Consider the following 72,089-nt stretch of genomic DNA (forward strand, 5'->3'; position numbering starts at 1 on the left):
TATTTATTTAAAGTCCAATTCTTTAAAAATCTCAATTTTTCCAAACTTAATTTTTAAATCTCACAAATCTCACTATTTACTTTCATCCATCCAAATATCGTTTTTGATTAATTAGTAACATTATTCTATATTTACCTATTTGTTTCTTCTTTAAAAATCTCAATTTTTCAAAACTTAATTTTTAATCTCACAAATCTCACTATTTACTTTCATCCATCCAAATATCGTTTTTGATTAATTAGTAATGTTATTTTGTATTTATTCTATATTTCTTTTTTAAAAAAAAAATCTCAATCTTTCAAAACTTAATTTTTAAATCTCATAAATCTCATTATTCATTTTCATCCGTTCCAATATTGTTTTGATCAATTAGTAGCATTATTCCATGCTTACCCATTTATTTCTCTTAAAAATCTCAATCATTCAAGTCTAATTCTTCAAAATTCCGATTTCTAAATTTAGCTATCTGAAATTCCAACTATCCTATCTCCGAACTTAATTTTCAGCTTCCCATACTCCAATACCCGTATCTATCCCACTACTTATCATTATCATTATCACCATCATTTTATTCATTGTTTCTATAAATCCTGCCTTCGAATGACTTCTAAGATTTCCAATTCTTTATAGATCAACTTTCATAATTTCTACTTCTTAAATAACTCACAATTCTGATCCCTTTCAAAATTTAATTCCCATAATCCCAATTTTCGTAACTTAATTTTTTTTTTTTTTTATCCCGAACCCTCAAATCATTTTCAAAATTCCAACCTCTTTCAAATTCAATTTCTAAAATTCACATTCTCACATTCAACCCCTAAGAGTCTGATCTTCAAATAAACTCTAAAATTCCATTTTCCCAGTGATCTTCGAGATTCCAATTTTTCAATTAAATTTCAAAAGTCTAATTTCCTCTCAAATAGTTTTAATTCCGCTCTGGTTTTCAAGCGATCTTCCGCTCTTGATTTTAATAAGCGTGAACGAATTTTTCATAATTCCAAAAAAATGGAATCTGTGACATTAAGTCATGCTAAATAAACGGGCTTTGGTGGGGGCCCAACATGGGTGACTTTATGATTGATTGATTGATCGTTTGCTTTGATTATCATACGTGATTGATTTACTCTACTCTCTGACATACATGCGATTATTCCTAAATTGTGCACTAACCCTCTCTATTGATAGCGCATGGCGGCCCGTTGCCCAGGTATGTACCCATTTTCCCTCTAATCGTTGTCTATGCATGTCTCGACTGTTATGTGTGCATGATCATTCAGGATATTCATTGATTTACTCGTAAATTACCACGTCAGCTTCATTTTATTAATAGAGACCTGACTTTAGGGACTTAGAGGGGTGCTATGGTCTTTTACCGTACCTTCCCGATAAGTAATCTGACCCCCGAGCCTGATCCGATTTTTCGTAGATCACCTTTTCCAAAATAAGGAGTCGCACTTAGGGTTTTCTTTCTTATTTTGTTTACCCTTTTAAAAATAAAACAAAAATAAGTGGCGACTCCAAGTCATTTTCTTAATCAATAAAAATCATTTTTCAAATTAAAATCGAGCTCGCCATCGAGGGGGAAACGCATGAGCCGAAATACGGGGTCCACACTTACGTTCTTAATAAATTGATACATACTTTCTATTTCAAATGGTGTTGATAACAATACTATAAACAACTTCAATTTTTGAATGAGATGTTAATTTCATGATAAGATATGAGATATCCATATTTCATATATCATAAATTTATTTTTTATTTTTTTATATACTCATTTTTTAAATAGTTTTTTTATTATAAATTAAATTTATGGTTAAAAAAGAAATGCCAAACAAATATTTATAAAATAATATTAATATATGCTATTTATATATTAAATAACATAAATTAAAATTTTTTTATTTATAAAGTTTAAATATTTTAATCATGAATATTATTAAATATAAGAGAAATTTCATTTTTTTTTAAATAGAAAATATTGGAATGTGATATAATTTTTATTTTAAACATTAAAAATAATATATATTTCATATTATTTCTTATTCATTTCACAAATTATATTTTAACATAATATAATATAACATATTGCATTTGATATGTTATCTTAAAATATTATATTCATTGGATATGTATATTCAAATATATCATATTTCATTTGAAATCATATTTTAAGATATGTATTTATTAACCAATAGGATATAATATCCTATCATATCCCACTAATCAAATATAGTCTTAGGTCATGTTCGATTGGTTGGACATCGTATGAGATAGGATATAATATTATCTTATCATATGGTTAGTAATGAAATAGTATAATATATTTAATTATTTATCCTATCTTCAACTAAACATAAAATAGGACAAGTGGTTTAATATATTATCCATTCTCCTTTTTATAATATATATATATATATTATAGAAAAAAAAAATTTGCGGATTCATTCATGTGGTATTGCGATATTTATTTTACTATTTTTAAAAGAAAAATAAATTATTTTTAAATTATATTTTAAATTCTTATAAATATTAACCATGTTTGATATAATTAATGCTAATAATAAAATCATATTTAATAATTATTTAAAAGAAAAAGAAAAAGAGATAGATGTAGGAAGAGATGATGGGTATGTGTTTAAGAATGCTCTTTATTCTTAATTTTTATCATCAAAATGTTCATAAAAGTTAAATAACAAATCATGAGAACATGAGACATTAAATAATTTTGAATTTTGCAAATGTTAAAACGTATTTGGGGGCTTTTCTTATATTTCTTAATTTTTAAAAACAAAAAATAAAAGCATACTAAGGTGCTATACTCTACACGTTATCCATCCATCACCCATTTATAAAATCAAAATCTATTCAAATCTTTATAAAAGTATATTATATAATGTATAAGTGAATAATAAAAATTAAAACTACAAATTACAAAGTAACGCAATAAAATCAAATTAAATTCCAAAAGACACCTACATATTATAATATTAAAAAATATTCTAATTTAACACACCTATATACGACAAAATCACATAACCTAACCATAAACTATTATTTTTCTGTTGGACTTCACTCAAAGGGCCAACATCCACACTTAATTCTTCAACGATCTTCCCTTCTTTATTAAGTCTTACCGGTCTAACTTTTACTTCTGGTCTTCCACAATTATTTTGTGCAACCCAAAATTCCCCGTTAATGTTTCTTTGAATATTATCCGGACACCCAACAAGTTGTGTAAAAGTCCAATATCTTGTGACTTTGGCGGCAGTCGTTTCAGTAACTAAAACAAAATCTTTGTCTTCGCTTAATGCAACCCCATTTGAAAAGGATAAGCCTCTTAGCAACACTGTCACTTCTTTGGTCCTCGGATCGTATTTTAGTAACCTTCCGGTCTTATCCCCAATTTGCATTGCTATTGCATAAGCCCTAAAAAATTCAATTTTTAATCAATGGGAATGAGAATCATAACTACATGGACAAACTTAAAAAAAAATTAAAAAAAAAATCTATACGATAAGAAGTAAATTGATGATACATACCATCTTTGGAATATGGTGCTAGTATCGGTAAAATAGACAACTCCAGTGTTTTGATCAATGTCCAAAGCATTAGTGAATCGAAATGGGACTCCTTCTGCACTAATGGCTACTTGTTTGGCAACTCCACCATTTTGCCCAACCACCAATAGCCCAAAATAGGCATCTGCAATGTAAAGATCACATGTTGCTTCATTGAATTTAAGACCCAATGGTCTTCCACATACTTGTTCTATTGCAAGGTTGAGTGATCCATCACAAAAATTAGGAATCCTAATCAAGCACAAAAAACAAATACTTCAATTATTTCAAATACTTTCATACATTTTTATCCAACATAAAACGTACACTTACAATCATAAAGAAGGTTGAATTGGACACTAAAAGAATACTTTATGGCATGCAATTAATATGAATATACAACATAATTAAAGAGTTAATTATATATTATTATATTTTTAAATCTTTTTAAGAAATATATGTAATTATAAGTGAATATATACTAAACATAATGAATAAAAAATTTACAAGTAGTTTTTACCTGAATGGGGAAGTGATTGCAAACTCCTTCCATCCATGTTTCGAACCTTGCCATTTTAAAATTCTACCATCTGAGATGCCAGTATAAGGACCATCTCCATTACAATCAAAGGCAATGCTTTCAGGGCCAAATACCCCTGAAGGAAGTTCAAGTGTGTTGTATTTTAGAGCTTGATGTGAATTAACACATCCAAAAAGAGAAATCGAAATAAAAGAGAAGATAAAGAATTGTGAGAGCTTCATGGTGTTGAAGAAGACGATGGACAATTTTTTCTTTGGTACTATAAGTAAAGGTTATGCTACCCATAATTCTATATATAAGAAGAGAATCATAGGTTGTCCTAATTAAAATCAAAATATAATTGTTATAACATAAGAATTAGGACTCTAATTAATATTTAATTTTTAATATTTCAAAAAAATTGTTTTGGTTTAATATTAATTATAATCAAATAATGATAGTATTTAATTTGAGGGTGTATGGTAAAATATGAAAATAATAATAATTAAAATTCATTTTATTTCAAAATTATTTAATCTTTATATAAAAAAATTAAAATAAATGAAATTATTTTGAAATATTATATAAAAATAATGTAATAATTTTATTTTTTATTTTTATTTTCTTTCACTTTTTTCTCTCTCTTTATATTCTCTCACAACCAAATATAGCTTTAAGGTTTTAAATCTCTTTTTGATAGGATTGCAAAGGTATATTTGCAATATATATAAAAAGAAATGCTTTTATGAGATATAAGCATCCCAATTTGCTAATTCAACTTAAGATTTGCCACGAGGATGCAAATGCAAGGATGTAAATGAGGCATAATTGGAGAGAGCTCCCCTCTTCCCATAACATTAAGAGACAAATTCCTATTTTTTATTTATAAAATATAAATATTGATTTTTTAAATTAATATAGATTTTTTATTTTAAAAATATTGATTTATAGACTTCTCATAACAATTAGATAAGTTATCTTTTCGGTTATATTAAAATATGATATTATCCGTTAAAAATATTCTAATGATAATTAGAAAAATTAATATCTGGTTAGATACATTTTCTGATTTTTATTTTCAAAAACAAAATATAATATTAATATCTATATAAAATACAAGAATTTTTAAAAGATTACATACAAAATTTAATATTGTTTTCAAGTTAATTAAAAATTTTGAGGAATTAAAAATATTTTTTTTATATAAAATTTCAAAAATTTTAAAAGTAATTCTTAAGACATCACATAACTTTACACTAGAGTTTTTATTTTTAAATATTTTTTTATGAAAAATCTTAATTTTAAAAATAAAAAACAAGAAATATATCTAAACAAAAACAAAGTTTAACAAAATCATTAATGTTTGAGTTTTAACAAGGATTTCATTCTAAAAGTTTCAGTGTGAAAAAGTTAGAATTGACATTTAGTTTTTAAATATATATATATAAGTTTTTAAATATAAAATTATATAGGATATACAATATAATATCCTATATAATTTGGGATTTTTGACCTTAAAGCCAATATCTTGAGACTTTTGTCTGTGGTTATTTGAGTGATTAAAAGAAAACTATTACATTTGTTTAATATGGTCCCATTTGAAAATGATAATTCTCTTAGCACCACAAGCGCTTTGGATCTTATTTTCGTAGCCTTCTAGTTGGTCATTATTTTGCATTAAATTCATTATTAATAAGTGGAATCACAACTATACAAACTTATGTTCTTAATAAATTGATACATACTTTCTTTTCCAAATGGTGTTGATAACAATATTATAGACAACTTCAATTTTTGAATGAAATGTTAATTTCATGATAAGATATGAGATATCCATATTTCATATATCATAAATTTATTTTTTTATTTTTTTATATACTCATTTTTTAAATAGTTTTTTTTATTATAAATTAAATTTATGGTTAAAAAAGAAAAGCTAAACAAATATATATAAAATAATATTAATATATGCTATTTATATATTAAATAACATAAATTATTTTATTTATTTATAAAGTTTAAATATTTTAATCATGAATATTGTTAAAAATAAGAGAAATTTCATTTTTTTTTAAATAGAAAATATTGGAATGTGATATAATTTTTATTTTAAACATTGAAAATAATATATATTTCTTATTCATTTCACAAATTATATATAAACATAATATAATATAACATATCGCATTTGATATGTTATCTTAAAATATTATGTTCATTGGATATGTATATTCAAAGATATCATATTTAATTTGAAATCATATTTTAAGATATGTATTTATTAACCAATTTGATATAATATCATAATATATATATATATCTTCTATCATATCCTATCATATCCTACTAATCAAATATAGTCTTAGGTCATGTTCGATTGGTTGGACATCGTATGAGATAAGATATAATATTATCTTATTATATGATTAGTAATGAAATAGTAGAATGTATTTCATTATTTATCCTATCCTATTTTCAACTAAATATAAAATAGGATAAGTGATTTAATATATTATCCATTCTCTTTTTTATATTCCTTCTACATGTAACATCTTAATCATATGATATGAGATATACATATCCCATGTATTATAAAAAAATTTTTAAATCAATTTTTTTTATATACTTATTTTTACAAAATAATTTTTTATTATAAATTAAATTATGTTTAAAAAAGAAACACTAAAAATAATATTTATAAAATATATTATAAAATATTATTAATATATGATATATAAATTATTTTTATATATCTCTTTCTCTCTCTTTAGGGATTTCATGTTACCTCTCTCATTCTCTTTCCAGGTTGTTTCATATTGTCTTCTCTATGTTTTCTTTTTTCTCTCTCTAGGGGGGTTTCTTGATGCCTTCTCTTTGTTTCTTATCTCTTTAGGGGATTTTGTGTTTCCATCACTGTCAAGGGAATTTCATTCTGCCATTGTATCACTCTCCCCCTCCCTCTCTCTTTAGGGGATTTCTTGCTATCCTCTCTCTCTTTCTCTATATGGGTTTAGAGTTGATTAATTGTGGGCCATGGTTTCTTTAATTGTTTTTTTGTGGATTTTTTTCCTTTTGCCTTTTGGCATTCTGTTTTTTCATGTTAATAATTTTTTGTTTCTCATAGAAGGAAAATGTGTTTTCCATAATCAAACATTTCATGACCCTCATCAAATTCAGCAGTTAATCCCTTATGAACTAATGCATGTAAACAAATAGCATATCATTCCCACTAAAATGGAATGTCTGAAGAAACCATCACATATCTTGATTCCTTTCTACTAAGAATCTAGTCTATTGTTTCCCTCTATTCTAATGGTGGTAAAGGAGGTAGAGAATGATGCAAAAAAAAATTCATAATGCAATTCTCTAAAAACAACTTTTTTCTAGATTCCATGGCCTATAGCCTTTTTGATAGCCCTCAGCTCTTTTTTATTTGTTTCTCATGATAGAATAAATGTGGACCGACAATATATTAAACATTGTCCAGGATTAAGCTATCTTTTAACATGCAATTTTTGATTTAATCTTGAGTATGGACCACCTAATGTGTAGAGCCCAATGCCATCACAGGCTTTAGATGATGGGCCTAAGGCCCATGAGGCCCAATAACCAATGGGTATGGTCCCTAAGGCAGGAGGGTATAAAAGGCTTAGGCTTGTGTCTTTTGGATCTATCACATCCTTTTGAAAGAACAGAACTACTCTCTCTCCTGCTCCCATTGCCTGAGAGAATACAATGAAAGAGGTGGTGCCCTCCGTTGCTCTTAGAAGATCCATACCGTCTTCATCAAACACACAAATGGAATCAGATAGGTACCATTTGCCTTAGAGATTTATGGTATAATATTCATGTGATTCAACATATGATCTTGTATGATCATTGTTCAGAATATGGAATCTTACATCTCATTGAATCCTAGATGGTAGTTTTCCCCAAGTAGTTGGGGTACAAAGTTCTATTCTTGTTTTTGTTCTAGTCAAAAAGTAACATTCCCATTGTTTTATCATATAATTTACCTGGGTTGATTTTTTAGACAGTTTTGTCTATTGTTGATTTTTCTTAGTGTCAAAATGATTCAACCATATGAGAAGTGATTGTGGCTTATGTTAGAGAAATTGAATGATAATGAAAAAGGTAATATAACTATTAGTTATCTAAAGGGGTAATTATGTTTTGGACACAACTGGGTCCAAAAATTAAGTTTTGGTTCATATAAGTTGCATAATTGATGTGGAGAATATAAAATATGAAAAGATCAATATACCCTTCAAAACTATTTTCTACCTATTATTATTAGGATTCGACAGGTCTATATGTTCTTTTTGGAACACGTGACATTTATTGATAGTTACAAGTGTGAAGTTGAAAAAGACTTCTTGGCATTATACCTGAAGAAAAATATGATTTGGATGAAATATTAGAACTTATTATTTTAAGTATTAAGATTGTTTAATAAAATTGACTTAAAATTTATTTTAAATTATCAATTAATATATTTGTCCTCGTATATTATAATTGGGGCAAAGGAAGTCAAGTATCAATGAAGGTCAAAAGTGATTATAAAAATAATTAAAACGAATGAAAATAAAAAGGTAAATAAAATATGGATTTAACATGTCTTTATTTTCTAAGTAATTTAATATATATATATATTTAAAATCTTAATATTACAAATGAGGATAAAAAGGTAAATAAAAATATGGATTTAAGAATAAATTAATTATTTTTAATTATTATTTAAAAGTTATTTTCGATTTTAAATCATATCATTAAGTTATTTTATCAAATATATCTAATTTATTTAACGACTTAAATTAAATTATTAAGTCATTTTAAGTTATTAAGTTGGTTTATCAAATACTCACATAATCTAGATTTCTTTTTTTGGAATATTAATAAAAGATTTATTGTGTTTAAATTTATTTTGTTATTTTTCTTCATTTTTTTCTTTTTGTTTATTATTCCTTTTTATTTTGTTTCTCTTCTATTTTCTTTCAATTTTTTCAAAATCAAACATAATCTAGATGTTTTTTAGTATATTATGTAAATTACGAAGAATTTCACTAATTTGGGATTTTTGACCTTAAAGCCAATATCTTGAGACTTTTGTCCGTGGTTATTTGAGTAATTAAAAGAAAACTATTACATTTGTTTAATATGATCCCATTTGAAAATGATAATTCTCTTAGCACCACAATCGCTTCTTTGATCCTTGGATCTTATTTTCGTAGCCTTCTAGTTGGTCATCATTTTGCATTAAATTCATTGTTAATAAGTGGAATCACAACTATACAAACTTACGTTCTTAATAAATTGATACATAATTGCTTTTTCAAATGGTGTTGATAACAGTATTATAGACAACTTCAATTTTTGAATGAGATGTTAATTTCATGATAAAATATGAGATATTCATATTTTATATATCATAAATTTATTTTTTATTTTTTTATATACTCATTTTTTAAATAATTTTTTATTATAAATTAAATTTATAGTTAAAAAAGAAAAGCTAAACAAATATTTATAAAATAATATTAATGTATGCTATTTATATATTAAATAACATAAATTAAATTTTTTTATTTATAAAGTTTAAGTATTTTAATCATCAATATTGTTAAATATAAGAGAAATTTCATTTTTTTTTTAAATAAAAATATTGGAATGTAATATAATTTTTATTTTAAACATTGAAAATAATATATATTTCATATTATTTCTTATTCATTTGACTAATTATATATAAACATAATATAATATAACATATCGCATTTAATATACTACCTTAAAATATTATGTTAATTGGATATGTATATTCAAAGATATCATATTTCATTTGAAATCATATTTTAAGATATGTATTTATTAACCAATAGGATATAATATCCTATCATATCCCACTAATCAAATATAGTCTTAGGTCATGTTCGATTGGTTGGACATCGTATGAGATAGGATATAATATTATGTTATCATATGGTTAGTAATGAAATAGTATAATGTATTTCATTATTTATCCTATCTTCAACTAAACATAAAATAGGATAAGTGGTTTAATATATTATTCATTCTTTTTTTTTATATTCCTTCTACATGTTACATTTTAGTGAGATATACATATCCCATGTATTATAAATTTATTTTTTTAATCATTTTTTTATATACTTATTTTTACAAAATAATTTTTTATTATAAATTAAATTATGTTTAAAAAAGAAACACTAAAAATAATATTTATTAAATATATTATAAAATAATATTAATATATGATATATAAATTATTTTTATATATTGAATAACATAATATAAAAAAATTTTATTTATAAAATTTAAATATTTTAATTATAAATGTTGTTACATATTAGAGAAATTTCATTTTTTGAATAAAAAATATTGGAATGTAATATAATTTTTATTTTAAATATTGAGAAATAATATATATTTTATATTATTCTTTTATTCATTTCACAAATTGAATATAAACATAATATAACATAATAACATATGAATATATTATGTTGGGCTATGATGTCCATTATATATAATATACAAAGATATCATATCCAATTGGATAATGTTAAGATATGTATTTCCTATTTAATCATATATAATATATTAAGATATACATATTCCATTATATTTTATCCTGCCAACTAAACGTAGTCTTATATATTTAATTATCACTCACAACTGAGACAAAAAAAACTCAAGGTCATCATCAAAATCAAAATGTAATTATAATAGCACCTTGTTTCAATATACATATATTTTTTAAATATACGAATTATCATTCTAATTTATTTTCAAAGGAATTATATTTATAGCATGATTTGGTTGTAAGTTTATTAATTAATAAAGAATTTAAAAATCTCATAGTGAATTAAAATAAATTATTTTTTTTAATAACCATTTATAAATATTGTTTGTTTTTAGCATAATTCCAAAAGAAAGAGTCTTACTTGTAATAAGTTTTATTTTAATATGTATCTAGAAATTATAGTAGATGTTTGATAAAACTTAATACTTATTATTTAATGATTTAAGTTGATTTTAAGTAAAATTATACTTAAATTATAGATTTAAAACTTATTATTTAATTGTTACTTAAAGTATTAAAGTCTTTGGATAAAATTAACTTAAAATTTCTTCAAATTCATCAAATTGATGTATTTATCCTTATAAATTATAATTAGGGCAAAGGGAGTCAAGTAATAACGGAGATTGTAGAGTAGTAAAAGAGATTACTGAAATAATTAGGGCAAATAAGGGTGAAAAGATAAAATGAAAACGTGAATTTAAGAATAAATTTATTGTTTTTATTTATTACTTAAAGTTGTGTTTAACTTTAAATCACATTATTAAATTATTTACCAAAAATACTCAATTTACATAAGGACTTAAATTAAGTTATTAATTTATTTGCACATAAAGTTTAGAAAATTAAGAATAATATATCATTCTAGAAGGTATTTTGTTTTATTTTCTATGTAAGAAATTAATTTTTAAATATTAACTAGAGAAGCAACAATCTTATTTGTTTGATGGAAAATACTGAGATTGACATGAATAGTTGATTTTATTTTTTGATTTTAAAAATGCGAGAACATTTTTTTAACGTAATTTTAAATTTTTACCTTAATACTTTTTTTTCCTTAAACTTAATCATTTAGAAGAATATGTGTTTTCTTTTGCCTTTTTCTTTTCCTTATATATATATATATATATATATATTTTGCCTAATGAGAAAAGATGTCCAAATAAAGTGACATTATCTAAACACATTTTCATTGATGCACTAAATACAAAAAGAAAATTTAAAGAAAGTTAGGACTAACCAAATAAAAAAAATTATATATATATATATATAGAAATTTAAAATATATATATATATATATATATATATATATTTAGGGATTCATTCATGTGGTATTGCAATATTTATTTTACTATTTTTAAAAGAAAAATAAATTATATTTTAAATTCTTATAAATATTAACCATGTTTGGTATAATTAATGCTAATAATAAAATCATATTTAATAATATTTTTAAAAGAAAAAGAAAAAGAGATAGATGTAGGAAGAGATGATGGGTATGTATTTATGAATGCTCTTTATTTTTAATTTTTATTATCAAAATGTTCATAAAAGTTTAAAAACAAATCACGAGAACATGATACATTAAATACTTTTGAATTTTGTAAATGTTGTTTTGTATTTGGGAGCTTTTATTATATTTATTATTTTTAAAATAAAATAAAATAAAAGCATATTCAATATTATATTAAAACAAAAAGTGTTATACTCTACACGTTAATCACTTAATCCAATCCATCCATCACCGATTTATAAAATGAAAATCTATTCAAATTTTTATAAAAGTATATTATATAATGTATAAGTGAATAATAAAAATTAAAACTACGAATTACAAAGTAATAAAATCAAATTAAATTCCAAAAGACACCTACATATTATAATATTAAAAAATATTCTAATTTAACAAACCTATATATGGCAAAATCACATAACCTAACCATAAATCATTATCTTTCTCTTGGACTTCACTCAAAGGGCCAAAATCCTCACTTAATTCTTCCATGATCCTCCCTTCTCTGTTAAGTTTTACCGATCTAACTTTTAGTTCCGGTCTTCCACAATTATTTTGTGCAACCCAAAATTCTCCATGAATGTTTCTTTGAATATTATCCGGACATCCAACAAGTCGTGTAAAAGTGTCACTCAATTGAGATTTTTGACCTTGGAGCCAATATCTTGTGACTTTGGCGGCAGTCGTTTCAGTAACTAAAACAAAATCTTTATCTTTGCTTAATGCGACCCCATTTGAAAAGGATAAGCCTCTTAGCAACACTGTCACTTCTTTGGTCCTTGGATCATATTTTAGTAACCTTCCGGTCTTATCCCCAGTTTGCATTGCTATTGCATAAGCCCTAAAAAATTCAATTGTTAATAAATGGGAATGAGAATCATAACTATATGGACAAACTTAAAAAAAAAAAAAAAGAAATCTATATAATGAGTAAATTGATGATACATACCATCTTTGGAATATGGTGCTAGTATCGGTAAAATAGACAACTCCAGTGTTTTGATCAATGTCCAAAGCATTAGTGAATCGAAATGGGACTCCTTCTACACTAATGGCTACTTGTTTGGCAACTCCACCATTGCGCCCAACCACCAATAGCCCAAAATAAGCATCTGCAATGTAAAGATCACATGTCGCTTCATTGAATTTAAGACCCAATGGTCTTCCACATACTTGTTCCATTGCAGGGTTGGCTGATCCATCACAAAATTCAGGAATCCTGATCAAGCACAAAGAACAAATACTTCAATTATTTCAAATACTTTCATACATTTTTATCCAACATAAAACGTACACTTACAATCACAAAGAAGGTTGAATTGGACACCAAAAGAATACTTTATGGCATGCAATTAATATGAATATACAAAATAATTAAAAATTTAATTATATATTATTATATTTTAAAATCTATTTAAGAAATATATGTAATTATAAGTGAATATATACTAAACATAATGAATAAAAAATTTACAAGTAGTCTTTACCTGAATGGGGAAGTGATTGCAAACTCCTTCCATCCATGTTTCGAACCTTGCCATTTTAAAATTCTACCATCCGAGATGCCAGTATAAGGACCATCTCTATTACAATCAAAGGCAATGCTTTCAGGGCCAGATACCCCTGAAGGAAGTTCAAGTGTATTGTATTTTAGAACTTGATGTGAATTAACACATCCAAAAAGAGAAATCGAAATAAAAGAGAAGATAAAGAATTGTAAGAGCTTCATGGTGTTGAAGAAGACGATGGACAATTTTTTCTTTGGTACTATAAGTAAAGGTTATGCTACCCATAATTCTATATATAAGAAGAGAATCATAGGTTGTCCTAATTAAAATCAAAATATAGTTGTTATAACATAAGAATTAGGACTCTAATTAGAATTAGGACTCTAATTAATATTTAATTTTTAATATTTCAAAAAAAATGTTTTGGTTTAATATTAATTATAATCAAATAATGATAGTATTTAATTTGAGGTTATACGGTAAAATATGAAAATAATAATAATTAAAATTCATTTTATTTTAAAATTATTTCATCTTTATAAAAAAAAGTTAAAATAAATGAAATTATTTTGAAATATTATATAAAAATAATGTAATAATTTTAATTTTTTTTAAATTTTCATTCACTCTTTTTTTTCTCTTTATATTCTCTCACAACCAAATATAGCTTTAAGGTTTTAAATCTCTTCTTGATAGGATTGCAAAGGTATATTTGCAATATATATAAAAAGAAATGCTTTTATGAGATATAAGCATCCCAATTTGCAAATTCAAACGTAAGATTTGTCACGAGTATGCAAATGCAAGGATGTAAATGAGGCATAATTGGAGAGAGCTCCCCTATTCCCATAACATTAAGAGACAAATTCCCATTTTTTATTTATAAAATATAAATATTGATTTTTAAAATTAATATAGATTTTTTATTTTAAAAATATTGATTTATAGACTTCTCATAATAGTTAGATAAATTATCTTTTCGGTTATTTAAAATGTCATTATCCGTTAAAAATATTCTAATGATAATTAGAAAAATTAATGTCTAGTTAGATACATTTTTTTTTTTTTTTCAAAAAAAAAAAATAATACTAATATCTATATAAAATACAAGAATTTTTAAAAGATTACATACAAAATTTAATATTGTTTTCAAGTTAATTAAAAAAATTGAGGAATTAAAAACATTTTTTTATATAAAATTTCAAAAATTTTAAAAGTAATTCTTAAGACATCACATAACTTTACACTAGAGTTTTTATTTTTAAATATATTTTTATGAAAAATCTTAATTTTAAAAATAAAAAACAAGAAATGTATCTAAGCAAAAACGAAGTCTAACAAAATCATTAATGTTTGAGTTTTAACAAGGATTAAATTTTAAAAAGTTTCAATGTGAAAAGTTAGAATTGACATTTAGTTTTTAAATATATATAATTTTTTAATTATAAAATTATATAGGATATATAATATAATATAATTGGTGCGACAACGAGGACGGGTTTAAGCAGGAAAAAGGGTCCCTGGTTCTGAATTCATTCCTGATTTAGGAGAATTTCACCATTCTTATCCAATTAGAGGTGGTGATGGGCATTGATGAAAATATCGATTTACGGATATATAAGATATATCGAAGAAATATTGACGAATATTTTGGAAAAAAAAAATTGGTAGACAAAAAATTAATCAAAACTCATGAAATGTAATAAAAACCTCGTAATAATGTAATTAGAAATATAATAGACAATTTAAATTTGTTTTGTTGAAGAATTTGATATGTATATTATATGATTTGTGATATTAGATGTAATTATATTATGTGGGTCGATAAGAAATGTAAATTTTATAATTGTACACTCATTATCAAGCTTCATGAATACTTCACTTAATTTCCTCTGCAGTATTAGGATTTGGCGGTATTTATCATGCACTTCTTGGACTTGAGACTCTTGAAGAATCTTTTCCATTTTTCGGTTATGTATAGAAAGATAGAAATAAAATAACCACAATTTTGGGTATTCACTTAATCTTGTTATGTATAGGTGTTTTTCTTCTAGTATTCAAGGCTCTTTATTTTGGCCGCGTATATAATACTTAGGCTTCCGGAGATTTCATTAAATATCAATAATTTGTACATATTATCACCTAGCCGTTGGATTCAATTTTGACCGTTGGATCAGCTTTGATTTGGACCATCAAATGCATAGGAGTCATGATTTGTTTCCATTTTTTTTTTATCTCTACTAAATCTAAAAAATCAAAAGGGCCACCCACTTCTCTCACTCGGGCATCAAAAAGCCCTTTGCTGAAGCTGCCCTCCGGACGAGAGAATCCTAAAAAGGCCCTACTTTCCTCTTCCACTCTCAATCCTCGCAGGTTCTACTCTCAATCCTCGCAGGTTCTAATCTAATCATTTTTTTTTTTTTTTGCAACCCCCGTTTGATTCCCAAGAAAATCCATCCCCATTCGATTTCCGGGAAAATTCATCCTTGTTTGATTTCCGAGAAAATCCATGCAAAACCCCTAAGGAAAACCAAAAAAATTGCTTTTTTTTTTTTGCTCCCTGTGTTTTCTGGATCTGTTCCGGGGTCGCTTTGCTTTTGTGCCATTGGATTTAAATTTCACGAACCCTAAATCCACAATGTTTGAGCCAAGCTGAAAAACACAACCTTTGCCTGCAAATCATGATCAGATTACCAAATAACATCTTTATGTTTTTTTTAAAAAAATAAAATAAAATTGGATAGATTTTGTATCCTGTGCGCGGGCTGGACTGGTAGGAAATATCGGGAAATTTCCCGACGATACAAACCGAAATTTCGCCGATAAAATTGCAGCGGTCGGCATTTTTTTTTTTGAAGATTTCGCCGATTTTTCTCTTCAGCCATTTTTTCGCCGATTTTAACCGAAATTTGGCGAAATTTCTTTCGTTGACATTTCGCCCCCTCTTTCGTATCGCCGGCCACCGAAACCCGAAATTTCGGCGAAAAAATGGAAACTTTCATCCATGGTGATGGGATACCAATAAATTTTCACCATCTTGAGAGGAGATTAGCGGTATGCATCAAAATTCAAGGAATTTGAAAATAAAGGGAAAAATGGTGTTTTAGTTATAAAAAAAAAAAAAAAAAAAAAAAAAAAAAAAAAAAAAAAGGGAAGAGGAAGGCAATCTTACTTATTAAAAAATTAAATTCTCTTTATTCATCTCAAAATAATTTGAATTTTATGCGATGTGACATCAACTATATAATTAGTCAAAATTTTAAAAATATTTTACAAATTATTTAGTATTTATTTAGATACATCTCTTATCTTTTATTTTAAAATTTTAAAATAGCAATATTTTTATATATAGAATTCTAAAAAGCTTACATTGAAAAAAATAATGGTTTGAAAGCTCTTTAAAAAAATTGATGTCTAAATTTTTTTTTGGATAAAATAATAATTCTTTTTAAAATCCTTAAGGTGTTAAGAAAATATACATTAATAAACAATGAAATCCATACAAAAAATATAAATAAATAACAAATAAAAATTCAAAATACAATATTGAGCAAGTTTTTACAATTCCTATTTTTTTCAATTCAACTATTTATTTAGATAGCATACTTCAAACCTTTTTATCTTTTAAGACATTAGGTTTTGACACCACATCTCTTCATGGTGGGAGTCCTTTTATCTTCTTCAATTAATAATTATCTCTTGTTTTAGAGAGTCTTAGGCTTCTATCTATTTACTTTTGACCATATTTATTGTTTTTGGATTTTAAGTCATTTATATATATATATTATAAACATGATGTTCTCCAAATGAATAAATATTCATAATGAATAAATTAATAAATTATGAATTTGTTGATAAATTAATAATGAATTCATTTATCCATAAATCAATAATCCCACTAAGATAATAATTTCTCACAATTTCAAGAGTATTATTTTATAGGGATTTTACTATGGTTTTAAATTATTCTTTAATATCTAATTAAATTATAATTTCATATCCTTATAAAACTAGGATAATAAAAGTATTTCATAATTTAATCAATCACCTAATAGAGTAAAAATAATAAAATAAGCCCACTTAATTAAGAAAATATGGTCCTAATTTAATTAAGACTAACATTATCTATAAAACTAGTGACAAGACCTAAATATTAATGGAGTATGATCCTTAGATATTACTATATTACTCTAAGAAAATTATCATTTGCTTAAGTAGCAGACTAGTTAAATTTGATTTTAAAAAAAATGAGTTTTGTATAGGAAACACAACTAAAGATATTTTCTTAATATTTGAGGTTATGTTTGGTTAGTAAGATACAGTATGATACATGATAAAAGAGGGGATATTATATTCTATCACATGTTTGGTTGGTGATAGGTTGAGATAAGTTATTTCATCATTTATCTTATTCTATGTTTAACCAAACATGAGATATGATACATGGTGAGATATATTGTCCACCTTTTTTTTAATCCCTTTTACATGGGATATGTTAATCCCATGACAAGATATTTTCTTAATCTCTTATACTATGTTTGGTTGATAGATAGGATATAATATGTATATCTTAAGATATCATATATCATTGGATAAGATATGCATATCTTATGATACGATATTCAATGAGATATGATATCTTTGAATATACATATCCTATTAATATGATATTTTAAGGTAACAAATCTAATGAGATATGTTATATTATATTATATTTATATTTAATTTATGAAATAAATAAACAATAATATGAAATACATATTATTTTTAAAGTTTAAAATAAAAATTATATCACATTCAAATATTTTTTATTTTAAAAAATAACAATTTTGTTATATTTAACAATATTCGTTACTAAAATATTTAAACTTTACAAATAATTTTTTTAATATTATGTTATTTAACATATAAAAATAATTTATATACTATATATTAATATTATTTTATAAATATTTTTTTAGTTTTTCTTTTTAAATCATAAATTTAATTTATAATAAAAAAATTTATTTTGTAAAATGAGTATATTATTATTACAAAAAATAAAAAAATAATAAAATAAAATAAAATTTTGATATATGGCATATGTATATCTCATATCATACCATGAGATTAACATATCTCATGTGAAAGGGGTAAAAAAAAAAAGATGAATAATATATCCCACCACTTATCATATCATATGTTTAGTTGAACATAAAATAAGATAAGTGAAGTGATAACTTATCCTATCATATTATCAACCAAACATGGGTTGTGATATAATATCTACTCTTTTATCCAATCTCATGTTATATCTGACCAACTTAATATGACCTTAAATTATTTTAAAGGATATAAGTCCATCATAACTTGTTTTGTGGTTCAACTAGAATAGTACAATTAGCATATATGATTTTGAAAATTGCTAGCTGCTATTTACACTTATCGGTAATATTAGAGTTTGAAAGGTTTTAGGATTTATCCAAAAATATTTGTTTATTTATTCTTGTCCTCAACAATGAGAATTCTTGATAACCATATGTAGGATATCTTATGATATCTTATATTTTACTCTTCCTTTTGGTGTCTAATGGCTTATAATAGGCAATGATGAAAATATCAGTTTTTAAGGATATATCAATAATTTAATATTCTGACACAAAATATTTGTAAAAGTGATATTGAATGAGACTCATGAAAAAGTTGAGAAAAATTCTAAAAAATTATATAAGAAATAATAATAGAAATTTTTAGATTATTTTCTTAAAGATATATATATATATGATATAATTGACAATATCCAATAATAATATTTAGAATTTAAAATTAGATTTCATATAAATTTATCTAGTTTAAATATATTCAATAATATAAAAATGATGATATATATATAAGTATTTTTTATTTTAAAACATTGATAATTTTATTTATAAGTTTATACTTATTTTATATTTAATTATTATACAAAATACATGATATTTAAAATTAATATAATATATATAGTATTTGTAATATAAATAAATATAGGATATTTGAATCTTAATGTTTGTTTATAATTTAAATATATAATCATAATGTTTGTTTATCATTAAAAATAAAAATACTTTACAGACAATAAATTTTGTACAAATTTTCAAATGATATTGATATATATGTTCTTTTCTCCCATCTATATTTATGCTCGATCAAACAAAATTATGACTAGTAATGAACAAATATGAATTTATATAGAAAAGGCAACCAAGATCGTATTGGTTTAAATTTGATAATTTTAGTCATATTATTGAGTTGTTAACAATGAACGTTTCAGTTTTTTTTTTAAATGTTTTTTCTTTTAAGAATTATAACCAGCATAGTTTCATTTAAAATTATTTAATTTCCATTTTAAACCTTCTTGTAAAATGTATTTGGATAGTAGCAAAGATTTCATTTTTTTTTTGTTATACTTAGTAATTAAAATATTATTAATTTCATGTAAAATTTGTGAAAACGGTTATTCATTGATATTTCATTGTTGATATTCATGTTTTGTTGTTTTTATGTTGTGGGAATGGATGGCATGGGAAAATGAAGAATATATTTTATAAATGAATTCATATATTATTCTAATACAATATCCAAAAAAAAAAAACCCTCATAATGGGCTGGGGTTTGAATATCCAAAACTCAATATCATAAAGGGTTTATTCGGCGGGGAGCAGGGCGGGCTGGGGCTTTCAAGAAGAGGGAAAATTAAATAACCTACCACAATTCAAGAACTTTTGAGAGAAAATTGAAAAGTTCACTTATTTCAATCTTAAAAAACTTGTCTTCTCTCCTCGAAACAGGAGAAAATTGACCATAAAAGTTTCAGTTTTCCTCTCCTTTGTTTCAAAGCAGCTAAACGGGAAATAAATTCTATAATTTACTAACAAACCTTGCTTCATTATTTCACCTTTTCAAGAATTTGTATTTGCCACGCGCGGGTTTAGTTCTCGTTTTCTTTTAATCAGATCAGAGTTTCAAACCAACCAAACAGAAAATAAACCAAAAATACAAGAAAAAACAAAGGAATTGCACAATGAGTGGTAAAATTAAACCCAAATTAAATACTGAAAACAAATAGTATGATAATAGACAAGAAATACATTTTGATAATTAAACGAAGAAACCCTAGAAAATGATCTCAATCGATGGGTAGAGAAGATAGAGAGAGAGAAAGAGAGACCTGACGAGAGAGAAATCTGAAGTTGGAGTGGCCGCCCTCGAAGCCAAAGGCCTTTCCTTATATATGCTGGTTTCGTTTCTCTTTGCCCAAAATTTCTCCATTTTTTCCTAATTGCCCCTAAGATTTTGACGTTTTGTATACACCGCCTCATGTTACACCTATTATAAAACGATAGCTAAATTCCCTTCAACCAAGAGATTATGGATACCCAAAGATTTTGTACGAACCAAGCTTTCCGACAATGGTAAAATCTTTGCCTCAATTACAAACCAAGTCATGTTTAATCAAGCTTTGAACATTGTCCAACACCATCCAAACGAAAACAACTTCCAACACTTCCATGGAACTAAGATGACCTAAAACTAATTCAGGTTTAACCCAAGCTCATGCCTAGGTTTCATATTGCCAACTCAAATAGTTGAGATGCAACAAATTAAACAAGGCTAAATAAGAAAAAGATAACATGGAGGAAAGAGCAGAGATGATTAACGGAACATTCACCGAAGATTACACACCACTAGATTTGGTGGAACCCATTAATGGTCAAACAATTCTCCACACCTGTAAACAGAAAGGTTTATGAACTAATTATCAGGACCATAAGTAGCTCATTCTCTATGCTATATGAAAGGCGCATGCACTTCCCCAACTGTCTTTAGAATTTGCTTTTGCTTCACACTTGGAAGACACTAAATAGCAATGTTATAGCTAATGCTAATTTTCCCAACAATTGAGAATAAAGAAATACCTCCTGGAGAAAACGTAAGTACCCAAGGACACTTTGTGATGGATCAACACGCTTTATGTCAAAACTAATACATAATATTAACAGAGACACCATAGGACCCTATATTAGCATGGTGAAAAGTGAGATATGAGGCCACAGCCCCAGTGAATTTCAAAAGTAATGAATTAAAGTAGCTAATAAAAATATTAGTTTTGAATATACTAAGTAAAACAATATAAGCCTCATCAACATATTTATAATTAATGATATAATGTTGCACAATTGGATAAGATACTTAGATGAGTAGGATAATTTGTAAGATGAAGGACACAAATTGAATAATGAAACAATATATGAAAGTAATATACCATAAACAAAATCTCTAAATCAAGTAGCACAGATCAAACTCTAATCACTTAGAATTAGAATAATAAATTGAATAAAAAAAAAGACAAAAAAAGTTTAAATTTAATAACATTCCTCAAGAAAAACTATTAAACAGATAAAAAAAACTGAACAGAAAATAAACAAGCAGTTGTCTTCACCGAGTAAGATAAATAAAAAATATGTTGATTTAAACTTTTGTTCTTCCTAAATGTACTTCAAAATTTTTCAAAAACTTTGATGAAACAAAAGGTTTTTTATTTCAGGAACTAAACACTAACTAGCTGTGATTGACAGCAGGAACTGAGTTGCTGACGATAATCTTAGGAAATAATATTATGATTTATGGGCCAGAAATAATCAGATGGCTGAAAAAAAAGCTCCATAAAAGCCTCAAATAGGGGAAAACATCCTCAAAACTGCTATAATAGATAAAAGAGCAAAGAGAGGGGGGAAAGGGGGGGTGTCATCAACAAGCAAAAAGAGAGAATGAAAATCCAAGAATACTTGTCTAAAAGTTTGATTAGGGAGACTGAAAGGGGCCCATTTTTATGACAACACAAGAACGGGGTTCTCTAATTTCTCCTCTTCAAGAAAGACAGAAATGAAAATGATACATATCCAAACACTGAAATTTGAAACTTCAACAACTACGCCAGTTAGAGATATTGTGCTACCTATCATTTCAATTTTTCATGCACTCCCTCCACAATGAAAAGCCCATAAAAAGCATAATATCTTTTTCCAAGATTTTCTTAGTAATCAACCGCTCGTAACACTCCTTTTAACCCCCCAGAAAATTAAAGAAAATGAAACTCAATTTAAATTTAAATTTAATTTATTTGACTATTTCAACCTTTTAAAATTTGTTAGTTTCCAGAGAAACCAAACCCGAGAGTTCATTAGAAAAAAGAGAGAGAGAGAGAGAGAGAGAGAGAGAAAATTAGGTAACCATATATGACCACAAGCAAGACACACATTTTCATCATTCACAGCATGAACCCTAGAAATATTTGTTTCCCATGAAAATCATTGATTTAGAAGAAAAACATAATAAGAATGCTTGGTGTGCTTTTTTCTAGGTGTTTTTTTTTATCAATACATGGTTTTTTTGTTTGCCTATCAAAAAAATTAAAAAAACAAAAGCATAAAAAAAAGGTAGCTCCAAATGGTGACAACTACAGAAGCAATAGTTCTCATTGGGCCGGACAAAACTGTTGGAAATACCTGTCATCCTATATTTCTAGAGAGGAAAAAATTTCAGTCATTTGATTTATTAGAAAAGCAAAAATGTTATCTGCAACCCTGGAACATTAAGCAAATTATTTTGATGGGTTGCAACATTAAGCAAATTATTTTGAAATATCAACCAGGGAAATATGGTAATGACAAGGTGAGAAAGAGTCAGAATGAAAATGTGAGCTGTTGTTCCAGTTGAGAAAAAAACTCATTTGTCCTGTTCAATGTTTCCATATGCAACTTGCAAAAAGTGATTAAAAATGAAAAGGAAAAAAAAAAAAACCCATAATGGGCTTGGGTTTGAAAATCCAAAACTCAATATCATAAAGGCGAGCGGGGTGTGGTGCGGTGGGGTGGGGGAGGGGGGCTGGGGCTTTCAAAAAGTTTCAGTTTTTCCTCTCCTTTCTTCAGCTCAGGTTTCAAAGCAGCCAAACAGTAAACAAAAATAAAAAAGGGGAAAATAAAATCAAGCCCAAATATATAAAAAAAAAAAAATACAAAAAAATTATACACAAACAACTAACATGTGATCAACAACAAAGAAATCAAATTCTATAATTTACTAACAAACCTAGGAATGCTTCATTATTTCACCTTTCCAAGAATTTGTATTTGCCACGCGCGGGTTTAGTTCTCGTTTTCTTTTAATCAGATCAGGGTTTCACACCAACCAAACAGAAAATAAACTAAAAATACAAGAAAAAACAAGGGAATTGCACAATGAGTGGCAAAATTAAGCCCAAATTAAACACTGAAAACAAATAGTATGATAATAGACAAGAAATACATTTTGATAATTCAACGAAGAAACCCTAGAAAATGATCTCAATCGATGGGTAGAGAAAGAGAGACCTGACGAGAGAGAAATCTGAAGTTGGAGAGGCCGAACTCGGAGCCTAAGGCCTTTCCTTATATACGCTGGTTTCGTTTCTCTTTGCCCCAAAATTTCTCCATTTTTTCCTAATTGCCCCTAAGATTTTGACGTTTTGTAAGCACCGCAATTCCGCCTCATGTTGAAGCTCTATGTCTAGTTCATTATTATTATTATTATTATTAGGATTCTGACAGGTATATACGGTCTTTTTGGAACACGTCACATTTATTGATAGCTACAACTTACAAGTGTGAAGTTGAAAAAGACTTCTTCGCATTATAGAATAACAGTTACAAAAATATGATTTGGATGAAATATTAATAAAAGATAATCAAAATAAATGATATCATAATAGTTTTTTCTAAAGTATATTAATAAAATATTTATTTTTTCTTAAATTTATTTTTTTTTCTTTTTGTTTCTGTTTCGTTTTTCTTTAAATTTTGTAAAATCAAATTGAAATATTTAGTAAAATTTAATATTTATTACTTAATAATTAAATTGATTTTAAAATAAATTATACTTAAATCGTTAACTTAAAACTTATTATTTTAAATATTAAAATTATTAGATAAAATTGATTTAAAATTTATTCTAAATTATATTATTTGATAAAATTGATTTAAAATTTATTCTAAATTATCAATTAATGTATTTGTCATTATACATTATAATTGAGGCAAAAGAAGTCAAGTAACAATGGAGGTGGTGAAAATAATTAAAACAAATGAAAATAAAAAGGTAAATAAAAATGTGGATTTAACATGTCTCTATTTTCTAAGTAATTTCCATATTATAATTTTTATTTTTTTTAAATCCTAATTATAACAAATAGGGATAAAAAGGTAAATAAAAATATGGACTTAAAAATAAATTAATTATTTTTATTTATTACTTAAAAGTTATTTTCGATTTTAAATTATACTATTAAGTTATTTTATCAAACATATCTAATTTATTTAATGACATAAATTAAATTATTAAGTCATTTTAAGTTATTAAGTTGGTTTATCAAATACCCACATAATCTAGATTTTTTTTCAAATATTAATAAAAGATTTATTGTATTTAAATTTATTTTGTTATTTTTCTTCATTTTTTCTTTTTGTTTATTTTTATTTTTTATTTTTTTTATCTTCTAATTTCCTTCAAAATTTTCAGAATCAAACATAATCTAGATGTTTTTTCGTATATTATATAAATTATGAAGAATTTCACTAATTTAGGATTTTTTTTACCTTAAAGCCAATATCTTGTGACTTTTGTTGTGGTTATTTGAGTAACTAAAAGAAAACTATTGCATTTGTTTAATATGATCCCATTTGAAAATTAATTCTCCTAGCACCACAATGGCATCTTTGGTCCTTGGATCTTATTTTCGTACCCTTCTAGTTGGTCATCATTTTTCATTAAATTTATTGTTAATAAGTTTCTCACAACCATACAAACTTACCTTCTTAATAAATTGATTACATAGTTTCTTTTTCAAATGGTGTCGATAAGTACAATAGAAAACTTCAATTTTTGAATGAGATGTTAATTTCATAATAAGATATGAGATATTTCATATATCATAATTTTTTATTTTTTATTTTTTATTTTTATATACTCATTTTTTAAATCATTTTTTAATTATAAATTAAATTTATGGTTAAAAAAGAAAAGCTAAATAAATATTTATAAAATAATATTAATATATGTTACATAAATTATCTTTATATATTAAATAACATAAATTAATTTTTTTATTTATGAAGTTTAAATATTTTAATAATGAATATTGTTAAATATAAGAGAAATTTCATTTTTTATTTTTAAATAGAAAATATTGGAATGTGAAATAATTTTTATTTTAAACAATAAAAATAATATATATTTCATATTATTTCTTATTCATTTCACAAATTATATATAAACATAATATAATATAACATATCACATTTGTTATGCTACTTCAAAATATCATGTTAATAGAATATATATATATATATATATATATATATTCAATGATATCATATTTTATTAGAAATCATATTTTAAAATATGTACTTATTAACCAATAGGATATAATATCCTAAGGTATATATATTCTATCGTATCCTATCATATCCCATTAACCAAATATAGCCTTTAGGTCATGTTCGATTGGTTGGGCTTCACATGAGATAGGATATAATATTATCTTATCATATGGTTGGTAATGAAATAGTATAATATATTTCATTATTTATCATGTCTTATCTTCAACTAAACATAAAATTGGATAAGTGGTTTAATATATTATCCATTCTCTTTTTTATATTCCTTCTACAAATGGCATCTTAATCATATGATATGAGATATGCATATCCCATGTATTATAAATTTATTGTTTTAATCAATTTTTTTTATATACTCATTTTTACAAAATAATTTGTTATTATAAATTATATTATGTTTAAAAAAGAAATACTAAAAAAGTATTTATAAAATAATATTAATTTATGATATATAAATTATTTTTATACATTGAATAACATAATATAAAATTTTTTTATTTACAAAATTTAAATATTTTAATCATAAATATTGTTACATATAAGAGAAATTTCATTTTTTAAATAAAAAATATTGGAATGTAATATTATTTATATATTTAAACATTGAAAAATAATATATATATATATATATATATATATATATTATTCTTTTATTCATTTCACAAATTGAATATAAACATAACATAACATATGAATATATTATGTTGGGCTATCATATTCGTTAGATATAATATACAAAGATATCATATCCTATGATATGTATTTCCTATTTAATGATATATAATATCTTAAGATATACATATTCTATCATATCTTATTTCGTAAATGTAGTCTTATATATTTAATTATCAATTACAACAGGAAAAAAAAAAAACTCAAGGTCATCATCAAAATCAAAATGAACTTTAATAGCACCTTGTTTCAATTTTTTTTTTTTAAATATATGAATTATCATTCTAATATATATTCAAAGGAATTATATTTATAGCATGATTTGGTTGTAAGTTTATTAATTAATAAAGAATTTATAAATCTCATAGTGAATTAAAATTAAATTATTTTTTTTAATAATCATTTATAAATATTGTTTGTTTTTAGCATAATTCTAAAAGAAAGAGTCCTACTTGTAATAAGTTTTATTTTAATATGTTTCTAGATATTATAGTAGATGTTTGATAAAACTTAATACTTATTACTTAAAATTTATTCTAAATCATCAAATCAATATATTTATCTTTATAAATTATAATTAGGGTGAAGAAAGTCAAGTAATAATGGAGATGGTAGAATAGCAAAAGAGATTATTGAAATAATGAGGGCAAATAAGGGCAAAAAGATAGAATAAAAATATTAACTTAAGAATAAATTAATTATTTTTATTTATTACTTAAAGTTGTGTTTGACTTTAGGTCACATCATTAAATTATTTATCAAATATATTTAATTTACATAATAACTTAAATTAAGTTATTAAATCATTTTAAGTTATTAATTTCGCTCACAGAGTTTAAAAAATCAAGAATAATATATCATTCTAGGAGACATTTTTGTTTTATTTTCTATGTAAGAAATTAATTTTTAAATATTAACTAGAGAAGCCACGCTCTTATTTGTTTGATGGGAAAAACTTAGATTGACATGAATAGTTGATTTTATTTTTTGATTTTAAAAATGTGAGATTTTCTTTTTACTGTATTTTTAAATTTTTTCCTTAAACTTAATAATTTAGAATAATATGTTTTTTCTTTTGCCTTTTTCTTTTCCTTTATATTTTTAAAAAATAAAAGATGTTCAAATAAAGTGACATTATCTAAGCACATTTTCATTGATGTACAAAATACGAAAAGAAAATTTAAAGTAAGGACTAACCAAATAATATAGAATTGTTTTTTAAAATATATATATATATATATTTGGGGATTCATTCATGTGGTATTGCAATATTTATTTTACTATTTTTAAAAGAAAAATAAATGATTTTTAAATTATATTTTAAATTCTTATAAACATTAAACATGTTTGGTATATTTAATTGTAATAACAAAATCATATTTAATAATATTTTTAAAAGAAAAAGAAAAAGAGATGACGGGTATGTGTTTAAGAATGCTCTTTATTTTTAATTTTTATTATCAAAATGTTCATAAAAGTTTAACAATAAATCACGAGAACAAATACTTTTGAATTTTGCAAATGTTGTTTTGTATTTGGGGGCTTTTATTATATTTCTTAATTTTTTTTAAACATAAAATAAAAGCATATTCAATATTATAATAAAACAAAAAGTGTTATACTCTACACGTTAATCACTTAATCCAATCCATCCATCATCGATTTATAAAATGAAAATCTATTCAAATCTTTTAATCTTTATAAAAGTATATTATATAATGTATAAGTGAATAATAAAAATTAAAACTACGAATTACAAAGTAATAAAATCAAATTAAATTCCAAAAGACACCTACATATTATAATATTAAAAAATATTCTAATTTAACATACCTATATATGACAAAAGCACAGAACCTAACCATAAATCATTATCTTTCTCTTGGACTTCACTCAAAGGGCCAAAATCCTCACTTAATTCTTCCATGATCTTCCCTTCTTTGTTAAGTTTTATCGATATAACTTTTAGTTCTGGTCTTCCACAATTATTTTGTGCAACCCAAAATTCCCCATGAATGTTTCTTTGAATATTATCCGGACATCCAACAAGTTGTGTAAAAGTATCACTCAATTGAGATTTTTGACCTTGAAGCCAATATCTTGTGACTTTGGCAGTAGTCGTTTCAGTAACTAAAACAAAATCTTTGTCTTTGCTTAATGCGACCCCATTTGAAAATGATAAGCCTCTTAGCAACACTGTCACTTCTTTGGATCTTGGATCATATTTTAATAATCTTCCGGTCTTATCCCCAGTTTGCATTGCTATTGCATAAGCCCTAAAAAATTCAATTGTTAATAAATGGGAATGAGAATCATAACTATATGGACAAACTTAAAAAAAAAATCTATATAATAAGGAGTAAATTGATGATACATACCATCTTTGGAATATGGTGCTAGTATCGGTAAAATAGACAACTCCAGTGTTTTGATCAATGTCCAAAGCATTAGTGAATCGAAATGGGACTCCTTCTGCACTAATGGCTACTTGTTTGGCAACTCCACCATTGCGCCCAACCACCAATAGCCCAAAATAGGCATTTGCAATGTAAAGATCACATTTTGCTTCATTGAATTTAAGACCCAATGGTCTTCCACACACTTGTTCCATTGCAGGGTTGAGTGATCCATCACAAAATTTAGGAATCCTAATCAAGCACAAAAACAAATACTTCAATTATTTCAAAGACTTTCATACATTTTTATGCAACATAAAACGTACACTTACAATTACAAAAAAGGTTGAATTGAACACTAAAAGAATACTTTATGGCATGCAATTAATATGAATATACAGCATAATTAAAAAATTAATTTTATATTATTATATTTTTAAATCTATTTAAGAAATATATGTAATTATAAGTGAATATATACTAAACATAATGAATAAAAAATTTACAAGTAGTTTTTACCTGAATGGGGAAGTGATTGCAAACTCCTTCCAGCCATGTTTGGAACCTTGCCATTTTAAAATTCTACCATCCGAGATGCCAGTATAAGGACCATCTCCATTACAATCGAAGGCAATGCTTTCAGGGCCAGATACCCTTGAAGGAAGTTCAAGTCTGTTGTATTTGAGAGCTTGATGTGAATTAACACATCCAAAAAGAGAAATCGAAATAAAAGAGAAGATAAAGAATTGTGAGAGCTTCATGGTGTTGAAGAAGATGATGGACAATTTTTTCTTTGGTACTATAAGTAAAGGTTATGCTACCCATAAGTCTATATATAAGAAGAGAATCATAGGTTGTCCTAATTAAAATCAAAATATAATTGTTATAACATAAGAATTAGGACTCTAATTAGATTAGGACTCTAATTAGAATTAGGACTCTAATTAATATTTAATTTTTAATATTTCAAAAAAATGTTTTGGTTTAATATTAATTATAATCAAATAATGATAGTATTTAATTTGAGGTTATACGGTAAAATATGAAAATAATAATAATTAAAATTCATTTTATTTTAAAATTATTTAATATTTATAAAAAAAATTAAAATAAATGAAATTATTTTGAAATATTATATAAAAATAATGTAATAATTTTAATTTTTATTTTATTTTTTTCACTTTTTTTTTCTCTTTATATTCTCTCACAACCAAATATAGCTTTAAGGTTTTAAATCTCTTCTTGATAAGATTGCAAAGGTATATTTGCAATATATATAAAAAGAAATGCTTTTATGAGATATAAGCATCCCAATTTGCTAATTCAACGTAAGATTTGCCACGAGTATGCAAATGCAAGGATGTAAATGAGGCATAATCGGAGAGAGCTCCCCTATCCCATAACACTAAGAGACAAATTCCCATTTTTTATTTATAAAATATAAATATTGATTTTTTAAATTAATATAGATTTTTTATTTTAAAAATATTGATTTATAGACTTCTCATAACAATTAGATAAGTTGTCTTTTCGGTTATATTAAAATATGACATTATCCGTTAAAAATATTCTAATGATAATTAGAAAAATTAATGTCTGGTTAGATACATTTTCTGATTTTTATTTTGAAAAACAAAAAATAATACTAATATCTATATAAAATACAAGAATTTTTAAAAGATTACATACAAAATTTAATATTGTTTTCAAGTTAATTAAAAAAATTGAGGAATTAAAAACATTTTTTGTTATAAAATTTCAAAATTTTTAAAAGTAATTCTTAAGACATCACATAACTTTACACTAGATTTTTATTTTTAAATATTTTTTTATGAATAATCTTAATTTTAAAAATAAAAAACAAGAAATGTATCTAAGCAAAAAGAAGTCTAACAAAATCATTAATGTTTGAGTTTTAACAAGGATTTCATTTTAAAAAGTTTCAATGTGAAAAGTTAGAATTGACATTTAGTTTTTAAATATATATAATTTTTTAATTATAAAATTATGTAGGATATACAATATAATATAATTGGTGTGATAGCGAGGACGGGTTTAAGTAGGAAAAAGGGTCCCTTGGTTTTGAATTCATTTCTGATTTAGGAGAATTTCACCATTCTTATCCGATTAGAGGTGTAACTTGATTTTAATTAATCAAAACTCATGGAAATATAAGAAAAACCTCGTAACAATGTAATTAGAAGTATAATAGATAATTTAAATTTGTTTTGTTGAAGAATTTGATATATATATTATATGATTTGCGATATTAGATGTAATTAGATTATGTGAGTCATGTGAATTTTGTAATTGTACACTCATTATCAAGTTTCATGAAAGACTTGATTTCATTAAATATCAATAATTTGTACATATTATCACTTAGCCGTTGGGGTTCAATTTTGATTGTTGGATCAGCTTCAATTTGGACCATCATATGGAGCCATGATTTGTTTCCATTTTTTTTTTTATCTCTACTAAATCTAAAAAATCAAAAGGGTCACCCACTTCTCTCTCTTGGGCATCAAAAAGCCCTTTGCTGAAGCTGCCCTCTGGACGAGAGAATCCTAAAAAGGCCCTACTTTCTTCTTCCACTCTCAATCCTCGCAGGTTCTAATCTAATCATTTATTACTTTTTTTTTTTTTGCGCCGTTTGATTCCCAAGAAAATCCATCCCCCATTCGATTTCCGGGAAAATTCATCATCGTTTGATTTCCGAGAAAATCCATGCAAAACCCCCAGGGAAAACCAAAAAAATTGCTTTTTTTTTTTGCTCCCTATGTTCTCTGGATCTGTTCTAGGGGTCGCTTTGCTTTTGTGCCATTGGAATTAAATAAAACACAACCTTTGCCTACAAATCATGATCAGATTACCAAATAACATCTTATGTTTTTTTTTAAAAAAAAAAAAAAATTGGACAGATTTTGTATCCTGTGTGCGGGCTGGATTGGTAGGAAATATCGGGAAATTTCCCAGCGATACAAACCGAAATTTCACTGATAAAATTGCAATGGTCGACATTTTTTTTTAAGATTTTGTCAATTTGTCACCTGTAGCCGTTTTTCGGCGATTTTTTTGCCACTTTGGCCAAATTTCTTCCATCGACATTTCGCCCCCCTCTTTCGTATCGCCGGCCATCAAAACCCAAAATTTCAGAGAAAAAAATGGAAACTTTCATCCATGGTGATGGGATACCAATAAATTTTCACCATCTTGAGAGGAGATTAGCGGTATGCATCAAAATTCAAGGAATTTCAAAATAATGGGAAAAATGGTGTTTTAGTTAGAAAAAAAAAAGGGGGAAGAGGAAGGCAATCTTACTTATTAAAAATTAAATTCTCTTTATTCATCTCAAAATAATTTGAATTTCATGCAATGTGACATCAACTATATAATTAGTCAAAATTTTAAAAATATTTTACAAATTCTTTAGTATTTATTTAGATACATCTCTTATCTTTTATTTTAAAATTTTAAAATAGCAATATTTTTATATATAGAATTCTAAAAAACTTACGTTGAAAAAAATAATGGTTTGAAAGCTCTTTAAAAAAAATTGATGTCTATATATATATTTTTTTGGATAAAATAATAATTCTTTTTAAAATCCTTAAGGTGTTAAGAAAATATACATTAATAAACAATGAAATCCATACAAAAATAAATAAATAAATAACCAAATAACAAACAAAAATTCAAAATACAATATTGAGCAAGTTTTTACAATTCCTATTTTTTTCAATTCAACTATTTATTCAGCATACTTAAAACCTTTTTATCATTAAGTTTTGACATGCATATCTTCATGGTGGGAGTCCTTTTATCTTCTTCAATTAATAATTATCTCTTGTTTTAGAGAGTCTTAGGCTTCTATCTATTTACTTTTGACCACATTTATTGTTTTTGGATTTTAAGTCATTTATATATATATATATATATATATATATATATATATATATATATGTTATAAACATGATGCTCTCCAAATGAATAAATATTCATAATAAATAAATTAATAAATTATGAATTTGTTGATAAATTAATAATGAATTCATTTATCCATAAATCAATAATCCTACTAAGATAATAATTTTTCACGATTTCAAGAGTATTATTTTATAAGGATTTTACTATGGTTTTAAATTATTCTTTAATATCTAATTAAATTGTAATTTCATATCCTAACAAAACTAGGATAATAAAAGTATTTCATAATTTAATCAATCACCTAATAGAGTAAAAATAATAAAATAAGCCCACTTAATTAAGAAAATATGGTCCTAAGAAAATTATCATTTGCTTAAGTAGCAGACTAGTTAAATTTGATTAAAAAAAAAGGAGTTTTGTATAGGAAACACAACTAAAGATATTTTCTTAATATTTGAGATTATGTTTGGTTGGTAAGATACAGTATGACACATGATAAAAGAGGGACTATTATATTCTATCTCATGTTTGGTTGGTGATGGGTTGAGATAAGTTATTTCATCATTTATCTTATTCTATGTTTAACCAAACACAAGATATGATACATGGTGAGATATATTGTCCACTTTTTTTTAATCCCTTTTACATGGATATGTTAATCCCATGACAAGATATTTTCTTAATCTCTTATGCTACGTTTGGTTGATAGATATGATATAATATGTATATCTTAAGATATCATATATTATTAGATAGGATATGCATATCCTATGATACGATGTTCAATGAGATATGATATCCTTAAATATACATATCTTATAAATATGATATTTTAAGGTAGCAAATCTAATGAGATATGTTATATTATATTATATTTATATTTAATTTGTGAAATAAATAAACAATAATATGAAATATATATTATTTTTAATGTTTAAAATAAAAATTATATCACATTCAAATATTTTCTATTTAAAAAAATAGCAATTTTGTTATATTTAACAATATTCATGATTAAAATATTTAAACTTTACAAATAATTTTTTTAAATATTATGTCATTTAATATATAAAAATAATTTATATACTATATATTAATATTATTTTATAATATTTTTTTTAGTTTTTCTTTTTAAATCATAAATTTAATTTATAATAAAAAAATTTTATTTTTGTAAAATAAGTATATTATTATTATAAAAAATAAAAAATTAATAAAAAAATAAAATTTTGATATATGGCATATGTATATCTCATATCATACCATAAAATTAACATATCTCATGTGAAATGGGTAAAAAAAAAAAAAGGATGGATAATATATCCCACCACTTATCATATCACATGTTTGATTGAACATAAAATAAGATAAGTGATGTGATAACTTATCCTATCATATCACTAACCAAACATGGACTGTGATATAATATCTACTCTCTTGACCAACTTAATATGACCTTAAATTATTTTATACAAATTTTCAAATGATATTGATATATATGTTCTTTTCTCCCATCCATATTTGTGCCCAATCAAACAAAATTATGACTAGTTATGAACAAATATGAATTTATATAGAAAAGGCAACCAAGTTCGTATTGGTTTAAATTTGATAATTTTAGTCATATTATTGAGTTGTTAACAATGAATGTTTCAATTTTTTTTAAATGTTTTTTTTTCTTTCAAGAATTATAACCTGCATAGTTTTATTTAAAATTATTTAATTTCCATTTTAAACCTTCTTGTAAAATGTATATGGATAGTAGCAAAGATTTCATTTTTTTTTGTTATATTTAGTAATTAAAATATTATTAATTTCATGTAAAATTTGTGAAAACGGTTCTTGATATTTCACTGTTAACATTATTATTATGTTCATCATTTATGTAATGTTTTTGCGAGTTGGCGTTAGTAAATGATATTCATGTTTGGTTGTTTTTATGTTGTGGGAATGGATGACATGGGAAAATGAAAGAATATATTTTATAAATGAATTCATATAAAGAAACTCATGGTGGGCTGGGGTTTGAAAATCCAAAACTCAATATCATAGGCTTTATACGGCGGGCTGGGGCTTTCAAGAAGATGGAAAATTAAATAACCTACCACAATTCAAGAACTTTTGAGAGAAAATTGAAAAGTTCACTTATTTCAATCTTAAAAAACTTGCCTTCTCTCCTCGAAACAGGAGAAAATTGACCATAAAAGTTTCAGTTTTCCTCTCCGGAGCTAAATAATTTACTAACAAACCTAGGAATGCTTCATTATTTCACCTTTTCAAGAATTTGTATTTGCCACGCGCAGGTTTAGTTCTCGTTTTCTTTTAATCAGATCAGAGTTTCAAACCAACCAAACAGAAAATAAACGAAAAATACAAGAAAAAACAAAGGAATTGCACAATGAGTGGTAAAATTAAACCCAAATTAAATACTGAAAACAAATAGTATGATAATAGACAAGAAATACATTTTGATAATTAAACGAAGAAACCCTAGAAAATGATCTCAATCGATGGGTAGAGAAAGAGAGACCTGAGGAGAGAGAAATCTGAAGTTGGAGTGGCCGCCCTCGAAGCCAAAGGCCTTCCTTATATATATAGGCTGGTTTCGTTTCTCTTTGCCCAAAATTTCTCCATTTTTTCCTAAATGCCCCTAAGATTTTGACGTCTTGTATATACCGCCTCATGTTGAAGCTCTATGTCTAGTTCATTATTATTATCAGGATTCGACAGGTCTATACGGTCTTTTTGGAACACGTGACATTAAGACTTCTTGGCATTATAGCTTAAGAAAAATATGATTTGGATGAAATATTAAAACTTATCGTTAAGATTGTTTAATAAAATTGGCTTAAAATTTATTTTAAATTTTCAATTAATATATTTATCCTCATATATTATAATTGGGGCAAAGGAAGTGAAGTATCAATGAAGGTCAAAAGTGATTATAAAAATAATTAAAACAAATAAAAATAAAAAAGTAAATAAAAATATGGATTTAACATGTCTCTATTTTTTAAGTAATTTCAATATTATATATATATATATATATATATATATATATATATATATATATATATATATATATTTAAAATCCTAATATTATAAATGAGGATAAAAAGGTAAATGAAAATATTGATTTAAGAATAAATTAATTATTTTTACTTATTACTTAAAAATTATTTTCGATTTTAATTCATATCATTAATCTATTTTACCAAATATATTTAATTTATTTAATGACTTAAATTAAATTATTAAGTCACTTTAAGTTATTAAGTTGGTTTATCAAATACTCACATAATCTATTTTTTTTTTTTGGAATATTAATAAAAGATTTATTGTGTTTAAATTTATTTTGTTATTTTTCTTCATTTTTTCTTTTTGTTTATTTTTCCTTTTTATTTTGTTTCTCTTCTATTTTCTTTCAATTTTTTCAAAATCAAACATAATCTAGATGTTTTTTAGTAGATTATATAAATTACGAAGAATTTCCCTAATTTGGGATTTTTGACCTTAAAGCCAATATCTTGAGACTTTTGTCTGTGGTTATTTGAGTGATTAAAAGAAAATTATTACATTTGTTTAATATGATCTCATTTGAAAATGATAATTCTCTTAGGACCACAATTGCTTCTTTGATCATTGTATCTTATTTTCGTAGCCTTCTAGTTGGTCATCATTTTGCATTAAATTCATTGTTAATAAGTGGAATCACAACTATACAAACTTACGTTCTTAATAAATTGATACATACTTTCTATTTCAAATGGTGTTGATAACAGTATTATAGACAACTTCAATTTTTGAATGAAATGTTAATTTCATGATAAGATATGAGATATCCATATTCCATATATCATAAATTTATTTTTTATTTTTTTATATACTAATTTTTTAAATAATTTTTTATTATAAATTAAATTTATGGTTAAAAAAGAAATGCTAAACAAATATTTATAAAATAATATTAATATATTCTATTTATATATTAAATAACATAAATTAAAAATTTTTATTTATAAAGTTTAAATATTTTAATCATGAATATTGTTAAATATAAGAGAAATTTCATTTTTTTTTAATTAAAAAATATTGGAATACCCCCTGTTTTTAAACCAAGTGTATTGGTTTAATGATATCATTTTTATTATTACTTTTTTTATTTTTATAAGTTGAAACAAAGGGGCCTTTCATAAATCATCTGGCAAGGGGCGTGGACAACCATGGTGGTGGTTGAAGACGACATGCTTGTTGACCGGTAAATAGTAGAGCTAGTAATGGTTTGCTGAGGAAGACATAAACAGAAGTTTTTTTTAGCAAGGAAGAAGCCAGACGAGAAGTAGAGCTAGATATCTGGGGAGAGGCTTGCTGGTGAGGACAGGAGACGAGGGGGGGAGCAAGCTGAAAAGAATCAGAAGATCCGCTCAACCGGATTCTCTTGGTCCAGGTATGGTTTTAGTCTGTTTTGCTTCCCCGTTTATGAACTGCTTTCCCCTGTTTTTAGTCACTTGTGACTCCTTTGACATTTGAAGACCACATGTACATTTTGTTTTCTGTTATGCCAAGCTTGCTGTTCTTTTGGCAAAGCAACTGTGATGATAATTTAAAGCAAGTTTTACGTAGACCCGCTCACAAAATTTGCCCAGTTCTGCTGCAAACTATCATCAGAGGTGACTCCCGTGCTTGTATGGCGAACATAATCTGGATTAGTCCAGATGCCACGACTTGGATAAGAAAACTCTTGCAAAAGTTGGCAGGGCGAGCTAGCTTTGGGCATGGTTCTTAAAAAGGTAGCTGTTAGGCAAAGAGGTGATGCATGGAGGACTGTCCATGATTTTTTTCTTCCTATGTACTCATTATATCCCCATGCGTCTCACTCACACCCCCACTAACCCATTTTTTCCATCATTTATCATATCCATCCCGAGACTCGTCAAACTCGCTTCGTTTCACCATCTTTTTACCCTTCGTGCCAGTCATACCCATTCTTCACTCACGCTTGCTGGAATCGAGCATCCTCCACCACTCTCATATTCCCTCCATTCATTCTTCATCCAATCTTCTCTCTTGCATGGAGCCTCACGAGGGCCCGCTGTCTTTTCCCTTTCAAATACCCATTGAAACCCTCACTCATATTATTAATCACCCCATGCACGACCACTCTCTTCCACTACCCATCCAACTAATCCCATCTCGTATCTTCATACCCACTAGCGTGCTCACCAATGTTCAATTCATCCCATGTTTCCAAGCCCACCGCCTACACCTCATAACCCTCATATTCATTCCCATGTAAATGCTCACCATCCCACATAACTGTTTTCCCTCACTTGCCTTCTCACCCAACATGCCCATGGCTGCCATTCACGCCCACTTCATACCCATTACAATACCCATCCCCCACACCAACTTTCATACCCATTTTTCATACCTATATTTCATCATTCCCTACACCCATCATATCCATGTCTCTCTTCCCCTTCAATCTTGCTCATGGCTTGCCCATTTGGATTACTACCCATTTCCCATGCCTTGCTCATCTCCATACGAATCCGAAAGCACCCACCTGCATGCATGGGAATCATGCATGCATGGCCACCCCCCATAGTTGTCGATTCATTAACACCATCGGCAACCCCTATTTTCTCTGCCAGCCCAACCACCTCTATTTCAACCGTCTCTAGCTGGCCATTCTCCGTTCAAGAACCCTGATCAAGGACCCTGTCAACGCTGACCACGTTGATGAAGTCTCCCTCATCGGCAACGCCACCACCGCCGCTATAATTGTCCACCATCAACGTCGCCGTCGTGCTCCACTATGCCTACGGTGCCTTCAAGGAGTCCATCCACGCCTATGTCTGCTGCGCCAGTGGCCAAGTCATCGAAGCTCCTTTGCCGTTTCTGGTGAATTCAAAACGAAGAGAACGTGGATGAGGTTAGGCAGGCTGTGATGGAGTTTGGAGGCTTGGGCTTGCCCATGATGACATTGGACTTGGGCTTGAGTTGGAGATGGAGACGGGTTTTGGGCTTGCCCATGATGGCAATGGATAAGGGTTTTTGAGTTGGAGCCCAGGCCCAAGTCTGTAATGGAGATGGGTGCCTTGGGCTTGCCCATGGTGATGGATAGTGGGCTTGAGAAGAAGCCCAACCCAGACATGTTGATGGAGGGCAATGTTTTCTCAAATAAATGGGTTGTGGTGGATTTTAGAGTTTGGGCCTGTCCATGACGATGGATATGGGCCTGGGTTGGAGCCTAAGCCCATTTGCATTGATGAAGGGCCTCATGCCATTCCTCCTTATTAAGGTGGCCCATGTCCCCATCGAGTTAGCCCATTAGGCTGCCCCAATTCTAAATAAGTTTTCAAATCTCTAATCTTCGTAATTAATTAATCTATTCATTCATTTTTATTTTTATCTTATTTTATATTTACCTATTTTGTTAACTCAACTTAAACACAACTAAAAGATAAATTATTAGGATGGAATATTGTTTTTAAAACTTAAAATAATTTATATTTCATCTTCTTTGCTTTAGTTATGTCTAATCATCATATATGAAAATTTTTATGTAATTAATTTATGTTGGTCTCAATGAATTTTCTACATTCCAAATTTTAAGTCCTATCTTCAAAACTTATGTCTTTTAAAACCATTTATCGAAAATCCGACTTCCTAAATTAATTTTCAATTTCAAATATTCGACTATTTACTTTTATCCGTTTAGATATTATTCTTGTTACTATTATTATTATTCCATATTTATGTATTTAATTCTTTTAAAAATTCCGATCATTAAAATTCAATTCTTCAAAAATCTGACTTCTTAAATTAATTTTCAATCTCAAAATTTCCACTATTCAATTTCACTCATTTAAATATTATGTTTGTTAATTATTATTATTATGTCGTATATATTTATTTATCCTCTTCTAAGAATTGCATTCATTAAAGTCCAAATCCTTCAAAAATCCCATGTCTTAATTTAATTTTTAATCCTAAAAATTTCATTATTCACCTAAATGTTATTTTCATCGATTAGAATTATTATCCCATATTTATTTATTTAAAGTCCAATCCTTCAAAAATCCCGCGTCCTAATTTAATTTTCAATCTCAAAAATTCCACTACTCATTTTCTATTCGTTTAAACTATTATTTCCGTTAATTAGCACTATTATTCCATATTTATTTATTTATTCTAATCGTTAAAAGTTAAATTCTTCAGAACCCGACTTCCAAATCTAATTTCCAATCTCAAAAGCTCCATCGTTCATGTACCGTTGTTTAATGATTATTCTTGTTATTAATGTTATCCTATCCATTTATTTTTTCAGTTATTCATATACTAAAGATCTCATCTCTAAATAAATTTTTAAGTTTTCAATTTCTAAATTCAAATTTCCAATCTCTAAAATTCCATCTTTCGCAATTATTTACCTAATCTTTATTATTTCGCCATCGTTATTATTCCATTCATTTACTTATTCACTCATCCACTTATCCACTCATTTAAAATCCCGAACTCTCAAATCATTTTCAAAATTCCAATCTCGTTCAAATTTAATTTCTAAAATTCTCATTCTCACATTTAATCTCTAAAAGTCTGATCTTCTAATAAACTCTAAAACTCCAATTTTCCAATAATCTTCGAGATTCTAATTTTTCAATCAAATTTCAGAAATCCAATTTTCTCTCAAATAGTTTTAATTCCGCTATGGTTTTCAAACGATCTTCTGCTCCTCTTGATTTCAATAAGCATGAATAAATTTTTCATAATTCCAAAATAATGGAATCTGTGACATTAAGTCATGCAAAATAAACGGGCTTCGGTGGAGCCCCAACATGGGTGACTTTATGATTGATTGATTGATTGTTTGATTTGATTATCATACATGATTGATTTATCCTACTCTCTGACATGCATGATATTATTCTTAAATTGTGCACTAACCCTCTCTATTGATAGCGCATGGTGGCTCATTGCCCAGGTATGTACCCATTTTCCCTCTAGTCGTTGCCTATGCATGTCCGGATTCTCACATGTGCACAATTTATTCTGGGTATTCATTGATTTACTCATCCAGTGCCATGATTGCTTCAATTTTATTAGTAGAGACCCGACTTAGGGACTTAGAGGGGTATTACGGTTTTTTCCGTACCTTCCCGACAAGTAACCGGACCCTCGGACCCGATCCGGTTTTTCGTAGATCACCTTTTCCAAAATAAGGAGTCACACTTATGGTTTTTCTTTCTTATTTTGTTTATCCTTTTAAAATAAAACAAAAATAAGTGGCGATTCCAAGTCATTTTTCTTAATTCATAAAATCATTTTTCAAAATCAAAATCGAGCCCGCCATCGAGTGGGAAACGCATGAGCTGAAATGCGAGGTCTATAGTGATATAATTTTTATTTTAAACATTAAAAATAATATACATTTCATATTATTTCTTATTCATTTCACAAATTATATATAAACATAATATAATATAACATATCACATTTGATATGTTATCTTAAAATATTATGTTCATTGGATATGTATATTCAAATATATCATATTTAATTTGAAATCATATTTTAAGATATATATTTATTAACCAATAGGATATAATATCCTAATATATATATATATATATATATATATATATATAATTTGAAATCATATTTTAAGATATATATTTATTAACCAATAGGATATAATATCCTAATATATATATATATATATATATATATATATATATATATATATCTTCTATCATATCCTATCATATCCCACTAATCAAATATAGTCTTAGGTCATGTTCGATTGGTTGGACATCATATGAGATAGTATATAATATTATCTTATTATATGATTAGTAATGAAATAGTAGAGTGTATTTCATTATTTATCATATCATATCTTCAACTAAACATAAAATATGATAAGTGGTTTAATATATTATCCATTCTCTTTTTTATATTCATTCTACATGTGACATCTTAATCATATGATATGACATATACATATCCTAAAATAATATTAATATATGCTATTTATATATTAAATAACATAAATTAAAAAAAATTTATTTATAAAATTTAAATATTTTAATCATGAATATTGTTAAATATAAGAGAAATTTCATTTTTTTAAAAAATAGAAAATATTGGAATGTGATATAATTTTTATTTTAAACATTAAAAATAATATATATTTCATATTATTTCTTATTCATTTCACAAATTATATATAAACATAATATAATATAACATATCGTCATATGCTATCTTAAAATATTATGTTCATTGGATATGTATATTCAAATATATCATATTTCATTTGAAATCATATTTTAAGATATATATTTATTAACCAATAGGATATAATATCCTAATATATATATATATATATATATATATATATATATATATATCTTCTATCATATCCCACTAATCAAATGTAGTCTTAGGTCATGTTCTATTAGTTGGACATCGTACGAGATAGAATATAATATTATCTTATTATATGGTTAGCAATGAAATAATAGAATGTATTTAATTATTTATCCTATCATATCTTTAACTAAACATAAAATAGGATAAGTGGTTTAATATAATATCCATTCTCTTTTTTATAATATATATATATTTATAGAAAAAATTTTAAAAAAAAATTTGCGGATTCATTCATGTGGTATTGCAATATTTATTTTACTATTTTTAAAAGAAAAATAAATTATTTTTAAATTATATTTTAAATTCTTATAAATATTAACCATGTTTGGTATAATTAATGCTAATAATAAAATCATATTTAATAATATTTTTAAAAGAAAAAGAAAAAGAGATAGATGTAGGAAGAGATGATGGGCATGCGTTTAAGAATGCTCTTTATTTTTAATTTTTATTATCAAATTGTTCATAAAAGTTAAATAACAAATCATGAGAACATGAGACATTAAATACTTTTGAATTTTGCAAATGTTAAACGTATTTGGGGGCTCTTATTATATTTCTTAATTTTTAAAAACATTATTATATTCTTAATTTTTATAAACAAAAAATAAAAGCATACTAAGGTGCTATACTCTACACGTTATCCATCCGTCACCCATTTATAAAATCAAAATCTATTCAAATCTTTATAAAAGTATATTATATAATGTATAAGTGAATAATAAAAATTAAAACTACAAATTACAAAGTAACGCAATAAAATCAAATTAAATTCCAAAAGACACCTACATATTATAATATTAAAAAATATTCTAATTTAATACACCTATATACGACAAAATCACAGAACCTAACCATAAACTATTATCTTTCTCTTGGACTTCACTCAAAGGGCCAACATCCACACTTAATTCTTCAACGATCTTCCCTTCTTTATTAAGTCTTACTGGTCTAACTTTTACTTCTGGTCTTCCACAATTATTTTGTGCAACCCAAAATTCCCCATGAATGTTTCTTTGAATATTATCCGGACACCCAACAAGTTGTGTAAAAGTGTCACTCAATTGAGATTTTTGACATTGGAGCCAATATCTTGTGACTTTGGCAGCAGTCGTTTCAGTAACTAAAACAAAATCTTTGTCTTCGCTTAATGCAACCCCGTTTGAAAAGGATAAGCCTCTTAGCAACACCGTTACTTCTTTGGTCCTTGGATCGTATTTTAGTAACCTTCCGGTCTTATCCCCAATTTGCATTGCTATTGCATAAGCCCTAAAAAATTCAATTGTTAATCAATGAGAATGAGAATCATAACTATATGGACAAACTTAAAAAAAAATTTTAAAAAAAAATCTATACAATAAGAAGTAAATTGATGATACATACCATCTTTGGAATATGGTGCTAGTATCGGTAAAATAGACAACTCCAGTGTTTTGATCAATGTCCAAAGCATTAGTGAATCGAAATGGGACTCCTTCTGCACTAATGGCTACTTGTTTGGCAACTCCACCATTTTGCCCAACCACCAATAGCCCAAAATAGGCATCTGCAATGTAAAGATCACATGTTGCTTCATTGAATTTAAGACCCAATGGTCTTCCACACACTTGTTCCATTGCAGGGTTGAGTGATCCATCACAAAATTTAGGAATCCTAATCAAGCACAAAAAACAAATACTTCAATTATTTCAAATACTTTCATACATTTTTATCCAACATAAAACGTACACTTACAATTACAAAGAAGGTTGAATTGAACACTAAAAGAATACTTTATGGCATGCAATTAATATGAATATACAACATAATTAAAAAATTAATTATATATTATTATATTTTTAAATCTTTTTAAGAAATATATGTAATTATAAGTGAATATATACTAAACATAATGAATAAAAAATTTACAAGTAGTTTTTACCTGAACGGGGAAGTGATTGCAAACTCCTTCCATCCATGTTTGGAACCTTGCCATTTTAAAATTCTACCATCCGAGATGCCAGTATAAGGACCATCTCCATTACAATCAAAGGCAATGCTTTCAGGGCCAGATACCCCTGAAGGAAGTTCAAGCGTATTGTATTTTAAGGCTTGATGTGAATTAACACATCCAAAAAGAGAAATCAAAATAAAAGAGAAGATAAAGAATTGTGAGAGCTTCATGGTGTTGAAGAAGATGATGGACAATTTTTTCTTTGGTACTATAAGTAAAGGTTATGCTACCCATAATTCTATATATAAGAAGAGAATCATAGGTTGTCCTAATTAAAATCAAAATATAATTGTTATAACATAAGAATTAGGACTCTAATTAGAATTAGGACTCTAATTAATATTAAAAAAAAAATGTTTTGGTTTAATATTAATTATAATCAAATAATGATAGTATTTAATTTGAGGTTGTATGGTAAAATATGAAAATAATAATAATTAAAATTCATTTTATTTTAAAATTATTTAATCTTTATATAAAAAAGTTAAAATAAATGAAATTATTTTGAAATATTATATAGAAATAATTTAATAAATTTAATTTTTTTTATTTTCTTTCACTTTTTTTTTTCTCTTTATATTCTCTCACAACCAAATATAGCTTTAAGGTTTTAAATCTCTTTTTGATAGGATTGCAAAGGTATATTTGCAATATATATAAAAAGAAATGCTTTTATGAGATATAAGCATCCCAATTTGCTAATTCAACGTAAGAGTTGCCACGAGGATGCAAATGCAAGGATGTAAATGAGGCATAATTGGAGAGAGCTCCCCTATTCCCATAACATTAAGAGACAAATTCCCATTTTTTATTTATAAATTATAAATATTGATTTTTTAAATTAATATAGATTTTTTATTTTAAAAATATTGATTTATAGACTTCTCATAACAGTTGGTAAGTTATCTTTTCAGATATATTAAAATATGACATTATCTGTTAAAAATATTCTAATGATAATTAGAAAAATTAATGTCAGATACACTTTCTTATTTTTATTTTCAAAAACAAAAAGTAATACTAATATCTATATAAAATACAAGAATTTTTAAAAGATTACATACAAAATTTAATATTGTTTTCAAGTTAATTAAAAAATTTGAGGAATTAAAAATAATTTTTTATATAAAATTTCAAAATTTCTAAAAGTAATTCTTAAGACATCACATAACTTTACACTAGAGTTTTTATTTTTAGATATTTTTTTAATGAAAATTCTTAATTTTAAAAATAAAAAACAAGAAATATATCTAAGCAAAAACGAAGTCTAACAAAATCATTAATGTTTGAGTTTTAAAAAGGATTTCATTTTAAAAGTTTCAATGTGAAAAGTTAGAATTGACATTTAGTTTTTAAATATATATAATTTTTTAAATATAAAATTATATAAGATATACAATATAATATAATTGGTGTGACAACGATACGGGTTTAAGCGGGAAAAAGGGTCCCCTAGTTCTAAATTCATTCCTGATTTAGGAGAATTTCACCATTCTTATCCGATTAGAGGTGGTGATTGGATACCAATAAATTTTCACCATCTTTAGAGGAGAGTATGCATCAAAATTCCAGGAATTTGAAAATAAAGGGAAAAATGGTGTTTTAGTTAAAAAAAAAAAAAAAAATAGGGAAGAGGAAGGCAATCTTACTTCTTAAAAGTTAAATTCTCTTTATTCATCTCAAAATAATTTGAATTTCATGCGATGTGACATCAACTATATAATTAGTCAAAATTTTAAAAATATTTTACAAATTATTTAGTATTTATTTTGATACATCTCTTATCTTTTATTTTAAAATTTAAAAGTAGCAATATTTTTATATATAGAATTCTAAAAAACTTATGTTGAAAAAAATAATGGTTTGAAAGCTCTTTAAAAAAAAAAATCGATGTCTAATTTTTTTTAAATTTTTTTGGGGATAAAATAATAATTCTTTTTAAAATCCTTAAGGTGTTAAGAAAATATACATTAATAATCAATGAAATCCATACAAAAAAAAAAAAAACCAAATAACAACAAAAATTCAAAATACAATATTGAGCAAGTTTTTACAATTCCTATTTTTTTCAATTCAACTATTTATTCAGATCGCATACTTAAAACCTTTTTATCTTTTAAGACATTAGGTTTTGACACCACATCTCTTAATTGTGGGAGTCCTTTTATCTTCTTCAATTAATAATTATCTCTTGTTTTAGAGAGTCTTAGGCTTCTATCTATTTACTTTTGACCATATTTATTGTTTTTGGATTTTAAGTCATTTATATATATATATATATATATTATAAACATGATGTTCTCCAAATGAATAAATATTCATAATGAATAAATTAATAAATTATGAATTTATTGATAAATTAATAATGAATTCATTTATCCATAAATCAATAATCCCACTAAGATAATATTTTTTCACGATTTCAAGAGTATTATTTTATAAGGATTTTACTATGGTTTTAAATTATTCTTTAATATCTAATTAAATTATAATTTCATATCCTAATAAAACTAGGATAATAAAAGTATTTCATAATTTAATCAATCGCCTAATAGAGTAAAAATAATAAAATAAGCTCACTTAATTAAGAAAATATGGTCCTAATTTAATTAAGACTAACATTATCTATAGAACTAGTGACAAGACCTAAATATTAATGGAGTATGATTCTTAGATATTACTATATTACTCTAAGAAAATTATCATTTGCTTAAGTAGCCGACTAGTTAAATTTGATTAAAAAAAAAGAGAGATTTGTATAGGAAACACAACTAAAGATATTTTCTTAATCTTTGAGGTTATGTTTGGTTGGTGAGATATAGTATGACACATGATAAAAGAGGGGATATATGTTTGGTTGGTTATAGGTTGAGATAAGTTATTTCATCATTTATCTTATTGTATGTTTAACCAAACATGAAATATGATATATATTGTCCACCTTTTTTTTTTTAATCCCTTTTACATGGGATATGCTAATCCCGTGGTAAGATATTTTCTTAATCTTTTAGGCTACGTTTGGTTGACAGTATATGATAGGATATAATATGTATATCTTAGAATATCATATATAATTGGATAAGATATGCATATCTTATGATACAATGTTCAATGGGATATGATATCCTTGAATATACATATCCTATGAATTTGATATTTTAAGATAGCAAATCTAATAAGATATGTTATATTATATTATATTTAATTTGTGAAATAAATAAATAATAATATGAAATATATATTATTTTTAATATTTAAAATAAAAATTATATCACATTCTAGAGCCCCAAAATGGCTCGTTATCATTTTTTTGTCATTTTCTTTGCCAAGTGGAGGGCTCTTTCGAGAGCCACGTGCTGCCTCAAGAGAGGCTGCTATGGATTCAGCTAGTGCTATTGAATGAGCCAATCAGGCTGAGACACGGAAAAAGGAGGGAATCTGCAGAAGCCGTTGTAGATGAGCATATTCTGTTACCTGTAGCAGGCCAGCTGCAGGTGGGGTGAGGGAGTGCTTTTTTGAGGTTTTGGAGGTAGATATTTTTGGTTTCGTTTAGGGGGATTTTCTGGGGCTGGCTATTTGGCTTGAGAGGAGGGAACCTGAGAGAAGATAGAGCTTTCACAGGAGGTCAAGACAGAGGGGAGGATGGGGATTTGAGGAGGCTGCTAGTGAGAGAGTTACAGAGAGGTAAGCTTGCTGGTTTCATCGGTATTGGAGGAGGACTTAAGGCGTTTAGAGCTGAACAGAGCCTCACTGGAAAAGGGTTCACTCAGGCATGGATGCAACTGACTTATTGTTTGATTTGGATTCTTATTACTCCTCTACGTTTCCTATTGATGTTTGAGTGGTTGTTGGTTTGTTTGGGGTGGATAATGAAGGCCACTTATTGTTTGTTGAGATATAACCCTGAATTCATGCTTGATGTTGTTAATCTTAATATGCCTTGCTTCTACTGTGAAATATCCCGAGAATCATGCCCATAGTTGTATTTGATGTGTTTATCTCACCTAACCAGAAGGCTCACCGATGATCTGTGAAGTGACGCCTCATTTGAGGATGTTTTAGTTTTTTTTTATGCTCTGTTTCTATTGTTTCTTCTCTGTGGTGGTTGCCTTTTGTTCTTGAGTCTTGTTCAATGCATGGGCTGCGAGAGAGGAGGAGAATCCAGGATCCAGGACTGACTATGCAGCTTGAGCCAAGTCTTGGAGACTGTAAGGGGAGGTGTTCATCAGTGAAAATCATGGTAACTTGATGATGAGAACAGCTGGAATGAAGCTCTCTGCTAATGTTCATGGTTCAATTCCTGATTTGAGCAGCCGCCCATCTTTTGCAAATGAATTTGCAGAAACTGGCGTGCCTATGGATAATGATGATAAGTTGCATCTCTTTGGTCTGTTAATGTCTGAGATCAGAGGCTCCCACATTGAGGTCTAGTCAGTCATCAAATTTACCTTCAAATATAGAGACACGGTCTGATGATTATAGAAGAAATATATGTTCTAACTCCAGTGTTCATCAAGGTGCCATAGATGCCCGACATTGATCTCGTATGGAGCAAGAATTCAGTAGCTATGACTTGGCAGAGCACCTGATGTCACAAGAGTTGCAAAAGGAACAACTTCAACCACAGAACCGTCCATCTCCTCATCCCACATCTCATGTCATTGGGTCAGGTGTGGAGCAATTTCCTGGTTTTTCTTTTAGTCAGAGCAAGAACCCTGTTCTCCAACAGTCAGTCCATCATCCAGCATAAGATATGGAACATCTTTTGGAGCTTAAGTTACAACAACAGCGAGAGTTTGAACTTCATCAACGACATCGGTTTCGTCAACAGCATCTTCATCACCACCAAATGAAATTGCAGCAGCAGCAACAGCTGCAACAGTCTCATATTCAACAATTGCTTCTTGAATAGTTGTGGCATCATCGCATGTCTGATCCGGGTTTTGGGCAGTCAAAGATGGACCTTATGGGAGACAACATGCTTGATCAGGCTTTGTTGAGGAAAAGCCTTCTCCATGAATGGCAGTAGAATTCGTTTGCTTCAAGGCACCTGGATCCATCTTTAGAACAGATCATTCAATCAAAGATTGGTCAGAATGCATATAGAGGACGGTCAAATGATTTATTGGAGCTCATATCACAGGTGAAGCATGGGAATGCATCCTCTTCAGAACAGCAGCTTCATTTCCGCCAAGAACAGTCGCATGCAAGGCCTCTTTGGGCACTTCAATCCCCTCCTTATTATCCAAAACCTCCTGCTCATTTCCAGCTAATAAGTGCACCAGATGATAAGCGCCAAGGGGAGTCTGTTCCATTAAAACCTGGTATTCATGCTGTTGAGAGATTAAATCAGAACACCAGGCCTTCGTCCTTGGTTGAGCTTTGCAGTCGCGAGAGCCCTCATGCCTGCCATTCCATTTTGTTTCCTCCCTGGTGTTTGGTTTCAGGATCCTAATGGAGATGTAAGAAAGTTGTGGGTCTACTTACATGGAGGATATGAGGAGAGATACTCACATTTACTAGCACGTACATCTCCATGCTTCCGTGTCATAAGAAGGTGATGGCTATATCAGCAATAATGGGTTTGACCTGGATGAAAATTCAAGGAACGGGACTTGATGCATGCATGCAAGATATGGAATAGTGATTGACGCATGTAGATTTGTTTGATGGAATGCTAGGAAATGACATTTTGAATCTGATTTACCTACTCTCCTCAATTGATCCATCAAATCTCATCTTTCTCACCATTGTTCACAGCAGTGCCAAGCGCTCTCTAGTATCAGCATCGCTCTCAAATAATGCCCCTGTCTGTGTGAAAGATGCAAGTGACAAGAGGATTTAGGTTGACATGCTGATCTGGGCGATGAATAATCCTGCCTCGATTGGTCATTTACTGATTTCTGATGATGGTTTCTGATGACTGTTTAGGAAGCCAATTAATTTCGGGTCAAGCTATGAGTTTAGACAAAGGCTCGATGCCGGCTCCAATACACGTGAAAACCATCCATTGTGATGCAGACGAGAGACTCAAGGGCTTTGGCCATGTTGAGTTTGCTACTCCGGAAGCAGCACATAAGGCTTTCAAAATGAATGGTGGGGACCCCTCGAGAGACTCCAAGTACTCAGTCATCATCATCATAGCATACTCAACACATCACCATCCTTTTCTCTCACCAACCCTTCCATACTCAGGAACACAACCAGCGCCTTTAATATCCACTGATTACCCATTGTGCCTGTCTCCATACACATGTCTTCACCCTGCATTGTGCCTGTCTCCATACACATGTCTTCACCCTGCATGACCCCTATCTCTATTCTGATGCAAGCACATTATCTATCATCACCTCATTCCCATGTTCTCTCCCTTATCCATCACACCCATTCGTCCCATGGCCATCCTCCATAATACCCATGTGCATACACCTATCAAACCATACCCATAAACCCCCTTCTCTCTCCATAAGTTTGCATCCCCCAATGCCTTAGTCTCCACAGTCAATCTATCTTATGTCATAGCATTCACTGTCGGCAGCTTGCACCTCCATCATGCCATCTCTCCACTGTTCTTACCCACTGGACTTCACCACCTTCCATCACAATCACTATACTCACCACGCATGTATAGCCACCCATCACACCCAACAAACCCGTCCTCCTAGTCCCATGCACATGGACACTTCCCTCACCACTTTCTCTTACCCGTTCTGCCATGCATTCCCACTCATTTGTTTTCCATTCTCTATGAACTTGAATCCCCATGAAAACACCCTGTCACTCATCCTCATCATTCGTTTTCATCACTCTTACTTCTTATCCCTCATACCCACTGCCCGCCTTCTTGCAACCACCTCCTGACCAATCTCCTCATGACCACCATGCTTGTTTGTCATTATGCCACCTGTAGCAATAGCGGAGAGATGGGATCTGAATTCTAAATGGCTTTGCTCCTCTTGTTAACAATGGTGCTTTTCGTGCTCTCAAGCTGAGTGAGTCCATGTGGTAGCTTCTCCGATGCCTAAGAAGGAGTTTGCTACTGATCTGTTCATCAAGACGCATCCGAATACGATGACCGCGGGGTTGTTATCACTGTTTTTCTGGTATGGACCCAGATGCCGTTGAGTTACACGTTATCTCAGTCGGGAAACTAAAGATCCTTGGTGTCCCCAATTGCACTGGTAGCGAAGGCATTGATGCCTCAACTGGGGTGAAGGCTATATTCTCCTTTGGTAGCAGCAAGAGTAAAACATGGGCTCCATTAGGACATACCAAGTGTGGATGTCCATGCATGTTTATATTATGCTCCTCACAATTCCCAGGTGTTGCTTCAAGTCTGTTTTATTCCCTGTCGCAACAGCAAGTCAAAGGGATGATAATGAAAGAGATTTGACCATGGAATAATCCAAAGAACCAAAATTCAAGAGTTAGAGATGCCATGAGAGGTATCAACAGCTTGTGGAACTCAAAAGCTCCTCTGTGACCTCTCGTCCTCTCATTCAGAGGCTCTATTTCTCGGATCTAAGCCACGACCAGCGAGAGAGAGAGATACACACAGGCAATAGAGGTGTGGCAATTCTTCTCTACTGAATCGACTTATGGAGGATCCTCAGGCACTGGTAAGGCAGAGATTAAAGCTGCCATAGGACTATCTGAGCATGGGTTCAACACTGCTCGCATTACAAAGCTTTTCCCTACTCGGTCACATATAGTTAAAGCTCAGGATGGTATAAATGCTGCATTAGCGTGCATGACCTTCTTGAAAGACATGAAGATGCAAAGCCTGAGGTTGGTCAAGGCCTTAACAAGGCTGCTGAAGTAACTTTGGTGCTACAGATAAGATCAATGTTCCCAAAGTCGGTGCTGCAGTCCTTCGCTTATGCGCCTACTCCTATTCATAAGTGGAATCTTCATAATTTGCCCAAAAACACTCAACTCTGGATCAAGCGTGATGACCTTTCTGAAATGCAAATGAGTGATAACAAAGTCAGAAAATTGGAATTCTTGTGGCAGAACTTGTGGAAGGAAATTCAGACATAGCAGGGGGAGTTTCTGAAGACTGCCATTTGCCTGTTCCTTTCCCAAACGAGCAAAAATGTGATTTTGTTAATAATATGAATGGAGTTTCATCTCCTCCCATAGTGGAGTCCAATCAGCAAAGATGTTCTAAAAGCGTCACTCTATCTGGCAATAATCAGACATATGATGTCAACAATAATGGCAGTTGGGTTTCTACTGGCACTGGCAGGCCTAGAGTTGAAGCGGACAACTCTGGGAATAATGAACTAACATTTGGCTTGGGTAGCAATCACCCTCAGCCTAATGAGGATGCTGTGACCTGTGTTGAGTGGGGAATAAGTTCTGGAAGCTGTTCTTTTGTTTCATCCTGGAAGGATCAAACATGCTTTAAAAATAACAACAATTGGGTTTATGCTTGCACAAAACCCTTGCAGGAAAAAGGTTCTGAAAGTGGTGCTCTTACTCCATCTTATAAGGCACAAATATGGGGCGTTGAAAATAATGGGAATGAGTTTTCTATTGGCACAATGGATAAGCTCAAATTTGATGAAATAAACAACTCTAGGAATAGTGAGCTAATCATTACTTCTGGCAACATGAGCAAAACTGGAGTAGGTATGGATGTTGTGACAAGTGTTCAGAAGCAAAGAGGATCCGAAGGTTATTTATCTATTCTTTCTAAGAATGAGCAAAAAAATTGGTGCTGAAAGTCCTGTTACTGGGTTTTGCAATAGTGCAGTGGTAGAGCTCAAACTGGGAGGACATTCTGAGAGTGGATTTTGTATTCAATCTGATGGAGTGAGCCTTCAGCTGGAGTATAGAGCATCCATTTAGAATATCGAAAACCCCACAAAGAAGTAATGAAGCTGATTCCATTGCCTTTCACATGCAAGGACGGTATTAATGCGTGCTGACCAGAAAGTTAACAAAGCCACTGCTGAAGGAAGAATTGGTTCTCACGTCCATGATAGCCGAACCAGCATTCTGATAGTGGCAGTGGCCATGTTCATTCCACCTGGGCAAAGAAACTGTTCAGTCGCATGGTCCAGCGTATGAATAGCATTAAAGTTTTCTGGTTTTGGCATTTAAAGCCACTCGATTTCTCTGAAGCTCTTATCTGACTTGTAGCTATTCGTACTCACATACTGAAATTCATATTGACGGTTGACGTTCGATGTCAAGGATCCTGTCCCAGAGAGGCGCTCAGGAACTCCTGGCTTAAGTGGCTTGAGAGACTCTAGTGGACAGCAACTTAACCAAGCTGCTACAATTGACCAGTCTAATCTTCTCAATGGTGCTCCTTTGCTTCCAAATGATGCTACCTTAGGGCAGCTGCAGCCACCGGTGCTCCCTGATTCTTTGACAACTTTGTCTCAGTATTTGTGGAATATGAGACATGAATTTGGTGGCAGTGTCAAAGGCTATGGCAATAATTCTGCTGCTGGGATTCCTGGTTGTGATGTACAAAACTCTGAGGCTACCTTGCAATCTGATGTTACACTAGGGGGGCTTCCAACATCTGCATCCTTGGCAGAAGTGACACTTTCTACTGGACGAATACTCATTGAACTTGCTGCAGGAACCTCTAGGAGTTCATCTTCAATCAAGGAGTCACGCTATTGGTGGAGCAACCAAATATGAACAAAGGAAGCCCACTTATTACCTGCCTTCTGGAAGGTCCTATTGGCAGTGGAAATACTACACTGGTAGCTATCATTGGGATCTAGTTCGATCAGCTGGAAAAGAGATCAACTCGGTTTTTACTGAAGGAGGGTAAAGGGTAGCAGCGAGCAAGGGCCTTAAGCATACTGAAAAGGTTATGTTCTCCTTCAGACCAAAAGGTTATGATTTCTTCAGACCAATATCAGTAATATCTATCCATGGCAACCCCACTTGCGCACTGGACCCACAAGCACGACTTGTTTTGCATGGCCACCTTAGGCAATGCAACCCAGGGGCCACGTGTCATCTTCCCTTTCCCCAATCCTCTATGATTTTGAAAATAATTCTCCCGAACTTCATTTTGTAAATAATTTTCCAAATTCCGGTTTTTAAATAACTTCAAGTCCCCAAAGTTTTCATCTTAGAGTTTTTTAGGATTCATAAGTCCCATTTTCAATAAAATTGGTTGTCATTTTCTCTTCGACAAGCCATTTTCCAATCTTCCCCGTTTTTAAAATGTTTTAAAATAAACATGAACTTAATCCCATAATTCTAAATAATGAAGGTAGTGGAATTGATTCATGCCAAATAAAATAGGGCTTTGGTGGGGGCTCAACATCAAATAAATTTTCTTTAAAATTAAAATGGCTTTGAATAAAATGTCATACATGCTATTGGTGGTTTTTCATCTTGTTTGGTGATATGAGTGACATATTTTGTATTCATTAATTGTGCACTAACCCCATTTCTTGATAGCGCATGGTGGCTCATCACCTTGGTACGTATCCACTCCCATTCTAGTAATTCTCTATGCATGTACTGTTGCTCACATGTGCATGATCATTTTCAGTATTCATTAATTTACTCATCAATTGCCATGATAGCTTCATTTTATTAGTAGAGACCCGACTTTAAGAACTTAGAGGGGTGTTGCGGTCTTTACCGTACCTTCCCGATAAGTAACCTAACCCTTGAACCTGATCCGATTTTTCATAGACCATATTTTCCAAAACAAGGAGTTACACTTAGGGTTTTCTTTCTTATTTTGTTTACCCTTTTAAAAATAAAACAAAAATAAGTGGCGACTCAAGTCATTTTCTTAATCAATAAATCATTTTAAAAATAAAAAATCGAGCTCGCCATTGAGGGAAACACATGAGTTGAAATGCAGGTTCCACACACATTCAAATATTTTCTATTTAAAAAATAACAATTTTGTTATATTTAATAATATTCATGATTAAAATATTTAAACTTTACAAATATTTTTTTTAATATTATGTTATTTAATATAAAAATAATTTATATACTATATATTAATATTATTTTATAAATATTATTTTAGTTTTTATTTTTAAATCATAAATTTTATTTATAATAAAAAATTTTATTTTGTAAAATGAGTATATTATTATTATAAAAAATAAAAAAATTAATAAATAAAATAAAATTTTGATATATGACATATGTATATCTCATATCATACCATGAGATTAACATATCTCATGTGAAAGGGGTAAAAAAAAAGGATGGATAATATATCTTACCACTTATCATATCACATGTTTGGTTGAATATAAAATAAGATAAGTGATGTGATAACTTATCTTATCATATTACCAACCCAACATGAGCAATAACATAATATCTACTCTCTTATCGAATCTCATGTTATATTTGACCAATTTAATATGACCTTAAATTATTTTAAAGGATATAAGTCTATCGTAACTTGTTTTGTGGTTCAACTAGAATAGTACAATTAGCATATAGGATTTTGAAAATTGCTAGCTACTATTTACACTTATCGGTAATATTAGAGTTTGAAAGGTTTTGGGATTTATCCAAAAATATTTGTTTATTTATTCTTGTCCTCAACAATGAGAATTCTTAATAGATATCTTATAATATCTTATATTTTACACTTCCTTTTGGTGTCTAATGACTCATAATAGGCAATGATAAAAATATCGGTTTTTAAGGATATATCGATAATTTAATTTTATGGATATATTGGAAAATATAGATAGATATTCTAATACAAAATATTTATAAAAGGGAAATTGAATGAGACTCATGAAAATGTTGAGAAAATTTCTAAAAAATGATATAAGAAATAATAATAGACATTTTGAGATTGTTTTCTTAAAGAAATTGATATATACATATATATATATATATGTATGTATATATATATATATATATATGATATAATTGACGATATCTAATAATAATATTTAGAATTTAAAATTAGATTTTATATAAATTTATCTAGTTTGAATATATTCAATAATATAAAAATGATGATACATGTATAAGTATTTTTTATTTTAAAACATTGATAATTTTATTTATAAGTTTATACTTATTTTATATTTAATTATTATACAAAATACATGATATTTAAAATTAATATAATATATATAATATTTGTAATATAAATAAATATAGGATATTTGAATCTTAATGTTTGTTTATAATTTAAATATATATAATCATAATGTTTGTTTATCATTAAAAATAAAAATACTTTGCAGACAATAAATTTTGCACAAATTTTCAAATAATATATATGTTCTTTTCTCCCGTCTATATTTGTGCTCGTTCAAATAAAATTATAACTAGTTATGAACAAATATGAATTTATATAGAAAAGGCAACCAAGATTGTATTGGTTTAAATTTGATAATTTTAGTCATATTATTGAGTTGTTATCAATGAACGTTTCAATTTTTTTTTAAATGTTCTTTTTTCTTTTAAGAATTATAACCTGCATAGTTTCATTTAAAATTATTTAATTTCCATTTTAAACCTTCTTGTAAAATGTATATGGATAGTAGCAAAGATTTCATTTTTTTTTTTGGTGATATTTAGTAATTAAAATATTATTAATTTCATGTAAAATTTGTGAAAACGGTTCTTCATTGATATTTCATTGTTAACATTATTATTATGTTCATCATTTATGTAATGTTTTTGTGAGTTTGCGTTAGTAAATGATATTCATGTTTTGTTGTTTTTATGTTGTGGGAATGGATGGCATGGGAAAAATAAAGAATATATTTTATAAATGGATGCCAGTATAAGGACCATCTCCATTACACTCGAAGGTAATGTTTTCAGGGCCAGATACCCCTGAAGGAAGTTCAAGTATGTTGTATTTTAGGGCTTGATGTGAATTAACACATCTAAAAAGAGAAATCGAAACAAAAGAGAAGATAAAGAATTGTGAGAGCTTCATGGTGTTGAAGAAGATGATGGACAATTTTTTCTTTGGTACTATAAGTAAATGTTATGCTACCCGTAAATCTATATATAAGAAGAGAATCATAGGTTGTCCTAATTAAAATCAAAATATAATTGTTATACAGTAAGAATTAGGACTTTAATTAATATTTGAAAGGAGTTCTTTTGCTAGTTGGGATTTATTTTTAGGAAGTGAAAGAAAGACTCCTAGATTATTTTGCTTTAATAAGTTTTTAGAAACTACATTAACCTTTTGAGAGTGGGGACTAATAAAAAAAATGGAAAAAAAAGAAGAGATTATAAAGAATTTGGAGACTCACCCGTTTATCCATATTTCATCTAGAAAAACAGAAGTTTAACTATATTTATTATTTATAGATCTTGAAAAGATAAGTAAATACTTTTGACTTTTAAAAAAAATAAAAATAAAATTATAGAAATAATAACAATTTTCAAATGAATTATAATCCATTTGGTAGTGGGTTTTTTTTTTTTTTTTTTTTAAAAAACACTTCCAACATAAAAAGTGTTTTTGAAGAAAAATCTAAAACTATGTTTGGCTCTCAAAAAGTACTAAGGAAATAAAAAAGTGGTATAGAAAATGATTTTATCATAGTTGATTTTAATATGAAAAATATAAAAAAAAAACAATTAAAATTAGTTAGAAATTTATACATTTTTAAATTATTTAATTTGTATATAGAAGAGGAAAAATAAGTGAAAATAAATTTGAAGTAGATATAAAATAATTTATTGATTTTAATATATATATATATATATATTTTTATTTTATTTTATTTTTCTTCTCTATTTTCTTCCTCTTGTATTTTTTGAGAATCAAACATAGCTTAAGACTATGTTTGATTCTTGGAAAGTGTTAAAGAAAGAAAAAAAAAATGGTAAGGAAATTAATTTTCTCTTGTTTAGTTTCAATATGTTAAATACGAAAGAAAATAAAATATAATTAAAATTAGTTAAAAATTTATAAAATTTTAAATTATTTAATCTTTATATAGAAGAAGAAAAATAAGTGAAATTGAATTTGAAGTAACATAATTTATTGATTTTAAATATTTTTTTTTTCTGTATTTTCTTTCTTCTGAGAACCAAACATAGCTTAAGTATTTGAAAAAAAAAAATTAAAAACACTTTTAAAATTTTGACATATCACTTATAATATTTTCTCAAGAAGCACTTGATAGATGATACTTTTAAAAATATTTTTATGGAAAACACTTTCCCTAAAAGTAGTTAAAATAAAAACATTGACAAACACATTCTGAATTGATTTAATATATAAAAAAAGGTTATTTTTAATTGTTTGGATTTAACATGTCTCTATTTTCTAAGTAATTTCCACATTATAATTATTTTTTAATGGGAAAATATTATTACAACAAATTTGCGTATTTGACAAATAATGTTTTATTGTTGTATGAGAAAAATCCTATTTATAATTTAATTTGTTACAAATTAATGAAAAGGTCCATCTCAAAATTTCTTATTTATTTAATTTTTAATATTTCAAAAAGTGTTTTGGTTTAATATTAATTGTAACCAAATAATGATAATATTTAATATAACGGTAAAAATATGAAAAAAAAAAATCAAATATAATTACCATTTTAATTCAAACTTTATTAAAAATGAAAATAGTTTTATAATTACGAATAAATTAAAAATAAATATTTTTTTTTAGTAAAACTTGAATAATAATATTATAATAAAATTATAAAATATATTTTTTATAAAAAAATTTACTATATGCTAGAAACATGGAGATTAATACATTTTCATAATTTTTTATTAAATTATTAAAAAAATATACTATTTTATTATATGTTAGAAACATAAAGACATTAACATCTTTGTAATTTTTTTTTTATTAAAAATGAATAATAATAATAAGTTAAAATAATAATTTTTAATATATAATATTTTATTTTAAATAAATAATGAATAAAGTCTAACTTTTTTAATATGTAAATTAGTCAAGTTTTTCATTTCATGTGTAGATTTAGTACTATTAAATTACAATATAATACTTTAAAATGTTTTGATTTAATTTATAATAATTAAAATGTTTTGATTTATATGTAATTAATTAGATCGATTTTTTGAATTTAAAATTATTTTTAAAAATTAGAAAATTATTAAAAAAATGAATTATTAATTATGTCTTACTTAATTTATAATTTATTTATCTAAATTAAAAATATATATGTTTATGTATTTAGGAGAAATAGTAAAATAATGACTCATATTATCTATTTTGATTTATAATTATTTATTTATTTATTGATTAAACATATTTTTTGAGTTTTAAATTATTTTAAAAAATTCTTAAATTCATTGATAAGTTCAATAAAAATTTTTACGTGATTTGGAGTTGATAAATTTTTGGTATTAATGATTGCTGACCTAATTTTGGATTATGGGAGAGAATTTTTTTGAGAACATTCTGGACACTTCTAAAGACAGCGGGAGAGAACACGTGTAAAAAAAAAAAGGATATTATGGTGGTTTGTTGAGAGTAGCAGAGTTCTCTACAGGTGAAGACACGTTTCAAGGGGTGATTGCTTGTTCTATTGGGTTGGTTAGTGAGCTGAGGAGGAGGAAAAAAAAGAAAAAAAAAAGAAAAAAGAGCAGAGGGTAACCAACGATGAGGGAAAACAACAGAGGGGAGCAAGGAAAGCTGTGAGAGGGATTCTAGAGGAGCTGGAAGCTGGGGTATGGTCACTACAATTTTCTTGTTTCTCATTCTTTTCACTATTTTACTTCATTTTCTGCTGATTGTTGAGCATTATCCTGTTGATTGGGAGTGGGCATTGAGGGTTACATGTTCGTTCCAACTGATCTCTAAGTTGCTTTGATTGTGCTATAGTGTGTTCATTTCTTTTTATTTGATTCTGTTGGGATTAGTTTGGCTCTGTTTTGGTTTCTTTATAAGATGCTTGCAACTGTGTTTTTGGTTCATATTTAAAATCTATTTTGTTCGTCCCACTATGTTTTTTAAGCTCATCGATCGCATGAGATGAAGCTATGACTAATGGTTTTTTTTAAGTTATATTTATTCTTTCTTTGTCTCTGTTTCCCATCCCTTTTGTGTTTTCCTTTGTTTTTGGCTTTGGACGAGCATTTTTTCTAGGGGGTTAGAGTGAGCTGGGCAGAGTGAGATTGCGGGTGGTGAGTTTTACAGAGAGGCAAAGGGCAAGAAAAAGGCTTGGATAGGAAGAAACCAGAGAGCAATAGAGAAGGAGTAAAACAGAAAAGGAGCAAAACTAGAAGTGCACCTTTAGATTTGGTTATGAATAACAAAGGATGCATGGTGGCTTTATAGGTTTCTGGTTTGTTTGCATGCTTTTTGTAATAATATAACTTCTAGTTATATAATATAATTAAAAAATAATTAGGGATCTTATATATAGCTTATGACTATGTTTTTGTAATTTTGTAATTCACCCCCATAACATAAAGATTGTGTATATTTTTTATAACTTCTGGTTATGAAAACTTTTCTATATAACTTCTACTTATTAAATAATTAAAATTCGTAATTATATGAAATATGATTCACATAGCTTCTGGCTGTAAAATAAATAAATAAAAATTATAATAATACAATGCATACTATTCATATTTCATTTAAAGAGAATAAGGCTACATACCTAAACAAAATTTTGTAGAGGAATTCTTTTCTTTCTCTATCTTGAGCATTCTTCTCTTTTTCTTTTCTACTTCGAGTATTCAAAATTTTGTAGATGGATTCTTTTCTTTCTCTATCTTGAGCATTCTTCTCTTTTTCTTTTCTACTTGAGTATTCTTTTATTTTTCTATATACTCATAGTGTACTACTAATAATGTGTTGTAAAATAATAAAGTGAAAGGAGAAAAAAACGAAAAAGAGAAATTTGAATATAGGAAGAGAATATAATAAATTTTTATTAGAAGTATCTCCCTTCTATAGGGAGTTACAAAGTGATATACATCAATATGGATAATCATCCACAAGTTCCCATAATTCAATAAATTCCTATATTTTATAAAAAAAAAAAAATCAAGAATCAAGATTTAGAAAATTATTAATTTAGCATATTATTAGTTTATTTTTTATTTTTGTAAACTTATCTTTTTCTATATATAAGAACTTATTCATAAAAAGCAAATATTAATTTTTTATTTTTAATATAGTATATTATTAGTTCATTTAATTATTAATGTTAGAAAAATTAAAATATTTAAGATCCAAAAAACATTTAAGATTAAATTAATTTTTTCATTGTATTTTTTCTAATAATAAAGCAAATTAACATATTTAACTATTTAAGAAAGTTTTTGGATTTGTACGATTTAAAAAAAATTAATATGATATGAGTATCATAACAATTAGATAAGTTTATCCTTTCAATTATATTAACATATGACATTATCTGTTAAAATGCTTTGATAATAATTAATAAAAAATAACTCATGCTTCAAATAAGTCTTTTGTTTAATGAGTTTTTAATGATTTTGATTCTTGTTAAATTAATTTATAATTAAATAACTTAAAAATTAATTTCCATTTGGATATCATTCTTAATTTCTATTTTTAAAAGAAAAAAAATAATATTAATGTTTATACAAAATACAAGAACTTTAAAATGTTAAGTTCAAAATGAAATTATACAATTTTGTTCCATCCATCCTAATTTAGAACTTTAGGATTTATTTTCCGATTTGTAGAATGAAATAGAGATTAATAGGTAGGTATGGTTGAGTTATTTGAGAATAATGACAAAAGACATAGAGTGGACTTATAGAAATTAGAAATAAAATTAATCTGAAAATAATTTTAAATTGAAAATTTAAAAGTATTTTTTTTCAAATAGTGAAAATAATTTGGAAATGAATTTTAAAATGAGGATTTATAATTGAGAATTTAAAAAGAAAAATCCTTTCAAATGATAAAATTAATTTGAAAAAGAATTTGAAGTTGAGAATTTAAAAAAGATAATCTTTCTAAATCTTTTAAGAAATTTGGAAAAGAGATTTAAAAAAGAATTTAGATTAGGAATTTTAAGGTTGTGTTTGGTTCTCGGAAAATACTAAGGAAAGAAAAAAAATGCAAAGGAAAACGATTTTTTCATGTTTGGTTATCCTGTGAAAAATATAAAATAAAATAAAATATAATTAAAACTAAATAAAAACTTATATATTTTTAAATTATTTAATTTTTATATTGATGAATTAAAATAAATAAAATGAGTTTGAAGTAACAAAAAAAATAATTTATCGATTTTTAATCTATTTTTTATTTTTCTTTATTTTTTCTTTCCTTCTACTTTTCCTTTGTATTTTCTTTCCCTTACATTTTCCCTCAAATTTTCTGGGAACCAAACATAAAAACATAGAAAAGAATTTTCGAATCTTTTTAAAACTCTTAACTTTCTAAATCGTTTTATTGATAATTTCTAAATTAATTCCAAGTCCATTAGTTTTTCTCTTTTATATATATGGTTGATAGGAAAGTTCTCAACGGAAAACGTCTAAATTTATAAGTCATTAATTTTTGTACTTAACCCAAAACTCTCAAATACATTTGACTTTCCATTCATTGGGTTGTGAAGGAGATCTGCACTCTTGTAGGAACTCAGGTGAGATCTACGCACACAAGGTGTGGAACTTAGGTGAGATCTATTGGGGCGCATGAGGTATTGTGTAGCATACGTATAGGTTTTAGAAAGCAAGTTAAGGGTAACATCTATTAGGCAATTCTATACAGTACTACTTTTTCAAATAGTGGATTGTTGATTCAAGGCCAGTTTTTACATATGCTCCTTTTGTGAGTGATTTTTCACATAAAAATCTCGTCCTATTTGTGGTTGGTTACTTTTAATTATTTTTCATTCTCAAAGAATTAATTGAATTGAAAAGTTCAACCCTTATATTAAAATCTTTGAAAAACACTCATGTTATCCTATTGTATCCTAGTTTTTGAACACCTATTCATGCCCATTAGACTTATTTATGAAAATATGACATTTGAAAAATATTTATTTTTGTTTGTCTAATATTCTAATTGGATTAGTAATTAGTATTTGGAAAAAATTTTAATATTAAAAAAATAAAATTATTTTTTTCATTGTTTATTTCTTAAAATAAAGCAAATTGGCATATTTAACTATTTAAGAAAGTTATTGTTTTTTATTTTAAAAGTATTGATTGATAAGACTTCTCATAACAATTAGAAAAGTTATCATTTTAATCAAGTCCTTGAGTTTTTAATAATTTTGATTCTTATTAAATTAATTTATAATTAGATACACCATTATTTTAATTAAATTAAAATATGACCTAATGTATTAAAAGAGAAACCATATCATAATATTGAAAAACTAATCTCCATTTGGATACACTTTCTGATTTCTATTTTCAAAAAAATAAAATAATAATACTAATATCTATATAAAATACAGGAATTTTTAAAAGATTACATACTCAATTTAATATTGTTTTTAAGTTAATTAAAAATTTTGAGGTATTAAAAATTATTTTTATATAAAATTTTAAAATGTTTGAAAGTAATTCTTAAGACATCACATAACTTTATACTTTTTTTACAAAGAGTTTTTATTTTTTATTTTATTTTTTTATAAAAATATTTATTTTAAAAATAAAAAACAAGATATATATCCAAGCAAAAACAAAATGTAACAAAATCATTAATGTTTTGAATTTTAACAAGGATTTCATTTAAAAAGTTTCAATGTGAAAAGTTAGAATTGACATTTACTTTTTAAATATAAAATTATATACATATAAATATTTAATTTTTTTCACTATAAAATTATGTAGAATATATAATATAATATAATTGGTGTGGGGGACGGTTTTAAGAGGGAAATAGGGTGCTTGGTATTGAATTCATTCCTTATCGGATTAGAGGTGGTGATTGGATACTAGAGGCGTCCAATGGGCCAAGCCGCCCATTTTGGCCCTAACCCAGCACAACAAAAGGTCGGGTTGGGCCGACATGACCCAATCACTTTAGCAGGTCGGGTCGGCATAGCCCAAGGTCGTGTTGGGCCTAAGAAGACAACCCATCGTGCCATCGATTTGGCCCATCATGCCATTGTGTTGGCTAGTCGTGTCGGCCCATCGCGTTTGTCTGTCATGCTTTTCCCTCGTGCCGACCCACTTGGCCCTTTCAAATATCACTTTTTTACTTTTTGCTTTTTCTTTTTTATTATATGTAAAATATCACTTTTATTACTATTTTTTTTTAAAAAAAATTAACATTTCTATAAATTTTACGATTACAAACTCGATAAATATAAATATATAAAAATAAAAAGTACACTTATTAGAGGTATATAAAAAAATAAAAATTATAATTATTAGAGGTGTTTAAAGAAATTTCATTTAATAATAAAAAAAATTTAAGACAAAATGACTTTAAAAATTAAATTAAAAATTTTAACAAAGTGAATGGCCCATAGGGCATGGTCCTATTGGCACGGACAGGCACGAGATGGGCTCGACACGATTAACCAACAGGCTTATGGGTCGTATCGGGTCACCTATTTGGTTTGCATGGGCCAACCCAACCCAACACAATTTTTAAGTGGGTTGTGCTATCTTGGCACATTGGTCTGTAATGACCCGCTAAATATTGGGTCGTGCTAGCCCGACATGGCACATTGGATAGTTCTATTGGATACCAATAAATTTTCACCATCTTTAGAAGAGATTTGCGGTACGCATCAAACTTCAAGGAATTTGAAAATTAGGGGAAAAATCGTGTTTTAGTGAAAAAAAAAAGCAGAAAATCTCACTTCTTAAATATTAAATTCTCTTTATTCATCTCGAAATAATTTGAAGTTAATACAATGTGACATCAATTATAGTTGATTTTTTAAAAATATTTTACAATTTGTTTAGTATTTATTTAGATACATTTCTTATATTTTATTTTAAAATTAGAAAATAATAATATTTTTATATACAGAATTGTTGAAAACTTACGTTGAAAAAATAGTGGTTTGAAATCTGTTTAAAAAAATTGATGTATCAAAACTTTTTTGATAAAATAATAATTTTTTTAGATATCCTTAACGCATTAAAAAAAATATACATTAATAATCGATGAAATCCCTAAAAAAAAAAACAAAAAAACAAATAGCAAGTCAAAATACAATATTGAGCAAGTTTTTACAATTTCTATTGTTCTTGATTCGACTTTCTCCAAATCATCATATACTCAAAACCTTTTTATCTTTTAAAGTATTAAATTTTGACACCACATCTCTTTATTTTAGGATTTTAAAAATTGCTAGCTACTAGTAACATTAGAGTTTGAAAGGTTTTGGGATTTATCCAAAAATGTTTGATTATTTATTCTTGTCCTCAATAATGAGAATTCTTATTAGGCGTTTGTTGAATATCTTATGTTTTATACTTATTCCTTTTGGTACTTGATGTCCCTCATAATAGGTAACCTAACGTGATCATTTCATCAATTTATCCCACTAAATGGAATATGATGAAGAATTTTTACTTAAACATTTAATTAACATGAAAAGTATTAGTGGGGATATAACATAAAAAAGTATTGCTTTTATGAATTATAATCTCTTTCTCTTTCATGTTCCTTTTTATGATTTTAGGTCCTTTCTTTTTTTGTATTAATCAATTCGAGATATAAAAAAATTTCAATGCAAAAGATTATATATTTTATCCAAATAGAAATTAATTGAAAAATTATTTATTTTTTAATTATATTTAAAACAATACTAATATATAAACTAATCCAATATTTAACCTATAAAATAATTTATATATCTAATACAAAATACAATTTAAGAATATTGTTTAATAACACAAAATAATAAAAATTGCTTGTAAATATTTTGAACACTATAATTGTATATTAATATTATTATTAAAAATAAAAAATATATGGTAGACAATAAATTTTGTACAAATTTTCAAATGGAATATATATATTGTTTAATTTAATAACACAAAAAAATAAAAATTGCTCGTTAATATTTTGAATATTACAATTGTATATTAATATTATTATTAAAAATAAAAAATATTTGGTAGACAATATATACAAATTTTCAAATGGTATTGATATATATATATATATATACACCAAATCGATCTTCCTTATTAGATATGTTTTTTTTTCTCCCACCTATATTTGTGCCAAATCAAACAAAATTATGGCTTGTTATGAACAAATACTATTGTTGCACAACTCAAGCGGGCAGTCTCGTCTAGCTACCATGAGCTCGATGAAGGAGGCGACCAACAATTCTGTGTTAAGTCCCTCAAGATGCAAATGACTATAATCCTTGCACAAAAGGTTGTTCGAATGGTTTGTTCGGGCACACCACTCCAATGCTAAAGTTAGTAAGTGGCTTAAAGCAAGTAAGAGAATTTTACAAAAAGAAAGCTCTTACCATTTGTAGAGTCCGCATAGTTATTTATGCCTTTTGCGATGTAACGTCTTTCCAGGTGTCTTAAAAACACCTTAATTGCACTTGATTGTATGATATTATGACATTGATTGTCAATGCATAACAGTTGTTTTGCCATGATGAGCCGTTGAGAGTGGAATGTTTTCCATAACGGTTGTAGTTAATATGGAGCATGTCTAGCGCACAATTTACGTATTAATGGGTGTGTTAATGCATGATTGACGGTCAAGCCTTACTCATGTTGTATCCGTCTAACCTACTTTGAGACAGATCAGTCACTCGACCTAAGGGTCATTGAGCCATTCGGTTGAGAATGGTCTCCCAGATGGCTCCTCTAACCAAATGGCCATGAAAAAATGGTGGACTTCAGGACGACCTTACATAGAGGGTCCCACAATGCCCTCTAAGTCTTGTAGTTGGGCCTGGGTAGACGTCGAACGACCAAATGCAAGAGTTGTGACTTTTGGAGGTTTTGAAATCATGGCGCTAAAATCCATGTGTCGCATGCTCACTCATCAAGGGGTCACATCAATTGAGGCGTTGTGTCCGACGACACACCCTTTTGGATGCCTCGATTTCTGCAACCATACCCTATATAGGTTGGTTGTTTTTAGGTAGATGGTTCATTTCTCCTCTACTATTGCCTTTGGTAGTTTTTTTTCTCTCCATCGGCGACACTTCAAACCTTCAAAGTCTTCATTGTCAGTAGTCCACTATTGGCGAAGCAACTCTGGTTCCACCACAATGCAGTTCACCAAGTATTGAGTTCTTCTTTGATCTTTATTGATTTCCGTGCCCAACTGGTGTATGTCCTGTTGATTGGTGCTCAATCAATTGGTGTACCTTGATTTCGGTCCTCAAACGGGAGTAATCAACAAAATTTATAACCTATTTCACCATGTACTAGGATAGCCTCAACTAGCATAGCATAGTGGCTCTAGAATCGTTCACTGGGAAGGGTTTTCAATTTACAACTGATATTAATTCAAAGTTGAATTGGTGCTTTTTCATTTCAAGGTTAGCTTTAAAAGAAAACATAAACTTTGGTTGAAAAAGGATTGGTTTTAAGCTAACCAAAAATAATAACTGATTTTAATTACAAAGAAAAGTGTTTTTTGGAGTTTTTGGATCATTGGGGTTAGGCTCCTAATACAAAAATAGAGTTTTGGTCACTTGAATATTTTCCTCGCATTGGAGATTTAACATATGGATTCAAACACTAATTTCTCGAACCGGTGTGGTACAGATGCTTCCCTTTTATGGATTCAAACACTAATTCCCTCTCATTGATTCTTCTTGTAATGACTCGTACCTCTCCTAGCATTTGCCATTCAAGGTGATCCTTAACCTTGAATTTCCCTTCAAAAGCTCGCAAGAGATAACTAATGGATGTCTCCTTAGAGTCCAAAAGCTTACCAAGTGTTGGCTATTCTAGAAAATCCTACATTTGAACCACCTCCCAAAGGCTCGCAAGAGATAAACTAGTGCATCTCAATGGATGAAGATCACTTGCCTTACCAGGTGATGGCCCAGGTGATTTTAAGACGTTTTAAGTTAACTAAAAATATAGAAACCATTAACGGGTCACACTTTCTCTTCATTAAAAGCTGAAACAACAAAACTTCCAATTTTTGCATTCGGCACCTTACCCAGCTTCCTTAACTCCAAGAGACAAAAAGCCTAGCCACTCATTCTCTGAGAAAACATCCTTAGAGCTTGTTTGGCTAGTACGAAAAAATACATTCAAAATGAGTAGGCAAGGCAAAGCAAAGCTCTGTGTATTACTTTCTTCAAAACTATACAAAAAGTTGGTCTCTGAGAACAAGCTCCTGAGATGTTTTCTGTAAATAAAATTACAATATATATATATATATATATATATATATATATATATATATATATATATATGAGGTTATTCACCCTTTCTTCTTACTTACTAACTAAGGAATCCTATGATTGGTGGATTACAAGAAGAAAATGGGGATTTAAACAACAAATATTTGAAGAAAAAATCTAAAAGAGTCGGTCGCAAATATCTGGAAGCACTTAGGTGGATTTAGCAGCATGCAACATGGGCTGCGAAAATTTCGCAAGCTGAAAGTCTCCATTTTGCACAAAAAGGCTGATTTCGCAGCTATGAAATTGCCTTTCAACTTGGTGCGATTTGCTTCAAATGGCCATAACTTCTTCATTTTAGCTTTGATTTGTGCACCGTTTAAAGCGTTGGACTCCTAACTTCCCGAGCTTTGAAACAACATATAGTATGCATAAAATGGACTTCAAGAAGTGCTCGAAATATGTCCAACAGTTGATGTCCTCTTGATTTTCTTCATGTTAGATTTCTCTCTTTGTTTCTCCTCCTTGCATTCATGATTTGCTTTGGCAAAGAACTACGAAGCTCCAAAGCTTGGATTCTTCATGCAAATGAGCTTTCGTTTGCTTTGCCATGGATTATATAAAACCCTTCATCATCTTAGATTGCTTTGGTGGTAAAAAAGCTATCAAAAACACCAAAACTTAACACAATTTGATTAGAAATGATTGCATTTAACACAATTTGATTAGAAATGATTGCAAGGGTCCTTAACATGCTAATTGAGTTAAAAGGTAATAACTACTACTCAAAAGTGTTTCAAAGAGTTAATTACAAGCTATAAAATAACACTTTTTGAGTAGTAATCATTTATTTTTATGTTTTTTTCTTCACTGATGAATGTACTCTCCCCACTATTTCTACTTGTGTTTTCCATGAATCTTTGGTGAAATCTGTTCTTACATCAGTGTGGTTGTGATGTTGGAGTCTGTTTTTGCATTTTTCTGGCATTCTGAAGAGTTATGTAACATTTTTGGGCTCAAGCGAGACCATGGTTTGAGGCTATTGACGCCATTTGGACATGACTTGCTCAACAAGCTTTGTGTTAAGCCGTTGAGGGCAGGATCTATGTGATGAACGTAGCACTTGGTTAGGTGTCTTTCTAGGGCGTTCCCATGCCGACTAGTTAGCGTTTCTGTCATGCAAGTGTTCATTTGGCCATTTTTTCATTTGCAAATATGGACAGAAGTGGGGTTGCATCTACAAGTGGCAGAACTTAGCACGACAAGGCTAAGTCATCCCAGTTTGGTCGTTCCCTAATGGGGCGTCCAATTAGTGAGTTGTTCGAGTAGGAGTTTTGTGCTCACTTCTACATCCTGGACTCTATCTTTATCCCACTATCAAATAGAGAGGATTTGTCTGCAGACGCGCTTCCTAACAACATGATCTACTTCACCAAAGAACAGTTTGCAACGGGACTCCATCTGCCCATTCCCTTCTTAGTGAAGCAATTCTTGCATTTTTCTTGAATCCCTTCTACCCTTCATTCATCCCAACATCATCCTGATTTTGATGGGGTGCCTACACTAGACACCCTTTACCAATTGGATTTATCTTCGTTGGAGGTGCTAGTCACCTACACCATAAAGATGAGCCCTAAGGAATGCTTCAATTTGTCAGCTCACATTTCTTCCTTGCAGTTCATAACCGAACTATCGAACTCTAGTAAGGGTTGGACTAAAGGACATGTATTAGTGTCCGGTCCGTGGAGTGGATCAACTAAGGGTCCAAACAAGTTTTTAAAGTCCACACGATCTCTAGAGATACCAAGTATTAAATGCTTTCATGACTTGCATATTTCTTACTCTCATTTTCTTGTGACTTCCACTAATATGTGTTTTGTCCACGTAGGCAAAGATAAGTGGGGCCACTTGGTTGAGTGGGTAGAGAAATCATCATTTGCTCATTTCAATAATTTTTTTGAGATTGATAAGTCTGAGGGGAGTCACAGTGTGCTACATACCGAGAAGAATCTAAGGGTCGTTATTTCTCAAGCCAAGCAGTTTGTAATCCCTCTTCTTCCAAGGCTAGCACCACCGAGTCTTGTGTCGTGCGAACACTTTGTACTGAAGAACTTGCCCTTCTACAAGGTCGCTCGTCTCGCTGACGCCAAGGCAAGACAAAATCGTTTGGATGCTCGAGAGAAAAAAATGCTAAGAAGGGACTTCGCGCCAAGCCCCTAGTTCAACTTCCCCGGTAACCTCAATTCCTATCTCCCGACCAACGAAGAAGAAGACTACAATCCGTTCTTAGGCTCAGGAGATCGTGACAGAGCCGGACGAGATGTTTGGAGCAGATCAGACTAAGTGGTATGAGGTCATCGAGTAGGTTGTGCCACCTATAATTGAAGAAGGTGAAGAAAAAGAGATGGTTGCCAATACGCGAGCCAAATTCTGCGAGCAGCAACATAAATGGTTGAACGAGGCCATTGAAGTCGAGCCCTCATCAAAGAAACAAAGGATGAGCTAAAAAGGCTTGTCCTTTAGGCTTACTGCCACTCCTCCACTGATGTCGATTCTTCCATCTCCGCTTGCTACTAAGACAAAAGACATGGAAAACATTCATTTTCATGGGCTAAAGGAGACAGTCACCATATCTAGTGACGACTCATACTCCGTCGGCTACTCCCATTGATGTGCCTAACCGAGAAAAGCTGGACGTCCTTTTGGAGAGCTTTCCTACTTTTACCAGCATGGAGCCTTCAACATCTCATATGAATGAGCTTTTCCCTATACTTGAGAGGGTTCCTATGGATATGACTATAGACCCTCAGTGGAACTTCATGGCTTGTGTCCCACTTGGGACTGTAGATGAGACCATTGAAGCAATCATGCATTTGACGAACTATTTGGCCATGCAGATGATGGAAGAGGTATGATACCTTTTGCATATAGTGCATGTGGTTTACATATCATTTTTCCTTACTTTATTTTCTTAGTTCTTTGTGATAGATTTTAGCCGTGGTCCAAAACTTGATGAGACAGCGTTCTCATCTTTTTGAACGGCTAAAGGCAACAAAAAAAATCATGGCATACACAGCTCATGGCAAGGACTGCCAAAAGGAGCTGTTGGCCAAGCTGGAACGACCAAAACAGTTGAAGCTGTCACATGGAAGACAGTAGTTGAGGACATGGGTTTGTTGAAAAAAGCAGAGATGAAGAATGATATGCTTTAGGCGGAGATCTGCCAATTGAAATTGGATATGGCCACTACTGAATCATCCAAGGCCAAAGTTGAGAAAGAAG

General features: G+C 28.1%; 4 protein-coding genes across 4 annotated transcripts; all 4 read right to left on the minus strand.

Moving 5' to 3' along the window:
- Window positions 1-3,002: 3,002 nt before the first annotated feature.
- LOC100244259 (protein STRICTOSIDINE SYNTHASE-LIKE 10) lies at window positions 3,003-4,322 on the minus strand. The gene is made up of 3 exons (XM_010648912.3): window positions 4,081-4,322; window positions 3,543-3,812; window positions 3,003-3,429 (listed from the first exon to the last, which is right to left on the minus strand). The coding sequence occupies exons 1-3, from the start codon at window positions 4,320-4,322 to the stop codon at window positions 3,003-3,005; spliced, it is 939 nt and encodes a 312-aa protein (XP_010647214.2).
- A 2,876-nt stretch (window positions 4,323-7,198) lies between these two features.
- On the minus strand, window positions 7,199-17,081 carry LOC100853870 (protein STRICTOSIDINE SYNTHASE-LIKE 10; the record flags this gene model as incomplete). The annotated part of the gene is made up of 5 exons (XM_003635366.3): window positions 7,199-7,275; window positions 12,842-13,032; window positions 13,141-13,410; window positions 13,679-13,831; window positions 17,071-17,081. Coding segments are annotated over 5 exons (702 nt in total), but the record flags the coding sequence as incomplete, so codon positions are not given.
- An 11,558-nt stretch (window positions 17,082-28,639) lies between these two features.
- LOC100249703 (protein STRICTOSIDINE SYNTHASE-LIKE 10-like) lies at window positions 28,640-38,507 on the minus strand. Its single transcript, XM_019222563.2, has 4 exons — window positions 38,410-38,507; window positions 29,736-29,888; window positions 29,199-29,468; window positions 28,640-29,096 (listed from the first exon to the last, which is right to left on the minus strand). The coding sequence occupies exons 1-4, from the start codon at window positions 38,505-38,507 to the stop codon at window positions 28,640-28,642; spliced, it is 978 nt and encodes a 325-aa protein (XP_019078108.2).
- Window positions 38,508-38,921: 414 nt separating this feature from the next.
- On the minus strand, window positions 38,922-44,223 carry LOC100259938 (protein STRICTOSIDINE SYNTHASE-LIKE 10-like). The gene is made up of 3 exons (XM_019222564.2): window positions 43,965-44,223; window positions 43,427-43,850; window positions 38,922-39,044 (listed from the first exon to the last, which is right to left on the minus strand). Exons 1-3 carry the CDS (start codon window positions 44,195-44,197, stop codon window positions 38,922-38,924), a joined length of 780 nt encoding a protein of 259 aa, XP_019078109.2. The 5' UTR covers window positions 44,198-44,223.
- Window positions 44,224-72,089: the final 27,866 nt, after the last annotated feature.

Source organism: Vitis vinifera, chromosome 10 (assembly GCF_030704535.1).
Source record: "Vitis vinifera cultivar Pinot Noir 40024 chromosome 10, ASM3070453v1".
Lineage (NCBI taxonomy): Eukaryota > Viridiplantae > Streptophyta > Magnoliopsida > Vitales > Vitaceae > Vitis > Vitis vinifera.

Bases quoted from the DNA above. Each gene is read 5' to 3' on its own strand.
- LOC100249703 (XM_019222563.2), bottom strand. From the start codon at position 38,507: ATGGCAGCCATGGGCATGTTGGGTGAGAAGGCAAGTGAGGGAAAACAG. The intron at 29,469-29,735 runs GTAAAAACTACT...GTGCTTGATTAG, and splicing joins GCAATCACTTCCCCATTCAG to GATTCCTAAATTTTGTGATG. The intron at 29,097-29,198 runs GTATGTATCATC...TGAATTTTTTAG, and splicing joins AGCACCATATTCCAAAGATG to GGCTTATGCAATAGCAATGC.
- LOC100259938 (XM_019222564.2), bottom strand. From the start codon at position 44,197: ATGGAACAAGTGTGTGGAAGACCATTGGGTCTTAAATTCAATGAAGCA. The intron at 43,851-43,964 runs GTATGTATCATC...TGAATTTTTTAG, and splicing joins AGCACCATATTCCAAAGATG to GGCTTATGCAATAGCAATGC. The intron at 39,045-43,426 runs GTGATTTTGTCG...TGAATTCACCAG, and splicing joins ATAGTTTATGGTTAGGTTCT to AAACGGCAAAGGAGCTTCGA.
- LOC100244259 (XM_010648912.3), bottom strand. From the start codon at position 4,322: ATGAAGCTCTCACAATTCTTTATCTTCTCTTTTATTTCGATTTCTCTT. The intron at 3,813-4,080 runs GTAAAAACTACT...GTGCTTGATTAG, and splicing joins GCAATCACTTCCCCATTCAG to GATTCCTAATTTTTGTGATG. The intron at 3,430-3,542 runs GTATGTATCATC...TGAATTTTTTAG, and splicing joins AGCACCATATTCCAAAGATG to GGCTTATGCAATAGCAATGC.